Genomic DNA, 72,089 nt, shown 5'->3' with positions numbered 1-72,089 from the left:
TGTAGTCTGAAGAGGCTATGATATCCAGTATGTCTGATGGTTTCTATGAGTGCGTAAGTTTACTTCATTCCCTAATGTGCTGTATAAGAACTGCAACCTTAAACTGTGGACAGTTGTCATTAAAGAACTCAGACTGCCAGAATGAATCTTCCACTCTCCAACGGAGTGTGCGCTGCTTCCAAACCTCCTCGAAGATTAAATCTGTGTGCCGCAACGCAACCAGAACCAAGAGCACTCTCTTCTGCAGCTAACGGTCTTACGGATTAAGCGATCCAAGCACTTTCAGAAGCTTCTAATCTGCCAGAAGTGGATGGATGTCCAGAATTATTCGTACTAGCCTGGTGGACGCTCGCCAGTACGTTGTCTAGGATAGACCTGAGCAAGAGACAGGGCACCAGAATCTCACTTTCAAGGGTTAGGCGACTCAACATCAAAATTCCCTTTCCAGACGCCTTCTTCCTGGAACTATGGTAGTTTCTATTAATTTGCTCAGATGGAGTGGACGGGCAGCGTTGTTTGGCAATGGTAGACGTATTCCATGAAGTAAAACACTTCTTCTCTTTAATCTCAAAACGTTACATAAAAATCAGTTAATGAAAAAATAATATCCTAATTAGTTGCGCAAGAAGAAATAAATTAGAAATCGTGGGAAGATGTGGCCTTTACCACACATTAACTGTAACTGGGAAGCGAGAACACTTTCAGAACAGATAGCTTGGCTCTACTGAGCCAAACAAAACATTATGACTGCCTGCTTAAAAATATATTGCTCTACCTTTGCCACGTAATACAGCACCGATTCTCCGTGGCAATGACAGAAAAATTGTTGTTAAGTTGGTGGTAATGTATGGCACCAAATGTCTACACGCTGGCCACGCAATTTCCGTAAATGAAATGCCTTTGGTGGCTGGAAGTGGAACCGGTACCCGGTAGCGACCCAGATGTCTAGTATTGGTACAAATCAGGCGAATTTCGAAGCATGGACAGTTACCCTGGTGCAAGCTGCCACCGCTGTGGGGAAAAACATCGAGCATGATGAGTGGCAGGTGGTCCCGAATGGTGCCTTCACGCCATAGGTCGCAGGCAATCGCACGTGAATGTTCCCCATAACATATTAACTGTCGCACCAGCCTGCCTTCGTGGCACGGTTCACGTTTCGAGCAGCTGTTCACCTGGGTGAAGTCGTTGAGAGGCGGCAGACTTCTGCAAAACGATTTTCATGTTTATTTAATACTTTTAGTTGTTGTGCTGATGAATCGTTTTTATTAATTCTTTAGTAAAATGTTTTTTATTCCAGTCTTTGAAAACAATATGAATTCTTTAGACGATGACCGGTTTCAGAAGTTCGGTTCTAGGCGCTGCAGTCCGGAACCGCGAGACTGCTACAGCCGCAGGTTCGAATCCTGCCTCGGGCATGGATGTGTGTGCTGATCTTAGGTTAGTTAGGTGGCTCTGAGCACTATGGGACTTAACATCTATGGTCATCAGTCCCCTAGAACTTAGAACTACTTAAACCTAACTAACGTAAGGACATCACACAACACCCAGTCATCACGAGGCAGAGAAGGTCAGTTAGGTTTAAGTAGTTCTAAGTTCTAGGGGACTGATGACCTAAGATGTTAAGTCCCATTGTGCTCAGAGCCATTTGAACCATTTGAACCGGTTTCAGTCCGTAATGGCCATCCTCAGATCTTTTTTACACGATGTCCTAACTAAAGTGATAAGGCCATAATGGCATCGTCGAAACATATAAATATAATCAGCATTGCATCGTCATATAGATCTAAAATAAGGTGTAGAATAGGCGGCATCGTCCACACAGTCATTATTGCCATTATGGCCTTATCACTTTCGGGCATGGTGTAAAAAAGATCTGGGGATGGTCATTACGGACTGAACCGGTCGTCGTCTAAAGAATTCAGATTGTGATCAAAGACCGGAATAAAAAACATTTGACACTATTGGATCACTGTTTGTATACGTGACCATGTCGCAGTTGGTAATTCTTTAGTCTTGGGAATCGTGTTGCTGCGGTGAATGTATTCGATATTTCTTCGATCTTTGCTGGTCATCAGGGCTCAGTTCGGGGTCGGACTCATTACTGGAGAAAATTCTATTCCAGTTAAAGAGCCACAGTCCGAATGCAATTCTAGAGATGGCCTCGACATCCGTGGGTCTAGGGACCATTCTTTTTTACAGCAGGCCCCTTTGGTTGTCATCCATGATGTCGTAACTGCGACCGGAACGGCCGCGGGGTTGACGTGACGGAAAGTGCGGCGGGACCCACGGAGCAGCCCGCGTACAACAAGACAAACGGGAGAGGACGCACACGACCAACGAAGGACCAAAGAAACAACAACAAGATCGAAGCAACAGAACCACAAGAAAACCACGTCCACTAGCACACAAAACGAGAAACAAAAGACGCTGTCGAAGGCAAGGTGTTAAGTCCAGAGACGCACGCAAGATTAGAGTGGCTGGCTGACGCTGACGCTGCACAGGCGAGGGTGGACCCTCGACGTGATCAGGAAGTTCTAGCGCTGGTGCGCTTCGCCTTCCTCATGGCGGTGTGGCGAGTGGACTCGTGGCGGTATGGAATGGCATGACGGTGTACATATGCATTTTTTTGTGTATTTTGTTTAGAGAAAAGGTGAACGGATAGTCAGAGGAGACAGTAAGAGAAGAGAAGAGGAAAACGAACGGCCAAAGTGGCTGGCCGGTGGGTGCCGACAATGAGTCCCGCCCCGTCTCGTGATGACCTCTCGAGGTTTTGCTACTGGAGTTGGGAACGTTGGCGTTTTTGGCGTGCGATGTCTTCCCTGGCTGCCCTGGCCTCGGCGTCTTCCTGCTTCCGTCCAGGACGGGACGGTACTCCTCCTTCACCCAGGCGGCCGCGATGGGGGACAGTATGTCCCAGTCGCAGTGTGTGAATACAGGTTGGGAGTTGATGATGGCGAGCTGATTCTGGGTGGCCACCTCCTCCCAGATGCCACGTCTGTCACTGAAGCGGTGCTGGCGGTGGGGAAGAGGAGGCTTAGGCTGGTCGGGTGGGGTGAAGGGGTACGGGTTGTCCATGATGGCCCAGGACCCATCCTGCAGTGCCACTGTGGCTGGATGAGCGAGAGTTTCAAAAAAGGTTCAAATGGCTCTGAGCAGTATGGGACTTAACTTCTGTGGTCATCAGTCCCATAGAAACTAGAACGATTTAAACCTATCCAACCTAAGGACATCACACACATCCATGCCCGAGGCAGGATTCGAACCTGTGACCGTAGCGCATAGAACCGCTCGCCCAATCCGGCCGGCGCTGATCTGTTTTTTTTCTTTCCTTTATTGATTTTCAATTCCCCCCAAAGGGGGCGGGCTGGCAGCAGCTTAGTACGCTGCTCTACAGCCTACAGATTTTTGTAGAAACGGAAGAAGAAAAGAAACAAGAAAAACAGGTGATATAACGGTGACTTAAAGTGTAAAATTGTGGAAAAATGCGGAAAGTTAAAACAGAAAGCAAAAGCGGTCGGCAATGTTAATAAAATACACAGGAATCAGACAAGTAACATAGTAGACACACAATTAAAAAACTTGGCGACAGTCTGGTTTCTGTTCGCAAGAGATAAAAAAAAAATATCACACCCAGCGACAATATGATGGCCGTTCGCAACACTTCCCAAAAGACATAACATGGAACACTCGCTGTAAAACACTCACAGTAAGACACTGCACGAAAATGGCGGCACAAAGATGACACTCCTGGGCGAAAGGCAGATGGGGGGGGGGACCTGGAGGAGGGGGAAAAACAAGGAGGGAGGAGAGGAAAAAACGAAAGGGGGGAAACCAAGGAGGGAGAGGACTCATAAGGGGGGAGAGCGGCAAGGCAGATGCGAGAGGGAATGAGAAGAGGCAGAGGAGGGAAATGCAAAAGGACTCAGGGGAGAGAAGGGGGCTGAGAGAGGGGAGGTGGGAAAAAAGAGGATGGAAGGAGGGGAGAGGGAGCCCAGGAAAAGGACAGGAAAGGAGGGGAGGTGAGGATCAGAGTTGATAGGAGGAATAAATCTCCATCATCCAGGAGGGGGAGTTGATGGAAGCCACCTTGGGAAAGGAGATGAAGGGTGTAGAGATGGAGGGTAGGGGGGACACAACAGTGAAGACGTGGCAGTGGGCGGGGTTGGGAGAGGAGGTGTAGAGGATGCAGATATGTTCGAGGAATAGGTGAAGATGGGGGAAAGGAATGAGGTCATAGAGAATCCGCGTGGGGGATGGGAGGCATATACCGAAGGCGAGGCGGAGTGCATGACGCTCAAGGATCTGGAGGGACTTATAGAATTTGGGGGGGTGGGGACAGATATCCAGCAGGACTGGCATAACAGAGGACGGGGCAGATTAAGGATTTGTAGGTGTGGAGGATGGTAGAGGGGTCCAACCCCGTGTCCGGCCAGAGAGGAGTTTGAGGAGTCGGAGGCAGTTGTGGGCTTTGGATTGGATGGAGCGGAGATGAGGGATCCAGGTGAGGCGACGGTCAATGGTGAGGCCAAGGTAGGTGAGGGTGGGGGTGATGCGGACAGGACGGGCGCAGACAGTAAGGGAGAAATCCAGGAGCTGGAAGGAGTGAGTGGTACGACCTACGATGATTGCCTGGGTCTTGGAATGATTGATTTTCAGGAGCCACTAGCTACACCATGCAGCAAAAAGATCAAGGCGATTCTGGAGAAGGTGTTGGGACCATTGGAGGGTAGGAGCTAGGGCGAGGAATGCAGTGTCATCAGCATATTGCAAGAGGTGTACGGGAGGGGGGTTGGGGCATATCTGCCATGTACAGGAGGTAGACAAGAGGGGAGAGGACAGAGCCCTGGGGCACACCTGCAGAGGGGTAGAAGGTGTGGGAATTGACATTATGGATGGTAACATAGGAGGGGCGATGGGTGAGGAAGGAGGCCATCAGACGGATGTAGTTGACAGGAAGGGCGTAGGTTTGGAGTTCAAACAGGAGACCAGGATGCCAGACATGGTCGTAGGCCTTTTCGAGGTCAAGGGAGACAAAAATGGCGGAGCGACGGGAGTTACGCTGGAAAGAGAGGAGATGAGTGAGGCAGAGGAGTTGGTCATGGGCAGAGAAGGAAGGTCGAAAGCCACACTGGGTGTTGGGGAGGAGGTGGTTTTGGTGGAGGTGGTGATGGATGCGCCGGGAAAGGATGGATTCCAAGAGCTTGCTGAACACTGATGTGAGACATATAGGACGAGAGGAAGAGGCATCAGATGGAGGCTTGTTGGGTTTGGAGAACATCAGGATACGGGAGGTTTTCCACAGGTTGGGATAGAAGCCAGTGGCAAGGATGACATTGTAGAGGGTGGCAAGGACTGAAAGGAAGGAGGGAGGGCAGTGTATGAGGTGGTGGTAGGTAATGCAGTCATGGCCAGGAGCAGTGTTGCGTTTAGTGCGGAGTGTGAGGCTGATGTCCTGTGTAGTGATGGGAGTGTTGAGTTCAGATAGTGGTGTGTGGCCCAAGTACTGGAAGCTAGGAGAAATGGGAAGAACAGAGGTATTCGTACGGTCCATGACGTCAGTGAAGAGGGAATAATCAAAGTGGGGATCATAAGGGATGGAAAAAACATCTGAGAGGTGAGAGGCAAAGTGGTTGGCCTTACTGAGGTTGTCAGGAAAGGGATGGTCATCAAGGAGGAGGGGGTACTGGGGTGTGGGGCGGTTCCCAGTAAGGCGGTGGAAAGCAGACCAATACTTGGAAGAGTTTATGGGGGGCGTGGTGTTGAGTTGTGTACATGTCTGGCGCCAGGCACGGCGTTTCTTTGCAGTAAGCAGGTTGCGGATGTGTCGATGTAATTGCCGGTGGCGGGTAAGTGTATCCTGGTCATGAGTGCGGAGAAAAGAGTGGTAGAGGCGGCGGGAAAAGGACAGCCTGTGGAGGCAGGGAAGGGTGGTGAGGGTGGATGGCTTTGGTGGGGATATGGGTGGCGACAGCGTCAGACAAGGTCTGGTGCAGGAAGGCAGCAGTGCGAGAGATGTCATCAGGAGATTGAAGGGTAAGGTCGTGGCCGTCAACCTGGGTGTGAATGGAGTCCCAGTAGGCATCCCAGTTGGCACGGGTACAATCATGGACAAGTTTAGGAGGGACGTCGGGGCGAGGAGCGTTACGGGGATGGCGACCATTAGTGAGGAGAACAGGAGCATGGTCACGGCCAATGAGGTCAAGGACATCTGCGGTGATGCGCCCAAGGAGGTTGGGGGAGGCAAGGACCACATCGGGAGTGGTGTTGGATTCGGGTCAGGTGTGCTGAGGCATGGGAACCAGGTCTCCCTGGAGGGTGGTGAGAAACTGATGCCACCACTGGAGGTCGGCAGGACCACGGCTGTGGATATTGAGGTCGGCGGCAATCTCGTAGGTGGAGAAGGTGCAGTCAATGTGCGCCAGGAAATCGTACGGGATGGGGGTGCAAGGGAGGACATAAATGGTGGCACAGGTGACGGTAAGGGTGGGGAAGAAGAGGCTGAGGGTGATATGGTCGGCAGGATTGTTAAGGAGAGGTTGGGGCCGGACAGGGAGGTGCTTGAGGTGGCCTATAGCAACTTTACCACGCGCCAGAGGATACGAGTTATCGGTGTGGTGAAGGGTGTAAGGAGCCGTGGAGATGGAGATACGGGGTTGAAGGAAGGTTTCATTTAGGACAAAGGCATCCACATGGTGCTGTCAGAGGGTGTGGAGGAAGAGGAGTTTGTGGGTGGACAGGGAGCGAATGTTGTGGTACAGGATACGGTAGGGTTGTTGTACCATGGGAGAGGAGAGTAAGACAAGGGTGGTGAGGGGGGTGAAGGTGATGTGGGCCCGGTTGTGGGAGTATGTGGCATAGGTGGTAAGATGGAATGGGAAGCGAGGGCGATTTGGGAAAGGGTGTGGGAGTGCTGGAAGGGGTGGATGTTTTGCAGCACAATGGTGATGCAACGGATGATGTCCTCGGCAGTAGGTGGAGGGTGGAGCGAGTTGTTGGGGTGGATGGGGTCATCAACAGGACGGAAAGGGACGGTGAGCTCAGGGGTGACTGAAGGAGGTTTCGCTTTACACTTCAAGGAGTAGGTAGGATGTGGTTCATTACAGGTGTTGCAGGAGGGGGAGAGGTGAGGTTGGGGCAATTCTTGAGGAAGTGTGAAGCCTTGCAGTGGGGACAAGTAGGGGGGTTCTTGCAGGCAGAGGTAACATGGTCGTTGTATGTGAGGCAGCGTTGGCAGCAGTAGGATTGGACTGGGGAATGGGAGGGGTCCACCTTATGACGGCAATTGTAGATGAGGTCTCCCTTGGTGAGGAGGCAGTCAATGGAGGAGGTGGATTCAGTGAATACCTGCATGAGAAAAGTCGGCCCGGCATCATTGAAGATGCGATGGGCCGAGCGGATTTCAATGTCGGGCCGGGTGTTGAGATTCGCCAACACCTCAGCCTGCGTGATCACGGGGCTAAGCTTTATGATCACAGCAGTGAAAGTTGGCGGACGTCGGGGAGGTTGACGCTGACAGGGAGAGGACAGGGTGTGGTAGAGAGTGAGGGTTGCACGTTGGCCAAATTGGATACGGGGGATGCGGGAGAGGAGATCGGTGTGGAAAGAAGCATTGGGGGATTTAATGAGGACTGAGTCCTTGCGAGGAATCTGAAGGGAGATGGGGACACTGGGGTAGTATTTCCAGATGGCGAGGGTGAGGGAGCGGGCATCAAGGAGTTGAGTCAGGATTGGAGAAGACAAAGGTGTGGGTGGCAGGCGTGGCAGGGGCGGGGCTCGAGGTCGTGTCCATAGGGGTGGGTGGGTCACGGGGATCGGAGGTTTTCTTGGAGGAGATTTCGGGGGAGGGGTCAACATTCAGGCGCTTTGAAGGTTTCGTGGTCACGACAGGGTGGAGAGGGAGCTGGGAGATGGGTTGCAGGGGAAGATGGCGGGGGGCAGTACCACCCTGAGCAGCGGATGACGCAGAGGGAGGGGGCGTGGGTGTCACAGAGACTGTGGAACGTAGAGCCGAAATCCGTGCTGGCTTGGAGCCTGTCGGAGGTGGTGCAGGGAGCGGCGGACAGTCAGTAGCTGTCGATGGGGCGACAGTGATAGGGGAGTGGGTTGTTAAAGCCGAAAATGGAGCAGGGGTGGGGTGGACAGGGAGAGAAGGAAGGACTGGTGAACTCCATGTGATGGTGGTTGGAGCAGCGGAGGGAGAGATGAAAATGATAGTGGTGGTGGGTTGGGACATGGTGGCGGCGCGCAAGAAGGGCGGCGGCGGCGGCGGCGGCGGCGAGGAGGACCGGACGGCGAGCAGACAACACGGCAAGGAAAAGGTGGGGCTTTTCCACGTCGAAGATACATCCTGAGAGTAGCCCAGGCAGTGCGAGTCCTCGATGAAGAAGTGAGGGAATCCAACCCTCGAATGGGTGCTGAGCGAGAGACAGGCGCTTAAATACATGATCAGGGGCGCCGCTATTGGCCGCTATGACCACGTGTTCCACTGTGGCGCCCTCACACTAAACGTGGGCCAGGAGGCGCGCGCCGCCACGGCTTACGGCGCTATGGTGCAGAGACCTCTAGGGTCTTCGACCTCCATGCCGCCTGCCGCGGATTCAAATTCCGTGTCGCGCGGTACCAGACATGGTACCCTCACAACATGACCATTCATCTCGGGCTTACATTTTAGTAAGATAATGCCCGTCCGTAAATGGTGACCGAGAGTTTCTACTGCTTGTCTCCTGTCTGCCAAACCCACCCTGGCCCGTAAGGTTCCATTACTGAGAACGTTTGGAGCACTATGGGAAGGGCTCGCCGAACATCACGAGATTGTGACGATCTAACGCCCCTCTTCGACGGGATTTGACACGATACCTTCAAATTTTTATGCAACAACTCTATCAACCAATGCCAAACCGAAAAACTGTTCGCATAAGGGCCAGAGGTGGACCATCCCGTTACAGATTTGCGTAATTTGTGCATCTAAGTCTCTTCAATAACTCATGCCATTTTTCTGAAATTGTACCGATTTGTTTGCTTTACATCTACATCACATCTGTCGATTTCCGTCCCATTCGTGTAAGATAATACCTTCACGTTTCGTCTTGTTTTTCTCTTTGAAGTGTAATTAGCGCGATGCGTGTAAGCGTATAAGTTTTAAAAATGGTTTGAAATTTTGTTTAAAACTTTTTTGATATCGCTGATGCTCTCATTTTCAAAGACTTTAATACGCTTGCGTAACTTGCGCCCCAATTTCAAGCAAAGGCTAGTTTTGACGCATCTCGGTGTTAATAACGTCATACGAGTATTTCTTGAAGTATGTGTCGCAAATTGATATAACTCTGCCGATACATTCAATGGTATGTGTGGATACTGTCAACAAAATTTGTTACAAATGGAGTTTGTAGTAAAGAAATAGTAAATTAAAATGTCTTGTCTGATGCTGAAGTTTTACTGCACGAACAGCGAAAGTATAGTAAGTATTAAACTTCTATTCTTTCATTGTTTTTCCAGGAGTGTCAGCAAGAAAATGTTTAGTATGAGTGTGAAATTATGTGTAAAGATTGTCGTAAGTTACTAAGTGCTCTCACGGTGGACGAATATAGTCTGGGCAATTTGTGCGTCGTGAGATACTCTTCCTCAAGATATATTCACAGTTTCTAACTGTAATAGGTACCTTGTGTTAAACCTCTGACATAAGATTATAGCAATTAAAGATAGATTATTACAGATTTTAACATTTTTGACTCGGCAAGTAACGATATTAAATGTTGAAATCAAATTCTTAATATCCTTGAATGTCTTAAGATGTGCAAGCTGCAACTGGTACTGAGTCCCGTGTTAGCTGTTTAGTAACATACACGGTCCAATTACATTAATGTCCTTTTAGAACGCGGACCGCTGCGAAACCTACAGAAAGAGAGCTAAACAAGCTCTGAAAGGTACCGCCAGGGATGTTTACCCATGCCGACTCCACTGGCGTGGCCAGTTGCGCTACGTTTTTCGGATGAGGATCCATGACGCGAACAGCTCGATCGCGGTGGTCCTACACATTCACGATTGAGTTTGAATCCGGGGTGTCTGGTGGGCAGGGTAGTACGGTAAAGGCATCATAGAGTTCTTAGAACCACGCTCATACATTGCGAAGTGAGTGACACATTGCGTTGTCCGGCCGCTAGATGCTATCGTGCCAAGGAAAAACAAACTGCATATCTGGGTGGGCATGGTTCCCAAGGACATAGGCACCTCGTGTTAATGCATTGTGCTTTCCAGAATAACAAAATAGCTCAGGGGATGCTACGAAAATATTCCCCAGACCAAACGCATGAAGGGTGTTCCACTCCACACACTACAACGATCACGAGTCCGATGGAGGCCACATGTCGTCCCTCAGTGGACTAGCAAATTCCAGCCTTCGTCATTGATTGAGAGCAAACAATGTGGGTGTAAAAACCAGGCGCTTGATGTGGAGGCCCAAATACAGCAAAGTTCACTCAAGTCGCTGAAGAGACGCTGCTGGTAGCCTCTTGTTTCATGCTGCCGGTCAGTTGCAGGTCTGTTCCCCCGCATACACCTCCACAGCCTCTGCACGCCCCTGACACCCATGACCGTTGGTGCTCCACAGCTACTTCGGCGTCGGTTTTGGACAACGCCATTTTGACGCGATTGGTATACTTGAACCACGGGGCACACGAACAGTTTACAAACTTAACCGTTTCGGATATGCTTACACACTGGGCCCGAAAGATAATGATCGTGGCCTTTCTGGCGTCAGACAAACCGCTCTGTCTCCGGATTATTGTAACGACTGCACTGTCTTCCACATCCCCCCGACATGCTTCGTACACCCTCCACTGCTAATGCTGCCACCTGCTGTCTGTGAGTGGTTACTGAACGTTAACATCGAAGATAAATGGTGGTCACATTTAAGTGACTAGTGCATCTAGGGAGATCACGGGAGATGGGGCTCAAGATAGGATCGAGAAGGGATGCAGAAGGATATCGAATATGTCCTTTATGAAGTACGCATACCGACACTTGGCTCAGACGATTTTCGGAAGCCATACAAACCAAAATTCCGGATGACCAGACGGCAGTTTGAACCACTGGACTTCAGGACACCATACAGTGAACATTTGGATTCGCGTTCCTAGGAAAACATCATTGCCCGTAGTGGAACAAAACGTTGCTCCTGTTCAATGGACCAAGTGTACTGACAGCCCAATGAGGCGTCCAAAGTGCAGAGTGTGGACAGTGTAGTTAAGTCTTGAGACAGTACAATAGTGTTTTGATAAGTTTTTCGACAATGATTGGAGACTAGTGATTCAGATTTACCGCGAAAATGAACCATGATTTTTAGTTCAGCATTCTCAGCGATGAAGTGTTAGCCCTTCTACTACCAAGGTCGACAGGAGTGCGTCGAACTATTCCTGGTTTGGCGAACAATCAGGCAACTATCGTAACAAACAGGCCTATGCAGTCACCTGACCTTAATGACACGGAAAATATCTGGGATATTTGGAACAGCCGGTTAATCGTGATAATCAACATTTCAGCAGTCTTGTTGATTTTCAGGATCTTATCAGGAATGGGTGGCTACAGTTGCATAAGACATAAGTGTGTGAACGTGTGGACTCTCTCCGAAGTGACCATTATCACGGCTGACGGAGCCTAATTTTTTTGTACAGCGTCCATATCTTATCATTTGCTGGTGGAAAATGTACAAGCGTAGCGCGTGGGTGCCGCCGCGGTGTATTTTGCAACCCGCGCCCTCGCCGTGTTAATATTCGGAGCGCGCGGTGCGCAGCCCACGCACGCGTGATGCACGGCGACCGCCTGCCGAGGGTATCGCTTGCTGCAGGTGTGGCCACGGGCGCAGACGTGCGTGCAGACTGTAAACTGGCCAGCGCAGCGGTACACTGGCCGCCTCCGCAGATAAGGCCGCTCCGCGAGAGCCCCGGACTCCTTCGCTCAGGCGGAATTGTAAATTCTGTTTACGGCTGCCGTGACGCAGCAGCGCCTAAATCTTGCGCTGGGCGTCCAGCGGGAAAACGGAAAGCGGTCCACATAAGTCATGAGCGGCGATGCGGGGTCGCGCGTAAACATTTTACACGACGGTTAGCGGCTGGCCACCGGCGGAAGCTGCCGCGGTGGGCTCCAGCGGCTCACCATAAGCCCTCGCTTCCGCAGCAACAGCCATTATACATCTCTTTGGAACATCAGTCCGAGGATACGCTCACCACGCTTGGACAGCGACATAACTTACACTGGATGATTTCTTCATTCTTTTTTGGAGGTGACAGGCGGAATTCATAGATAACTTTCCTTCGGAACCTCTAAAACCACTGGGAGAAATGGAAACCAAGCAACTGTTCAACTTACTTTGTAGAATCTACGAGTCTGGAGACGCACCACCGAACTTCCGGAAAAAAAAAATCTTCCACAGAACATAGCAACGGGAGATATGTGCGAGTACTACCGCACCATCAGCTGTGCGCTATGTACCAAGGATAGGTTGTCAAGTGGGCATTCAAGTAGATTTTGCGAGTAAATAAGAACAATTTATGTTCGATAAAAACAAAGCAGTGATGTATTCCACCAAACGGGGTACTCATGGCGCACCTAGGGAAGGAGCTGTGATATACATAGTCAACAACAAAGAAGAAAACCAGCAGAAGACATCACTGACTTCGATTTCTAGATATACACTGCCCCCCTCCTTCCCCCCAAATGCCACACCAGCAGCTACAGTGAAAAACAAAGTGGTCTAGATTAACCTAGTTTAAGACTGTTTATTTTTAAGTAACATTTGTTCAAAATGTCTCTGAGCACTATGCGACATAACTTCTGAGGTCATCAGTCGCCTAGAACTTAGAACTAATTAAATCTAACCAACCTAAGGACATCACACACATCCATGCCCGAGGCAGGATTCGAACCTGCGACTGTAGCGGTCGCTCGGCTCCAGACTGCAGCGTCTAGAACCGCACGGCCACTCCGACCGGCAGTAGCATTTGTCTATGTATGTATGTATGTACAAACGCTTGAAGATGAACAGAACATGTTCGAAACGCGTTGCATTATGTTAGATTAAGCATAAAATAAAAAGTGACTGGTAGCGGAAACTTGAAATAAGACTAGTCATTCGGTTCTGCTATGTAGCGTTGTCTATACTGAGGAGATTTCTTATTTTATCTGTCGCCCTTTGCTTGCGACACATCTGTTTTTCTCAAAGTTAAGTATTGTCATTTATTTTCTATAATAAAAACTCATTTATACGATTTTCTTGAATTGTTTGTCTTGTGATCCGGGTATCAAGTTTCCTAGGCACCCAATATTTTGCGAGTAGGCAGGATACAACATCGCTCACACATAGTAACAGTCTGCCAGCCGCTGTGGCCGAGCGGTTCTAGGCGCTTCAATCTGGAACCGCGCGACCGCTACGGTCGCAGGTTCGAATCCTGCCTCTTGCATGGATGTGTGTGATGTCCTTGGGTTAGATAGGTATAAGTAGTTCTACGTTCTAGTGGACGGATGACTTCACATGTTAAGTCCCATAGTGCTCAGAGCCATTTGAGCCATAAAACAGTCTGAAGTAGAAGGCATAACGCACTGTGGAGTCTCAGCTTCTTCTTTCTCACCGTTGCACTTAATGGCGTTTTGTATCCAGAGAAGATCACTCCGCTATATGGAGCTATCCGTGATGCATCATCCTAGTCAAGCTGTGCGACGGAAAATTCGTAACAAGTAGTGGCCAGCAGTGGCGACCACTGCATTCCGCCGAGAAAAGCAAACCTTTAAGCTGGAAATCCTATAACCATTACACCTTCTCACATTCTGCCTGACCTAAACGACCTAAACGCGGAACTAATCAGAAGGGTTCCATAAATGAAAGATGCGAATTACGGTTTGACGTGCCATCTAGGCGAGATCATGACAGACTTGTTCCGTTCGTCAGTCCGAAGACTGGTTTAATGCAGCTGTCCACGTTACTCTGTCCTGTGATGGCCTCTTCATCTCTGCCTAACTGCCTACATCAAGCCGTGGTCCCTCTCTTCAGTTTTAACCACCAACTCTTCACTAAGTCACAAAATTCAAGATTCCTTGATGCCTAACGATGTGTCTTATCAACCGATCCCTTCCTTAATTCAAGTATGTCACAATTTTCTCCCCAATTTGATTCAGTACCCCCTGATAAGTTATGCAGTCTATCCATCTAATCTTGGACATTCCGCCAACTCACCAGTTTTTAACGTCTGTACGAAACGTACGTTCCGGAAACAGTGTGATAATTATTGAACCATATGAAATAAAATCGTCATAACTTCTAAACGGTTTGCGTGAAGACGTTTCTAACCGCACGGTTGGCCACGTGGCATGATGAGAATTAGTATGTGCGTGGCCACTCGCCTTGTTGTTGTGGGCCATCTGCACGTGAAAATGTCATGGTACAGCGTGCCTGAGCGTATAGCACTTGTGAAGGCCTACTATGCGAGCAATAATAGCCCAACTGAGACTCAAGTTTGTGACCGATTTCGAGCTGAAGACAACCGGTCCAAGTGTGCTAACAATCAAGAATTTGATTCGCAAGCGTAAGAGAACAGGTACAGTTCGTGATGACTCTGTTGGCAATGGCGTCGTCCAAGAATGATGAACACGCCTCAAAACATCGAGAAGACACGCCCTCTGTTTCAAACCAGCCCCAGGAAATCGATCAGTCGAGCTGCACAACAGATGGGAAGACAATGTGGCTAACTGTTGTTGCAGAGCTGCATCTCTTCCCATACAAAGTTCAAACCCATCAACCATTTAGTTCTAGAGCCATGCAACAGCGGTTGTGTTTCGCGAATACTATTATTGTTCACAGAATTGACGAACAGGACTTTGATGTGAATATGGCTTGGTTTAGCGACAAAGCACACTCTCATTTGAATGGGTTCGTCAATAAGAAAAATTAGTACTTTCGGGTGACTGAGAATCGGTATTTCTCGATCGAGAAGTCTCCTCACCGGCAACGGGTGACTGTGCGGTGTGCAGTGTCCAGTCGCGGAATAATCTGTGCGATATTTCTTGATGACACGATGAATACCGAGCGGTACGTAAAGGTTTTGGAAGATGATCCCCATTATCCAAAGTGACCCTGATTTCGACAAGATGTGGTTCATGCAAGACGAAGCAGGAGCTTGTTTGATGTCCTGGAGGAGCACTTTGGGGACCGCATTCTGGCATGGGTTACCCAGAGGCCACTGGTGTGGGACTCGATTGGCCGACATATTCCCCGGATGCGACTCCTTTTTGTGGGGCTGTATTAAAGACAATTTGTATAGCGATAACCCCAAAGCCCTCGCTCAGCTAAAAACAGCCACTCAGGAGGTCATCGACAACATCGATGTTCCGACACTTCGGCGGGTCATGCAGAATTTCGCTATCCATTTGCGCTACGTCATCGTCAGTGATGGCAGGTATACCGAACATGTCATAACCTAAATCCTAAAATCTGAAGTGACGTTAACATGTTGAATAAAGTGTGAGGACATCGTAGTTTGCAACTAATTTACGTTTTCTTTCCATCAACAGCCAAACCCATCTACCACTTTCTGTTTCCTAATCTAATGCCCTCAGTCTCGTCTAATTTAATTCGACTATTTTCCATTACCCTGGTTTTACTTCTATTTAAAATGACTTTATAACTTCCTTCTGGACACTGTCCATTTCGTTCAGCCACACTTCCATGTCCTTTCCCATCTCTGACCGACTTACCGTATCTTCGCCAATCGTCAAAATTTAAATTCCTTCACCCCGGACATTAATCTCCTTTCAGAATTTTCAATTCCTTACATCCACAGTTTCCTCAAAGTACCAACTGAATAACATCGGTGATAGGGGCGCAACTATATTTTTTCACCGCCTTCTCAAATACTGCTCCCTTTTCATGTCTTTCGCCTCTTACAACTGCAGTCTGGTTTTTCTACATTTTACAGGTAACTTTTCGCTTCCTGTGAGTCATCCATGTTATCTATAAAATTACAAAGAGTATTCTAGTCAACATTATCAGAAGTTTCCTCTAAGTCTACAAATGATGTAAAAATAGGTTCGCCTTTCTTCAACCTATATTATAATATTCTTCGTATTGTCAGTACTGCCTTTCGATCTCCTCCATTCCTCCAGAACCCAGACTTGGCTTCCCCGACATCGGCTTCTACTGGGTTTTCCATTCTTCTCCAAATTAGTCGTGTTAGTATTCTGCTACTATGATTTATTAAACTCGTATTTTTGTAACATCCACAACTGTCAGCACTTGCCTTCCCTGGAACCGGGATTATTGTATTCTTCTTGAAGTATGAGTGTATTTCGCGTGTCTCATGTATTTTGCGTGTTGTAGTGCGGACTTCATTGCTTAATGTTCAATGATCTGTCTTCAAACGAGACGTTGTTCGTTTAATTTGAATAAGTTGCGTTAAACTGTTGACCCACTCTAGAGTTATAAAATATTACTTACCATGTTATATCGTCTGTGGTCTCGTGTCATGTGCGGGATATGATGTTGGTCTCGGATCCTATTTCGGATACGAAGAAACATTAGCTGATGAACGGACTGCGTTATTGTCGTGGCTCAGTGAGATAAAATTTCTGAACCACGAAACGAATACATTCACTAATATTTGCACACATTGAACTATTAACAAAAGATACTTCTGCCTTCAGCAATGTTACAAAAGCACATTATCTCCATTTGCATTAGCTATTCCACCAAGAATTTCCATTTCACATCACATTCCCGCCAAGACTGTGCACAATGAAAAGGGAAGGATAATATAAAATCAAAGACTTTCCAACTTTGTCGATAATAATCGCTCGTACACCTTTACAACAATTATTTATTTACGAAATTTCAATCACCAACTTTCTTTTCCGATTGCGAAAATATTTTGTTGACACCCACCTACGTAGCGGGAAATGATCGTCATCATAAAATAAGAGAAATCAGAGCTCGAACGAAAAGATTTAGGTGTTCCTTTTTCCCACGCGCGATTCGAGAGTGGGATGGTAGAGAAGTAGTATGAAAATGGTTCGATGAATCCTCTGCCAGGCACTTAAGTGGGAATTGCAGAGTAACCAGGCAGATGTAGATGTAGATGTAGAACGAAAAAGAATGAAATTTAAATAAAATGCTTCAGCATTAATTCAGATATGTATAATATGAATATTTAAATACGCACTGGTATCGTAACTTTCTTGGCGTGGCAATATACTGTAAAATAGTTTTGTCATGGCTAGGAGAATAAGCTCTGATTAGGGTGAGAATGAAGAAATATATCTATTGGCAGTGTTCTTTTCAAAGCAGCCATCTCGTTATTGATCTTAACTCGCACAGAGAGCACGGAAAATCTTGATGTGTGGACGACCTTTGAGACAAGCTCCTTGTGATTGTGACATCCGACCTCTCACCAGTGTCCCATCTCGCTAAGCGACCATAAATAAAAGTAGTAGTGCATAACTGTTGCTGTAACTATGGTGTGACATTAGACTAATGATCTGCAATTTACTTATTTAGTGTGACCTCTATGAGTGGACAGGTACACAAACTCTTCGACCGCGTACGCGTGTGAGCTAGAAATATGAAACCTTCGGACATGAGTAGGGGATGGGTGAGCTCTCTTAATCCGTTGCTTCCTTCTCAGCGTCATTACAGTAAGCGGACTGGGTACAAAAACATTAAGCCAGGCGCTTAAGCTCTTGTCAGTTTACACGCGGGACAGATGCCAAGCCCCGTTCCCTGGCTTCCGGAGAATCTCTGAAGGTTCCGTCCGCTTCAGTCGGCTGTTTTCTTTCTTCAATTGCGTGAGACTAACGTCCACAATCACAAATGAAACATCTGACGACATAAAATGATTTCTTCAAATTATTCACATTACACGGCAGCTGACGATGGGATTTCAAAGAAAGATTCGTCTTGTTTATCTTAAAATGTGTTGGACTTTGATGCTGTCACTTTTTACCCTTACTACTAATGATTTCCTACTTGAACTTACTTAAGTACGCTTGAGATTTTTCCCACAGACGCAGTCTTTTTTATCAGTAACAGTAGACTCTAATAGCAGTCGAACTGTTTCGGTTCTGATCGTACCGGAAAAATCAGTTAAGCCACCCTACTTTGAACATATACTAAAATCTGGGAGCCGTCAGAATATCTGAAACCTTTCAAAAGAAGTCTTTCTGAGGAATTAGGTCTTTCGATTTAAATTTAAGACTCCTGTCCGGCCTTGTATTAAATTCCGACTTTATCTATCTTGAGCTTGGTTGCTTCATGTCTGAATATCCATTACATAAGACGTAATCGACAGTATAGTTTTAAAATTAGAGTGCTGCTACGTGCAGGGCAAAGATAGATATTTCTGTATGCTTTGACACAGTGGCACTAGCCTGTACCTCCTTTGATAGGGGTCATTCTGGAGTATGATTTCGTGCGTACTATACCTCGTACATCTTCATTTGATGCTCCACCTATAAAATTATAGACACATTTCTACAGCTCCGTACTGCTAAAGATTATACTACTTCATTCTCTAGCTATCCCTGCCTTGTTCCCAGCGTTATGGGCTACACTTCTTCAGTTAATATCCAGTTTATTAACTTTTTTACAGTAGTTGATTCCTCTGGACGTCTTCTGCAGGCAAAAGGTTTTATTATCATGTAGTGATACGCTTTTGATATCTCTCTCGATTTGACAAACTTGCATAATCCTAATTCCGTGACGTAATTATTAAATCTTTTCCTGCCAAGCAAGGCAGTGCACTGGTAAGACAATCACCTAGTATGCGGAGTAAGGCAGTTGAAATTCCCATCGGGCAATTATCATTTATTATTTACCCACTTTCGTTGAAATTGTTTACAGCAAATGGTTATATACGGCACAATTTTGTCCGTAGCCAAAATTTCACTCCGTCTCTAATGATTCCGTTGTCGATGAAATGTTAACCTCTAAACCCTCTCCCTTCCTTTCTTACAGTTCGGTATTTGTGAAGACACTAGTCGCTTTTTCTTCAACATTTCATTGTTTTAGTTTGTGCTCATTCCAAAGACATGTTTAATGCACGTTTTCCCTTCATTTCATTCAACAGTTTACGTAGTTCTTCCTTTTAGCTAGAAGAACTGTGTCATCTTCAAACACCAGCGATGATGTTGCCACCTTCAGCCTGTGTTTATATTTCTTGTAAAAGTTTCTTTTGATATCCATCATACCGGTCACTGTTGTTTCACCATAATGTGAACCCTGACAATATGAACTGCTGTGCAGTATGTCTTCCGTAGAATGTAGGCTCACCTTAAAGTGGCCTGGTTGCGATCTTATGAGATTATATGTTTGTTTTGGTGATATTTACTTCGCTAAGTTTTAGAACTCCGCATTCGCTACAACTGAATACCAGCTAGTTCTCATTGTCAAGTATTTGTAATCAAAAATATTGACGTACGATAAAGAAAGAGCGTTAGATTCGAGTGGAAAACGGTTCATTGTACGTGCACGTGAGTTTCGCATATATGCTGGAATCGCACGCCTGTCCAATATGTCCGTCCGTGACCGAAAAGATGAAAAAAGAACGGGGCCGACCTGGAGTGGCTTAGCTGCCTTCAGTAAATGGTGTGTGACGTCTCTTAGGCCAGATAATGGCCGCTGGAGCTTCGAACAAAGGGACAGAGGGAACACTTTCTTGCGGTAGGCATGTTAGTGTGAGTTTTGAGGCATTCGTTCGTGGGACACTGGGCAGTCAACTTGATTTTCATAGATGTGAAGCCACAACTGGTTTGGTGAGATAGTTTCTCGTCGTCAGTTGTTATCCTGACAGGTAACCAATGCTAAATAGAAACATATATTGCTGGCTTGGCAGTGAAGTCGGTAAGAAGCTGGCTGCGTAGTTTGTATCTGCAACGATTGAAATAATTAGTAGTCGTTGGTAAAAAGTAACATGTATTGTACTTAACTTGTGGTACAAGTTTCTTCATATGCTGCATACATATAATTACAAACGGATATCTAGAAAGGCATTGCTTATGCCATACTTGACTATGCGCCTTCTCAGAAGTTGCTTCCTATCAGCTGAAGGCTATGCTAGACTCCTAGATGACGTCCCGAGCAGGAGTGGACGAGGGCTCGATAGATACTTGTCACATTTACATCTACATCTACATCTACGTGATTACTCTGCTATTTACAATAAAGTGCCTGGCAGAGGGTTCAATGAACCACCTTCAAGCTGTCTCTCTACCGTTTCACCCTCTAACGGCACGCTGGAAAAAAGAGCGCTTAAATTTTTCTGTGCTAGCCCTGATTTCTCTTTTTTTATCGTGATGGTCATTTCTCCCTTTGTAGGTGGGTGCCAACAGAATGTTTTCGCAATCAGAGGAGAAAACTGGTGATTGAAATTTCATGAGAAAATCCCGTCGCGACGAAAAACGCCTTTGTTTTAATGATTGCCACCCCAATCCACGTATCATGTCTGTGACACTATCTCCCATATTTCGCGATAATACAAAACGACCTGCCCTTCTTTGTACTTTTTCGATGTCATCCGTCAGTCTCACCTGATGCGGAACCCACACCGCACAGCAACACTCCATATAGGGCGGAAAAGCGTGGTGTAAGCAGTCTCCTTAGTAGACCTGTTGCACCTACTAACTGTTCTGCCAATGAATCGCAGTCTTTGGTTTGCTCTCCCCACAGTGTTATCTATGCGATCGTTCCAATTTAGGTTATTTGTAAATGTAATCCCTAAGTATGTAGTTGAATTTACAACCTTCAGATTTGTGTGACTTATCACGTAATCGAAATTTAGCTGATTTCTGTTAGTACTCACGTGAGTAATTTCACACTTTTCCTTGTTCAGGGTCAATTGCCACTTTTCCCATCATACAGATATCTTATCCGAATATTTTTGCAAGACGTTTTGATCGTATGATGATTTTACAAGACAGTAAATAAGAGCATCATCTGCAAACTAAGACGGCTACTCAGATAGTCTCCTATGTGGTTAATAGAGATCAGGAACAATAGAGGGTTGGTTCAAATGGCTCTGAGCACTATGGGACTTAACATCTGTGGTCATCAGTCCCCTTGAACTTAGAACTGCTTAAACCTAACTAACCTAAGGACATCACACACATCCATGCCCGAGGCAGGATTCGAACCTGCGACCGTAGCAAACAATAGAGGGCCTATAACACTTCCTTGGGGAACGCCGGCTAATACTTCTGTTTTACTCGATGACTTTCCGTCTATTACTACGAAATGTGACCTTTTTTGACGGGAAATTACGAATCCAGCCGCACAACTGGGGTGATTCTCTGTAGGTACGCAGTTTGGTTAGAAGACGATTGTGAGGAACGGTGTCGAAAGCCTTCTGGAAATCTAAAAATATGGGATCAATCTGATATCCCATGTCGATAACACTTATTACTTCATGAGTATAAAGAGCTAGTTGTGTTTCACAAGAACGGTATTTTCTGAAGGGGAGCGGCGCTAGCGACACTAGTGACAAATCACGGGTCGTGCAATATCTATTACGGTCCGCGGTCGATATCTGCAATCTCTAACAGGTATGGTATCGAACGTTGATACCACAGTTCCAGTGAAGCACGGCTTGCGCCGTAGGAGACTTTAAGGCATATTTTTAATGTTTTGTATTTAGTAGTCTTCTCAGCTTTGATTTATTGTTTTTATTTACCTTTCCAAATTCAGTGATTGAAAAAATTGTAAAAGTTGTGTTCCTACTGGAAATGACGTAGCTCTCCGCAGAATTAACTGTTTCAATTCTTGATTAATGCTACGCATTGTAAGATCATTGGCTGTACAATGAGATAGAAAAAGTTACAGGATACCCCCTAATTCCTTGTCAGATCTCCTATTCCTCAGCGTATTGCACCAACTTGACGTGGCATGTTCTCAACAAGCCGTTGGAAATCCGTGCAGAAATATTGAGACATCCTGCCTCTGTAGCCCCATAATTACGAAAGAGTTGCCAGTGTAGGATTTCATGCATGAATGGACCTCTCGATGACATCTGGGTGGCCAAATCATTCGCTCGAATTGTCCAGAATCTTCTTCAAACCAATCGCAAGCAGTTGTGGATTGGTTACATCATCCAGAAAAATTCCATCGTCTTTTGGAAAGTGAAGTCCATGAAGGTCTGGAAATGGTCTCCAAGTAGCCGAACATAATCATTTGCAGTAAATGACCGGATCAGTTGAACCAGAGGACCGAGTCCATGCCACGTTACACAGCCCAAAACATTATGGAGTCATCACCAGCTTGCAAAGTACCGTATTGACAATTTGGGTCTATGGTTTCGTGGGGTCAGCGCCAGACTCGAAACCTACCACCAGCTCTTACCAACTGAAGTTTCTACTCCTCTGACCACACCACGGTGTTCCAGTGTACCCGATCTGGTCACGAGCCCAGGAGAGGCGCTGCAGGCGATGTCGTGCTGTTAGCAAAGGCACTCGCGTCGGTTGTCTGCTGCCATAACCCATTAATGCAAAATGTCGCAGCGCTGTGCTAACAGACACATTCGTCGTACGTCCCACATCGATTTATGCCGTTATTTCACACAGTGCTGCTTGTCTGTTACACTGACAACTCTACGCGAACGTCGCTATTCGCTGTCTTTGCGTCCATGCTGTCGATCACTGCGTTGTCCGCATTGAGAGGTGATGCATGAAATGTGGTCTTCTCGTTATTAGCAGAATCTTAATACTGTCGATCTCGGAACATTAAATTCACTTACGATTTACGCAACGGAATGTCCCATGCACCTATCTCCAACTGCAATTCCGCGTTGAAAGTCTATTAATTCTCGTCGTGCGGCCATAAACAATCTTTTCATACGAATCACCTAAGTACAAACGACAGTTCCACCAAAACTCTGCCCTTTTACGCCTTGTGAACACGACGCTGTCGCTATACGTATACCTGCATACCGCTATCCAAATGGTTCAAATGGCTCTTAGTATTATGGGTCTGAACATCTGAGGTCATCAGTCCCCTAGAACTTAGAACTACTCAAACCTAACTAACCTAAGGACATCACACACATCCATGCCCGAGGCAGGATTAGAAGCTGCGACCGTAGCGGTCGCATGGTTCCAGACTAAAGTGCCTAGAACAGCTTGGCCACAGCGGCCGGCCATACCGCTATCCCACGACGTTTGTCACCTCAGTGCAATACGCCACGTTATTTAGTGCTTTATAATACTTATGTATTTATTTAAAATTCCAGTTCTAATGAATTAATTTGCATAGATTCACGTGGTATTTGTGTCGGATACATGGATACTGTATTATCAGTTAGGCATTCGCATTATGTTTCAAACAGCTGCTCCAAACGTTTTGTGAAAGAGGATAAGTCACGAAAACTTAATTTGGTGCGTCCCATGCTTTGTAAGTAATATTCCCTTTAGGCTTTGTCTCGTCGGTTTGCGTGCTTGAAGTTTGTGGGAACTGAATTCTTACGTGAAGTGGATGTCATTTCCAAGCAAATGTAGATTTCTTTGAGAAAATCAAATCGATCGCTGAGCAATTTTTATAGCTCTGCAAGTCAATGGGTGAATAGGACCTCAAGCACTTCAGTGTGTCCTGGTGGAGTTTGCGTGTACTGTTCGCACTTGTTTTCAGTTAGAGAAAAATCATTCTGAGAAATCAATTTGTCTAAAAGCTGAGTATGAACTATTCAATATATGGAAAATAAGTGATGTTTGTCGGTGTCTGCTACATCATTGCTCCTTGACAAACCCGTTTATCATTCTCCACAGAGCTTATCCGTTTTGAAGCATTTCAGATGGCTGCATGCCTTGTCTTTCCATTGACTTATTGTGGTCTGAAATAGACTTTATCCCCACATATTGTGGTGCATGGTATTGGAGAATAGAATTGAAGTGTCCATTGCACGTCCCCGTATAAACGCACATCCATTCCGCTAACCATTACTTCAGCTGGCAGTCGCTGATACGAGTTATGCAGTATCAGTGGCTGCGAGTGAGTCGAGTAGCGAGAGTAGATTAAGAAAGCCAAAGAGACCGCTGCAGTCCTCAGGTTTCGTTTCTGTAATATAATTAGGTTCATGAAAACATGTATTAATATTTGTGAGATCTAGTAAATAGTTCATGTTTGTACTGAAATGCGTTCTGTCACTTTTACTAGGTAGTTGTTGTCAGATGCATTTTTCTCTATTTCTTCGGTTGGATATACAGCAGTAACACTGATTTCCTCTTAACTTAACGATTTTACGTGTGCGATTCTTCATGTTCTTTGGACTTGTGAGGAAATGCATATAAATGGTCAAATTTTTAATATCCCGTAGCGTAACTTTTATGTTGCGAAAAGTGTCACTTCAAAATCGTTTCAGTTTCATGTGTGGACCAAATAGTATTACAAGTCATATACCACTTTAAGCATTCACCGGTTAGGATGCTTTCCCTTTTTCCCTTAGCTCAGACTTACCAGCAGTTCCACGTTCAATTCACACAGAGCGTCGTGGAGCAGTGCTTGGTGCACAGAACTCTGATTCCAGAAGGGTGATATTGAAATCTGCATTTGGTTTGACTCTGAGCCAAAATGTACATCACCCTGACTCTAACGATATTCTCACACTAAGCAGTTCATCGTGTGAGGTGCAAATTGAATCTTATCCGGTCATGGTCTTAGAAGAAAAGTGCTGATCGCTTTTGCGAACTCATAACTGGATTTCATTTTCAGTATGGTAAAATATTTAATCCCTCGTATTTTATTATTTCCTCGGTGTTATCATTCATAAGTACGGTTGTTATTTAATCATTTTTCTGACTATCACGATTAACTTTGTTATAAACCTATCATCATAACAATATCAACGTCAGTCTCATCATCACCATAATCAATAGCTTATGACGTGGGCTCATAAACGAGTGTAGTGGAGATGGATCTGTGGTCTGGTCTGTTTCTGTCCTGTCCTGTCTCATCGATATAACACATTCTTCTACCCATCTCCCATTCAAAAGGGACTAACATCTACAATCATTTATCGCATTACTAGAGTGATTTTCAATGATTGTTATATTCTGAATGTATAAATGGACCACTAAATAGTCACAATGTGTAATGGTTACTAAAGTTACATCAATAATTTACTTTCGACATACTACATGCCATTGGTGCTCATCTTCGGGCATCAAATTCACTCTAATATTATTTACATTGCTAACGATATTTTTTTAAGATAAAAAGGAACTGGAAACACAATTGCACTGGACATTGGACGAGAAGAGGTTGTTTACTGATGTATACAACGAAAGAACCAGTGAACTTGAAGAAGAAGAAGAAGAAGAAGAGAATGGCTTGTGGTGAATTATAACGATAAAAAACAATTACGACAAAACGAAGCGGGTAGCAAGTGAGACGACTGCATGGAGAGCTACTTGTGCAGATCTGTCCTAGTGTGGAACACTGATGATGCTGTTGAATGTTGTTAACAGGCCTATCAGCTGATTAGTTGAGTTAGGCCCAGATAATATGCCTGGTTCTTCTACTTTCATTCAATGGCTGCTATGTTGATCGAGCACCTGTCCTCGTTTTGTAGGGAATTTCTTTACTGTTTGAGTCACATTTCAGTTTGCACACTTTGTGAAAAATAGCAGTGTTGGTTTCGTTTATGTTGAAACGTTCGTTCACTCTCGTCACGGCAGCTTTCGTAAGTTCTGGTGAATTCCCACTTGCGGTCACGGCCAGAATTGAAGCGCTCTTAAGCTGTTCTCACATGGGACGTGAAAGCGTGCGTAAACGAAAAGCTGCAGTTTTGTAGCACCGCATAGTAGTATTTTACGATCCACAGTATTCCCAAACATGAAATACTTAACACGACAAGTGGAGAGTAATATGGACAATGAGATGCAAGATGGCGTATGGTGTTTTGCGTTGCAAGCATAACGAGGGAACAATCAACAAGATTGCTCATAATCCTTGGGTCTATGTTACAACCTGCGCCCAATGAATACATGTTTTTTCAAAACACCATCACGCTCAGGATTCCAGAAATTTCCAAATAGTGCTATAAAACACCAACCATTAGGGAAATGCATAAGTGTTAAAACCTGCTTGGTTGGCTTAGATTTATATCTACTTAGATAGATTATAGAAACAGCAGCTCATCATTTTCAAGTTGCACAACAGTGTCTGACACCTTGATGCTGGAAACACAACAACGACCAGCACGAGATAACAAACACGTCAAGGAAATTATACGTTACAAAACACCTTCGATTGCCTCATAACATTGATCTTTTTGCTTCGAAATCACAAAAACTGCAGCAAAGGATGGAAGAACTCAGAGGAACAAGTAAGAAAAATTGTCTGAATTTTATTTTCATAATGTTCAGAGCATTGTGGTCAGTATGCCCACAGCAAGATAGTAAAGATTAGTGATGAAGTTGCAGGAACAGTTGAAATCTTATGAAAAAAAAATGAAAAGACATTCAAATGGACACTTCAAGACGTACAAAAAGAAGGGGATCAAGGGGGATCGACTTCGTTTGGGAAACTGAAAGATATATTAAGAGGTTAATTACGCATATGGGGAAAATTTGTTGCCGCTTTATACAACCAGTGGTAATTTATAGAAGTGAAACATGGATGTCTCAGCTCCAAACTGTCCAAAAAATGAGCTTTATCCAGCGAAGGATGATCTGTTTAGAATATCAATCACGTCACAGGAAACAACTTTAATTAAAGAAAAAATGTTTAATGATACTTCCTGGCGACAGTAGACATCCTTTTGGACAGGTAATGCCCCTAAGAAAGAACGTAGGTTTCGTTGGGTGATTTGGGGGAGGGGACGAACCAACGAGGTCATCGGTCCCATCATATTAGGGGCACATGGGGAAGGAAGTCCAGCATTTTCCTATAGCGATTTACGGAAATCAAGGAAAATCTAAATCAGGATGGCCGGACGCGGGTTTGAGCCGTACTCCCGAATGCGAGTCCAATGTGTTAACCACCTCGCTCGGTGTGGCATAGGCACTATGCGTACTGCGTGCCGCGTTTGGGACCTAGACGTTCCAATTGGGTCCAAACTACTGCCGTGTCATCGTCTGCGAACGGCGTCAGCAGATGCGGTATGGTGGGGCATGTGGTCAGCAAATAGCTCTGACGGTCATTGTCGGTTTCCTTGATCTTTGAGTTGCTATTAATCGATCGAGTAGTTCCTCAGTTGACCTTAAGGAACTGAGTGCGCTGCGTGCCGCATCTCCCAGCAAGGAAATAATCCTGGCAATACTGGAAATGGAGCCCGGGGCCCATGTATGGTAGTCAACCGAGCTGACTGCGAAAGGGGGTAGGCACACTTCTAAGATATTAAATATCTTCAACATAAGTTAAATCATAACCATTTATGTGCTAAGTCAATAGGGTGTTCATGCGTTGTAACCATAGCTTAACAATTACGTCTTAAAAATTTGTAGACCTAGCCGAATAATGACGATTTTGGCTTTATATTATACTTCCCACTCTTTAAGGTGATTAAACTTCGTGCTTAAGCACCAAAAGTTTTCTAGATAGGTCATACCTTATAAGCACATTGTTTTCCTCATATCATGACCAATGAATAATTCATAAGTGTTAAGACAGTCGATATAAGTACGTTCTGCACAGGTCTACATATACGCCCTTTTCCTCAGCTATACCTTTTCTTTCATTTTACTAGTAAATTGAAGGTCAGGAGTTAAGTTCACGTCTTGTCCCAACAAGTAACTATCATACAGTTTATGCGCAGGCGTTAGGTATTGTGTCTGCCTAGGCGGGCCTCATGACGCTATGGTCCGTTCCAGTACAGCACTCGTGGCTGCCGCATCGCGGTCTCGAAGTGGGGGCGAGGCAGTTCCAGATAAGTTTTATAGTCTGACGATAATTGTGGATTTGTAGTTTTAGCTCGACGATGTCAACTATGGACAAGCGGTAGTTACTGTTATTCTGAAGAAGGTTGGGTTATCCCGACTGAAACCTAGGTAAATTCTAGGTAAACGGTGCAACTGAGGCTGTTGATTATTAAAATTAAAATTAACTTCTAAGATATTTTTCTCCACTTAGAGACTCTCATTCTTATGGCTTTCTTGCTGAAAATATCTGTATCAGTTTACTGGAGCGGGTATTATGCTGCACACCTGCTGATTCGGTGTAATATCGTCGAATCCAAGCAGCGCCAGGCATCGTTGGAAAGCGTAGCGAGCTGTTTGTCTCGGACCCTCGCACGTTTAAGGCTCGTAAGCGGTGGTGCACTACAGTGTCCCAGAACCAGCCTGTGCTATTTCGCGATATTTTATGGTTTGTAACCGGTGTTGCAGTATGGTATCACAGCCCGGGCCTGTGCTGCTTCGCGATAGTTTATCGATTGTTGTACCGAAGGTGCAATCTCGTCGCATAACAGCCAGTAGATCCTTTGGGAGGCCGGGCATTGCTGAGATGCGTCAACCAAAGTTTGACTGTAACAAGGACTCCTGCTTTTGAACTGCTCTGTGACGCTTAGACGTTTTTAACAAGGGCTCTTTCCTATGAGGTGTTCTTGGCAGTTAAGCGTTTTTTTAAGGGGTGGTGCGCTGTAGTGGGGCTGCCACAGGCTGTGCTAGTCTGTGATATTTTATCGTTTGTGACTGATGTTGCACTATCGCATCTCAGTCCGTCCAAGCTTATTCGCGATGTTTTATCGATCGTTGTACTTGCGCTGACATGATGCGCCTGGCAATATCGGGAAGGTGTCCTAGACCATTAATTACTCTGTGACCAGTGAAAGTTTGGGTCTATATTCTGAGAATGGTATTTGTTACTCACCATATAGCGGAGGTGCTGAGTCACAGATAGGCACAACAAAAAGACTTCCAAAAATAAAGCTTTTGGCCAATGGCCTTCATCAATAATTGACACAGATACATACACACAGATACACACTCACGCAAACGCAACACACACACACGACTGCAGTCTCAAGCAACTGAAACCACATTGCAAGCAGCAGCACCAGTTGAGAGACACCCACGTGCCTTGCTCATACTGTGGCATCAAGCAGTCAGGCCTGCAAGATGAGTGGTCTACCAAGTGAGTGGATTCATTCATATTTATCGAGTAATATGAACTCTCGTACTCTTAATTAAGTTACAAATTATCCTCCTGTATGAATAATACGCAACGGAAACGCTCATCTGACTATCAGTAATTTACAGAACTCTGACTGTTCACTACGCACTGGCAATACCACATTTTCTTTTTCTTTTATTTAACGGCTTTTATCAACACGTGGCCACCGCACTGAATATGAATGGCGCACACATTATAAATTCGGGACATCATGACAACATACAATTCGAAGGAAAAGTCCAAATGGTTCAAATGGCTCTGAGCACTATGGGACTTAACATCTATGGTCATCAGTCCCCTAGAAATTAGAACTACTTAAACCTAACTAACCTAAGGACAGCACACAACACCCAGTCATCACGAGGCAGGGAAAATCCCTGACCCCGCCGAGAATCGAACCCGGGAACCCGGGCGCGGGAAGCGAGAACGCTACCGCACGACCACGAGCTGCGGACCGGAAAAGTCCACCAACCTTTTTTTTCACTATCTTATTTATTCCGATCAATTCTATAGCCTAAACACACAAATTATATAACCTACAACAATAACACATGAGAAATTCCGCCCAGTGGGCATGGCTTTACATTGGTGAATCTCTATATTATGGTCTCGTAATTATTTAACGCTACAGTGCACTTTCTGGATAGGATGGTGGATCTTTTATTATACCTCACACTTCGACTCTCACAATCATCATCACGAAACTTTCCTCCAGACCGAGCGGTACTGAAGGAACAAGCATAACCCACTAATCTTTTGAAACTACCTCGCTACTCTCCCATGCAAACCACACATACCCAAATTACATGACATACACCACACTACAATATGAAATACTACACAGGGAATAGTCACAACATTATCACTTTCAGCTTTCCCACTTCAATTAATATTTATCCCAGTTTCACACGACACTGCCCCACTTCGTAATTTTACTTTCCTACTATGAACTCTGGAGATACATGCACGTCTTCCTGTGCAATGCAAGCCAAGTGGCGTTGCTGGATAGACGGCCGACTCACCTCGCTTCTCTCTCAGAGTTTGAATCTAGCGTCACACGGAATCATATCACGCAAAGTAATATTAAGAACGTATTTATCACACACGCGAGTCCTCAACTGATACCATGGACGAGTACTTCTCTTTATCTTTTGTCTCATACGCAGTTTGAGACTCACACAGTACTCACCACGTGGAAGTACTCGTCTCTAATTTCAAGTCCTGCACACGCCATTTCTTAACTATTTCAACTTATGGTACACACGCTATTTCTTAAATATTTCAACTTATAGTACACACGCTAGTAATTCAGCTTAACTTAAGCACACGGAAGTATTTCAACTTATTGCTACACGTGGTTTCGTTGTGACCGTTGGTCACTTCCGAAGATTACTACGATCCCATTAATATTACCTGCCTGACATTTAATTCTCCCCACAGAAGTTCCTGAAATAGAGAAATTATTATTTCAAACTACTCTTAAATATTGCACATGCATACTATGTCTCCACTCTTTTGTCTTTACGAAGCACACCTGAGACAGGTCTTAACAGCACAAGATCCAGCGGCAGAGTGCTGAAACATGGCCGTTCTTCAGGTTCTCTCGCACTTCTGCTGAAGTGGGGGAGCACCTTGCTACCGTATTGGTCAGCCACATTTAAGGCGCTCAAAGCTCATGTAAGTTTCATCTCTTTGGTCCCACCAAAGGTGGCCAAAGGATCGTCTCAAAGATGATCATATATTCACATTCACTATCTGTGGTTGGCAGATGACCATACATTCATTCATTTCACAGATCTCACCAAACTGGATATAGGGATTTACTTTGTGGGAGTGCACATGTGATCAATTAAATAAATAAATTGTCATTCTTTCCCACACTGGTATCCGGCTTCGCTGTATTAATTGAAATTGAGTTATTTTACAAAAAAATGTGTTGTTCTGACAAAAATAATGAAGTATGTTATACCTATTTTCAATGTCGGGCGGTACTGCACCCTTTCACAGTGCATGATGGGAGTGGCAACTGAGAGGGGTTAAGGGATAGGGAAGGGGAGGAATAGCATGGTGGGGGTGGCAGGTTAGATGGGGGGGGGGGCGTGGACAGGTGGAGAGAGAGCGGTGGGAAGTAGTGGAAATGGAGAGAAATAAAAAGACTGGGTGTGGTGGTGCAATGACCGCTGTTTAGTGCTGGAATGGGAGCAGGGAAGCGGCAGGATGTGTGAGGACAGTGACTTACGAAGTTTAAGGCCAGGAGCGTTATGGAAACGTAGGATGTATTGCAGGGAAAGTTCGCACGTGCGCAATCCAGAAAAGCGTACGGCGATCCATGAATGGACTAATTGCAACAATCTCTGTCATACTTCTATGCATAGAAATTGAATGATCAGGAGCGGTTTGGTCAACTAACCTTAAACGATCTAAAGAAAAGTGAAAGAAACCAATACAATTCTTTAATTTACTGTATTCAAAAAATTGATGACTTACATGCTGACAAACTTTACACAGACTTTTAAATATTCAGAATGTAACATGTTTCTAGCCACAACAAAGATGCGAATATTATTCTAAATGTATGCATACACAAATCTGACCAAATCCCTCCAGTGCACAAGCAACCAACAACTACGTGCAGCAAAAAGGAAAATTACAAAAAAGAAAAAGAATTAATACTAAATATTTTTACTGCTCTACTAGCACGTTCACGGCAGGCTGCGATCTCTCGTGTCGCGCGGCTGCTCTCCACCACACCTTGCGTCCGACCACTTTAGACTCCTCTCGAAAACTACTTGCTCACTATTACTCGCGATAATAATATCTCAGCGTTTGTGTGGGCACATAGCAGAATCATGGACGTCCAACTTTCAAGGAAGATGGGATAAAAACTATGAAGTTTGCTGACGACACTGTAATTCTGTCAGAGATAGAAAAGGATTTAGAAGAGCAGTTGAACGGAGTGGGCAATGTGTTGAAATGAGGATAACAAGATGAACAACAACAAAAGCGAAACAAGGCGAACTGAATGTAACCGAATTAAATCAAGTGACATTGAGAAAAAGAGACTGGGAAACGTAACACTTAAAACTGTGGATGAGGTTTTTTATTTGGTCAGCAAAGTAACTGAAGATGTCTGAAGTAGAGAGGATATGAAATGTATACTGGGAATAGCAAGAAAGGTGTTTCTGTGAACGAGAAATTTGTTAACATCGAATGTAGATTTAAGTGTTTGTAGAACGTCCCCTTTGAAAAATTATAGAATGACAGTGCTGGAAAAACTCTTACGTTTTTGATTTTCAAACAGCTGAGGAAAACTCAACGTACTCAAGCAGTTTTCTCTGTACTTATTCTGATCATCACTAAACTGGCACACAATGTATTTAGGGCAACGCAATCTGACTTTCAATAATCCATACAAAAGAATGGCCCTGACTAACAATAGCCTATACCTTTCATGAATCACTTACCTTACAAAAATCTTCGTTACTGCAATTCATCGAGCGCCAATACTGCCAGCTAAATAAGAGATTTTAAGTACAAGGCATTAATTACTGATAGGCTTAGTTAGCAAATGAAAGATTTTGATAGAGAACAAACAATGTATGTACCTTAATAGCGTTCAAAAGTCATTCTGACGGACACACGTCCAGAACGTTCGCTCTCAAAACTCTAGCATCTCTGTCCCCACATCCATCATTGCTGGCAGCTCACCTCCAACTGCGCAACGCTACGCGCTGTTCACATCCACCTGCCCAACAGTACAATAGCGAATATTCCAACAATGCCAACCAGCCACAGATTGCACACAGCACACTCAGTGATTTTCATACAGAGCGCTACGTGGCGTTACCAACATAAAAGCCCAAACATCCTACTTACATTTGGAAGTCTTTTCTGAAAGTATTTGTATGGAACGTAGTCATGTATGGAAGTGAAACGTACACGATAAATATCTTAGAAAGGAAGAGAATAGAAGCATTTGTGATGTGGTGCTGCAGATGAATTTCAAGATTAGATGGAATGGGCCACTTAAGTAATGAAGAGGTTCTAAATAGAATTGCGGAGTCAAGAAATTTCTGGCACAGCCTGACCAGAAGAAGGGAATGGTTGGTAAGACACATTCTGACATATCAAGGGATCAGAAATTTAGTATTGGAGGGAAGTGTGTGTATGGAGGGAGGGGGTTGGGGCAGGGGGGTACTATAAAAATCGCAGAGGGAGATCAAGAGATGAATACAGTTATCAGATTCATATTCAAATGGCTCCCATAGAACTTAGAACTACTTAAACCTAACTAGCCTAAGGACATCACACACATCCATGCCCGAGGCAGAATTCGAACCTGCGACCGTAGCGATCGCGCGGTTCCAGACTGAAGAGCCTAGAGCCGCTCGGCCACAGCGCCCGTCTTAATCAGGTTCAGAGCCATGTAGGTTGCAGTAGTTATTCGGAGTCGAAGAGGCTTTCACGGAGTAGAGTATCATGGGGAGCTGAGCCAAACCGAGGACCACAACAAAAAACCTGTATGTCATGCCAACACACACAAATTTTCCAAGCAGGTTTCTTGCAAAGTTCTACGCGTACTCCTCCTGCCAAAGGCTTGCAGGACGGCATAATGAAAGATGGAATGACAACAAAGAAATAAGCACGAGAAACGTGGAAGCGGAAAGGTAAACATCTTCATGTGTGGGAAAATCTGGATAGGATTTATACCCAGCAGGGGATGTTAAATTTGTAACGGTGAAGTTGATGAAGAAATGTCCCTGCTCGACAGCAGAGGACCACATTAACTCTGCCTGTTCTTCGTCCTTGGTGCATGCTCGGCTCCAGTGCCTGTGTCGAGTGGTCGGCTGGTCGGTTGCGGGCGCCCGCCGCGGCCACACGCACTAACTCTCTCTGGGGGAGCGGCACCCCCGCACCCGCTACACCAACCGCCGCCGACCGTAAACCCAGCGACTGACTTAACGCCCGCGGGGGCTGTTTCCATTTATCACGCGCCAAACCCTTCCGCCTTCCCCCTCCGCCCCTCTCCACTCTTCCACTGCGCAGACCCCGCCTTTAAAAATACATTTAGCGGGGTCGATCCCAAACGACTCGACTCGACGCGGTACAGTACTTCCGCAGATGGAACCGCGGACGGCCGTGTTTTGATTTGATCAGCCTGGGGCGCGGGCGCGGTCTCGGGGCGTCCTAATTTGTTATCCACCGGGGATCTTTACACTAATTTCTTCCTATTTTTTATGTCGGCAAGTGTAGCGCGACCGCTGCGCTGGGGGTGAGGAGGGATCGGTGGTTTATCTCCCCCTGCCTCGCGGGAAAGAATTTAATGACCCGCCCATTACTGCGGCAACGTGATATTTTCGACTCTAAATGAGGCGCGCTGGCTCCTCGTCCGTCCTCTCGAGCGTGTAAAGGGAAGCGGCCAGTCCACCACGTTGGACTCCATCATCCACCACATAAATCAAGACGAATTTACAAGCAGTTCGGTACATTTTCTTCCTAAAACCGATTACTTCGTTGGCAATAAAACAGAGGAGTATTCCCTATCCTCGAATGACAAAAAAAAAGGGGTGGACTCGGCTCATAAAAAGTCATTGAAACCTCTAGGACTCTTTCGTGCACCGCTTATCATGCACTTTCGAAATGCAATGAAATGTGGTCTTAACACAAGTTCATCATGCAGTTTATGAGGACAGTGTACCAAGTCAAAGAGAAGGCAGATCCGACATATGTTTTTACATCTATACTCTTCAAACCACTGCTATCCGTGACATAGAGTAAGCCCTACCTCCCATTTCACCAGTTACAAGGCTAGTTTTCCCGTTCCATTCACGAATCGAGAGCGGATATAGTGACTGATTAAACGCCTCTGTGCGTGCTGTGATTAGCGTAATCTTATCTATGCAATCCCTACGGAAACGACAAGCACGGGATCGTAGAAACTTTTTAAGTAGGCTTTAACGGAACAGTATCTATCTTCAAGCATCGGCATAGTTCAGGTTTTTTCAGTACTTCTGTGATGCTCTACCTCGAGTCCAGCAAAGCTGGGACCATTCATGCTGGCCTCAGTCGTATATGGTCAATATGCCTCGCTAGTTCTGTTTGATATAGGTCAAAGCTATTTCCTGTATATATCACTTCGAAAGTTAGGTGGATTCCTGTATAAATATGAAAGCCATTCTTACTTTCAGAGTGATGGAAACCTAAATAAGTATTTCAGCCCTCCAGCGTGAAAGACGTCTACTAGGGTACACTTGTATGTAGCACCCAAATACGATAATAATACTAATGTAAACTAAAATGAAACTGTTATATTATAAACTATGTATGTCTCTGACTGGCTTTATAAAGCGGATTGCTGTCTGTGCACAACCGCAGAGCCAAAGATACTGCATCTGATCTGAGGCTGTAGCGTTGGAGTAAGGGAGCGCTTGGCGCACTGCAGTGGGTGGGCGGCTGTGAGCGAAAGAGTAGGAAGTTTTGGTGGTGTGCTCTGTGAAGTCACCAAGAGTTAGATTATAATGTAGGAATCACGAGTACATGTATTATTGGAAATAGAAACGTGGATGCAGAAGTCTTCTCGCATGCAAGGTAAAGATGTAAAATATTAGTGACTTTCGTTTTACCAGCGCGCTAGTGTAGATGAGTTGGCTGATAATTTGTAATTTTTGAGTAACTCCACAATGTACGTAAACTGATTTGATGTAAAGGCTTGTTAGATATTTCCCTTTTGTAATATTTCTTAAGTTTTGTTAATACAGCTATATGTAATTTGATGATTTGTACTCACGCTTTTTTAGTGACGTTAGATAATAGTTACTGTATAAATCTCATTGTTTGTGAATCAATTAGTAAAAAGGATGTAATTTTTTAAGTAAAGTATTTTCGATTGTCAGATGTTTTGAAAAACCAAACTTAACTTGAAATATAATTTCACGAAGAACGTCAATTGTTTTGTCTAGACAAGACAGCCTAGACACAATGAGAGGAAGCCGAAAGGCACGCGCTAAGCTAAAGCAGGAAGGCGTGAGGTCTGAAACAGGATACGTAATGAATGCTATAAAGAAAAGTACGTAGCTTCTGGAATACTTAACTTTAATCCATCCTTTTGGTACATCTGGAGATTGTGGCGATACAAGTGAGACTCTTTAGATACATGCAGTGTTACTAATGGCGCCTTACTAGGTCGTAGCCATTGACTTAGCTGAAGGCTATTCTAACTATCTGCTCTGCAAATGAGCGAGGCTTCGTCAGTGTGCATCGCTAGCTACGTCGTCCGTACAACTGGGGCGAGTGCTAGTCCGTATCTCGAGACCTGCCTTGTGGTGGCGCTCGGTCTGCGATCACACAGTGGCGACACGCGGGTCCGATATGTACTAATGGACCGCGGCCGATTTAAAACTACCACCTAGCAAGTGTGGTGTCTGGCGGTGACACCACATCAATGTTAGTAAATCACCACAATCAGTACCGCGCCCGTGTTCAGGTGATATGTTTTTTCAAAGACGTTTGATTTTTCTTAAATGTTTTCATTTATCAGCCACACCGCTGAGCCTGTACTAGCATATTTTTATTATTTTCACGTTCCACTGTTGCTGTTTTAGAGGAAGGGCAATTTAATTTGTTTATTATGTGCACAGGGACCAAAGTTATCAGTTTTGAACAGAGCCAGGGGATTCAGTGCGAAAGGGGCTTGAATGTATTTTGCAGTGACTGTATTTCTTCATTGGTACTGGGAGTTGCATTGTCCAATCAGTTCGTATAAAGCTTTTGCTAACTATAACACAGTGGAAGCACACCACTTGCTGTTACAACGCGCTACACGAATAACTCGAGTGTTGTATCCATTCGTCAGTACGGATTCATTCAATATTTAAAAGAAATTTAAAGAACGTTACAATCTTTAAAATCAAAAATTCCTTCTTGGCTAAATGGCAGTTCCATTTTGTTTATTTTTCAACATAAATGGCTCTGAGCACTATGGGACTCAACTGCTGAGGTCATTAGTCCCCTAGAACTTAGAACTAGTTAAACCTAACTAACTTAAGGACATCACACACATCCATGCCCGAGGCAGGATTCGAACCTGCGAATGCAGCGGTCTCGCGGTTCCAGACTGCAGCGCCAGAACCGCGCGGCCACTTCGGCTGGCTTTTCAACATAAATATTGAGATCTTCTGTAACCCATGCTGTTTACACCCAGTAGGTCGATTTATATCATTCTAAATAGTCTTGTCGAAGGTGGCGTTGCTTCAATTCCCTCTGGTCTGAGAACAGTCAGGAGAGGTAAAGGATGATGGAGGGGAAGTAAGGGTGTTCCCCGTAACAGAACAAAGATAATGTGCAAGAACAACTCACAGACGGGAGGTGGCAACACTGGCATCCGAGGGTATATAAAGCGCGTCGCTGGGCGGGGGAGGGCGGGTCGCTGAAAACATTGCAGTCGATGTCGTAATGTGGAAACGGATGGATTCTCCTGACGTCCAAAGGTCATGATCATTGGCTTTCGAGCAAAAGACGGAAGCATTACCGAAACGGCTAAGTTTGTAAACTGTTCACGTGCCCCTGCGGTTACAGTATACCGTGTATGGCGAAACGCCGCTAGCCAAAACCGGTACCGAGGCAACTGCGCTGCATCAAGGGCTGCAGATGTCCGGGATGAACGACAGCTGCAGAGATGCGTACGAGCGAATAGTTGTGTGCAACTGTAGAGTAACTGACCGCCCAGATGAAGCAAGGGGCTACCGACAGTGTCCCCTCAGACCGTTCAACGAAGGTTTCTGCGTATGGACCCCTAGCTGGTGTCTGGTTGACGTACCCATGCTTACTGCTTATAATTTGAGTCGGAGGCTCGAATTCGCACGTCGGTACCGCACCTAGACATGCACTGAGTGAGATGTGTAACTTTTTGAGATGAACCACGTCTTGTGCTTAATTAGACTGTTGGACATTGGCATGAACTGGCCCAAGCACTTCTAACCAGACATCCTGCAACAATCATCAGAACGTTCCAGGGCGGAAGAGGGAGCTTTATGGTCTCAGGAATGGTTTTGTAGTACAGTGGATCAACACAAGTAAGCCTCTGTCCTTAGGGACCACGTTCACCCCTACATTCAGTTTGTACTCCCTCGGCACGACGACATCTATCAGCAGGTTATACAATACCATGCGTCACGCATCTGGCAGTGTACGCCCGTGCTACGGCGAGCAGAACGGTGAGTTTACTGTGCTCTTCCGGCTACCAAACTCTCCGGATGTAAACCCAGTCGAGAATACGTGGCACCTCCTCGGTCTGTCTGTTCCCTTCATGGATCCTTAACAGATAAACCTAGAGCAGTTGGAAACGGCACTGCAGTCAGAATGTCTCAAAAACCCTGTCAATACCTTCCAGAGCCTCATTGTCTCTTTTGCTGCACGTCTCGCAGCGGTTAGCGCTCCAAAACGTGAATATTCAGTCTTTTGATAAGTGGTAACATTAATGTGACTGTACAGTGAGAGGCGTTTGAAAAGTCCGTGCAAAACTAAAAACTGCTTATGTGTTTGTCGTAAACTTTTTTATTTTTCGACATAGTCTCCTTTTAGACTTATACACTTCGTCCAACGTCGTTCTAATTTGTTGATCCCTTCCGAATAATAGGAATTGTCCAAGTCTGCAAAATAGCTATTTGTTGCTGCAATCACCTCCTCGTTTGAATAAAATTTTTGTCCCGCCAGCCATTTCTTCAAATTGGGGGAACAAACAGCAGTCCGAGGGAGCCAAGTCTGGAGAACAGGAGGGGTGTGCAACGTGCTGGAGTCGTCTTTCCTTAATTTTGCGACCACACCTGCTGAGGTGTGTGCTGGTGCATTGTCGTGATGGACTTTTTGCGGTCCAATCACCCGGGTTTTTCTTGCAGATTGGTTTTCAAACGGTCCAATAACGATGAATAATATGCATTTGTAATAGTCTAACCCTTTTCTAGATAGTCGATGAGTATTATCCCTTGCGAATCCCAAAAGACAGTCTCCATAACATTTCCTGCCGAAGGACTGGTCTTCGCCTTTTTTTGGTGCAGAATCTCCCTACATAACTCATTGTTTATATTGTTGTTTGGTCTCAGGAGTATAGTAATGTATCCATGCTTCATCCACAATGACGAAACGACGCTTAAAGTCCTGCGGATTCTTTCTGAACAGCTGCAAACCATCCTTTATAATCGAAAGTGCTGAGTCACCGTAATGTTTGCCAAGCTTCTCTTTAGTCTCCTGAGGTGTTTTGCCTTTCATAAAGTAATATTTAATCACCACACGAAATTCTTCATCGTCCATTATTTGACAATCACTCGACTTCCTTGATTCATACGAATGCCAAACACAAAGAAGTAGACCAATATGGCTGGAACTTGGTGTGTGTTCTTTCCAAAGATGCTACTAACTAAACATAACATCGATACGCGCCGGTGGTGCCATCTCTCGGACTTTGAACGGACTTTTCAAACGCCCTCGTACTGTACATCTAGCTGCCAGCTAAACTCCTACGTAATGGAATCCTCTTCCATCTTTCTTATATGATTTCAGTTAAAATATCCTGAGAATCTCCCCTATTTTAAGCAACATTTTTGCCCATATCAATGTGATATGACATAGCTTTGACTGATATGCACAGTAGTTGAGGGAGCCTTCATGGCACAACGAAGAATATAATACTAATAATAGTAAACATTCTTCAAATGAATACAACATTATGAACACACTCAACTTCGTGACAAAATCTGTATGTGTCTTTGTTTCCTACCTTATAGAAAGAACACGAGCTGCGAGCATTAAGACCCCACTTCATGGTCCTTAAGTGGTGTTTACAAAAGAATTTGATACACAGTAGTCACTCCCAACAAATTTAGAATTAGTATGAAATCCTGAAGGTGGCAGAAACGCTAACTTACCTCGAAAACAGTATTTATAGCATTTCTATCATGTGTCTATCCACCTGTGCAAAGGCCATCCTACATGTTTTCAGTCCCTTAGTCCCTTGATAATTAACTGTATTCATGACTCAGTGGCTAAAACGTTTTTGATATCTTTTAGAATTAATGTGGCTGTTGTAGTGACCCTTCGTTTCTTTTTGTAATTTTATGGATCCCATTATCTATGTACCTATATGTAGCCATATTTCCTGTTTACTTGGGTCACTCCTGGTAATTCAGTTACTGCTTTCCTTTGCGTGACTTTCTTTTCCCCTAATTTGCATAATCTTATGTTGACCTATCTATCACTGTAGCTCAGCGGAGATACATTCTGCAGTAGCTCAGGTTTGCAATAAATGCTGAACCAACACCTCGCTACTTCTACGCAAAAACTGCGATAGTTCATTTTTACATGTCTTGCCGGTACTGCGTAAAGCGAAAGTAATATACGACGGCTATTCTTTTATTAAGCTCCGATCGTTTTCGATATGGAAACCACTGTGAAAACCCGATGAAGCTTAGGGAAGATGTGTTGAGTAGTGTCTGTAGTATGCCCACTGATCACATCACGTCGTTCTTTTCAGTTACGAGCGCTCAGTGAGCACTAAAAGGCGTCTAGAAAATAGTGTCTCCCGCCAAGTATGAGTACCTGCGCAGTGATTTCACCTCATGTCACGCAGCCCACAGATTTACTTCTTCTTGACAATTCTCGGCCAATTACTGCAGGGAAAACGAAGAGATTCCTGTAGTGTTTTTGATAGGAAGTACATAATCACGCACCATACAGCTCAGAAGTTCATTCCGGCCTTACTTCATTTTTCGGCACGCCATTACGCGACTGCATCGAACAGCAGGAGTGGAGGAGCTCTTGGTAAGAGATAATATGCGGCGAATGGACTGGCCTACTCACTCTGCCGACTCAAACACCATCAAGCACGCGCGAGATGCGGTAGTGGGACACATTTCAGATTGTCCACGTGCACCAAGTACCAGCCAGCAGCTACAAACGCACTAGTGGAGTAATCGAGCACCCTACCACAAGAACTGCTTATCAACCTTATGGGCTGCATGGGACCACATTTTAGATCATTTATTGCCGAACGTGATGATCACACACCCTATTAGGAAATACGTCCCGCCTTTTTGTGATGTCCAGGGGACTATAATTTCACGTTGACTTCAGTGTAATTATAATCATTGAATAAAATCTTTACTCTGATGAGCCAAAACATTATGGAGGAAAAGTGGAAAGAAATAAAGACTACGGTACTAAGTGTAGCGGAGGATATATTGGGAAGAAAGGACGTAATGAAGAAGAGGAAATGGTTCAACGCTACATGCCAGAAGGCTACAGAAAAGAGAAGGAAGATGAGGGAGAAGTGGGTAGCTGACAGGGAGAAGGAGCAGAAAAGGGAACATTTTATCAACGTCAGAAGGGAGACAAAGCGAATTCTAAGAGCAGAGAAGAGCGTATATGTAACCAGTTTGCTAGAACAAGTTGAGGCAGAGAGCCAAAACAAGAATTGAAGGCAAAAATCGGAAACATGGATTTCAGAGCATACTTTTTTCATTCGAGATAAGAACGGCAACTTGATAAATAACAAGGAAAGAATTATAGAAAAATGGAAAGAATACTTCTTAGCTTCTTAGAACAGTTGAATCGCTCAGACTCAGATCAGATGTTACCTGAAGGCTCTAAGGAGGAAAAGAAAGAAGAATGGGAAGTTAGTGAAGAAGACGTGAAGATCGCAACCAAAGGACTCAGAAACAACAAAGCCCCAGGGGAGCACAGAATAACTTCAGAATTAATAAAGAATAGAGGTGAGACCTTACACTTGGAGATATATAAACTGATCCAGTTGATATGGGAGAAGGAGACACTGCAAATTGGCTATAATATGAACAGTACACAAGAAGGGATGCAAAATGGAATGTGGTAACTACAGAGGAATCAGCTTATTGAATGTAAGGTATAAGGTATTGTTCATCATCATCCTTAGGAAATTGCAGCCATTCATACAGAACTACATTCAGGAGTGCCAAGCTGGCTTACGACAAAACCGATCGACAAAAGATCACATTCTCACACTAAGACAATTATTTGTAAAACACTGGAAATATGATAAAGATATCTACAGGCTGTTCGTCGATTTTCAACGTGCATATGACAGCATGCACACGAATAGCCTACACAATCCAATGCGTGACTTCAGAATCCCTAAGAAGCTAGTGACAATAGTGCAAGCTTGTATGGAAGGGTCAAAGGCAGCAGTACGTTACCGAGGAGTCACATCAGAAACATTCGAAATTGAGGCAGGTCTAAGACAGGGGGATGCTCAATCATGTGTTCTGTTCAATGTCATCTTTGAAAAAGTAATATAAGAGTGTAGGTAACAAGAGTGGGCTGGAGTACAGATCGACGGTAGCTTCAGATGTCTCTCATATGCAGATGACATAGTACTACTAAGTGAGTCAAAGCATGAGTTGAAAGGAATGTACCAGTGTTGTAACCGCCACCGGAACGGTCTCGGGGGTACCGAGAATGAAGCGCGGTGGGACCAACGGGAGCGGCCCGTCAACAAACAAACGAACGGGACAAGACGGACACGATCAACGACGGACGACCGAGTGAGACCTTACGACGGCAACACGCAAGAAGCACGGGGTGACAAGCGACAACCAAACGAATCCACAACGACCACTCGTAACGCAACAAAGTACTGTTAAGCAACTGTCTGTTGCCGACATGTCGATAGACTCCACGAATTTCAGACTGCTCAACTGAGCGAGAGGCAGGCGCTTATGTACAGGATACGGTACGTCGTTATTGTCTGCTGGGACCACGTGCAGCACCGTGGCCACCTCACGTTATATGCAGGACTGGAACACGTGCAGCCAGGGCTTACGGCGCATCGGCTGCAGAGACCTGTAGTGGTAATCGAGGTCCATGCCGTCTGGCGCGGATTCAAAACCCGCGGCGCTCGGTACCAGAACTAGAAAATGGACCATCGTGCACAGAAGGTAGGGCTCAAAATGAATCAAGACAAAACTGAGTTCGTGCAATTAGGAAGAAGATAAGAGCAGGAGGAATTTCTTGAGATAGATGCCAAGAGGTTCAGAGAGTACACCATTTCAAATACTTGGGATCCTGGTTTACCGTGGATAACAACATAAAAATGGGCATCAAGGAAAGAATAGCAGTTGTAATGAAATGCAGGCATTCCCTCAGAGAGACGCTCGGTTCTAAATTGATTTCAGTGAACACTAAGATCGTTATCTACAACACAGTGGTGTATGCCCAGCACTAATTTACGGTTCAGAAACATGGATCATGACTAAGTGAGAAAAGGAAAAACTATTAATATTTGAAAGAAGAGTAATGAGGAAGATATGGGGACCAGTTTTAGATAACGGAGAACGGAGGAGGAGGAAAAATTAGGAAATCTACCTTCTGATGTGACAACCAACTATCCAACAGTAGATAAAGAGCAAAAGGATACAATGGGAGGGCCATGTAGCCCCTATGTCAGATGGAAGGCAGGGGAAGATTTGAAGGGAAACCAAACACCAAACGGCTCATTGGACGAATAAAGCACCGATGGATGGACGACCTGACGAAGGATCTAGCAGCCCTGGGGATTAAAGACGCCTGGAGGAACCGGGCACAAAACAGGAAGGAATGGAGGCAGTTTGTAGAAGCAGCGCATGGTCTGAACGGCCTGTGATCATTGGATATCTATCTATCTATAAAAGTTTTACACTGATGAGCCAAAACATTATGACCACCTTCTTAATAGCTTGTTTGGCCATCTTCGGAACGAGGATCACTGATTCTATATATCAGGGATTCTACAGTTTGTAGGTAGGTTCGTGGAGGTATGTGGCCGGCCGCTGATTTGCGTACGCAGTGATGGTGCCCGACAGTGACCCATATGGGTTCCATAGGATTTACATCAGGAGATTTTAGTCGCACAGACATCAACGTGAGTTCACTATAATGCTCGTCAGACCACTGTAGCACGGTTCTGGCTCCGATACACGGACAATTATACTGCTGAAAGATGACGTTTCCTTCGAGGAGGGCATGAAGCCTGAAGGGATGTAGGTGGTTCACAGCTGTCAGCTTGTCCTCGATTACTTCCACAGGTCCTATGCAAGCGTTGGAGAATGCCTCCCATAGCGTAGTACTGCTCCCACCAGCCTGCATCCATGGCGTACTGCATGTTTAGAGCTACCGTTCACATCGACGATCTACCTAAAGTAGCGAAAATGTTTCACCCGAAGATTCAACACGTTTCCACTGATCAACAGTCGAATTCTGCCCACTGTAGCCGTAATTGGTGATATCGTTGGATCAACATGTGAACACGTAGGGTTGGTATGCTGCGGAGCTCCGTGTGCAATAATGTACGATAAACGGTGTGCTGCCAGACACCTGCCCGTGCACCAGCATTGTCTTCTTTTGGCAAAGATGTCACAGATCTCCATCCACCTACTTTACAGAGCACACAAGCCTACGAACTCCACGTTCTGCAAGAAGTCGTGGACTTCCAAATATGTAGCATCTAGTGGTAGTTCCACAGTCCTCCTTCTTCTATCCGTATATACGACAGTAGCGCGTGAACATTCGACCAGCTTCGCCGTTTTAGAGATACTGGTTCAAAGACTCTTCGTAATAGTAATTTGTCCTTTATCTAAATCGCTGATCTCCATGGATTTCCCCATTTGCAGCCTATATCTTCGCTAGGGATATCCCCCGTCCGTGCCTGTTCCGCTTACATATTTTTGTTACCACCTCACGTGTCCGCAACGCCATCAGGTGGCACGCACATCACAGTGGGCAGGGGTCATAGTTTTTTGGCTCATAAGTGTATGTCTGTTCACCACATTACGTATTTCTTTCAGTTACTTTCTGTACTGTACTGTAGCACATCTTTCTGCGTTCCAAGTGTCATTTATCTATTTCACTTGGCAGTTACTACAGTCTTTCAATTTCCCATATCAGCGTACTGCGTAACGCACGTCGCCTGCTTCAGCTATTCCATTCCCTGAACGCCGCATGGTGCAGTTACCATCCTGTACTAACTTACACGATACAAAAAAACTAGAAATCTTAGTACTATCAGTGGATAACTGTGTTTGGACTTAGTAACACGCTCCTACCGTTCGTCATCCAATAATCAGATACAACTATGGCGTTAAAAGGAGTGAAGCAGTAAGTACATACGACACAAGCCATATGTTTTCTACGCATTCAGCAAATACTTCAAGAGTGTAATAAACGACACCGGAGCCACACCTCTACCGCTTTTGCTTCTTGTTCCTGTTCAAATAAATATTACTGACACATTCTGGAGCTGCGGCCCGGTAACAGTATAAATATTCAGAGAATTGGAGGTGTAATTTACTCCGTCAGCACCACCCAGACGCCAAGACAAACGGGATTTATAGCAGGCGACCGGGACTGTCCCAAATAAGGAGCGTAATCTATCAGCGACTGCTGCTCTCTGATGAAGATGTCGACAGCGGCGTAATGGACGGATAATGAAGCTTACCCTATTTGGTTCACGAAACATGTCCTGCGAGCCGACAAAATTCTCTTATAATCTTCCAGTCGCCCACGTTTCTAACAAATTAGGTTGGATTGGTCTTAATGGAAGACGAAACATTTAGCTGGAATCAAGAATGTGCGAAGAGAGATTATGAAAACCACTTGCCCGTTAAAAATGTTTCCCACGCCGCGTCGTCACTAGTCAGATCGTAAACAGCAGCGGCAACTTCCTTCCCCACTGGTCTTCTCTAACGAACCTTCCCGACTTCACATTTCGGGAAAGTTGCAGCAAATGGCGACTTAGTTAAGAAATACCAAAAACATTGATCAGTTTCATTACATAAAACATTCTTAGTGGGACATCCACAACTGTTACTTGGATTGTTCATAGGGATAAAATCCGCAGCCGTTGCAGTTTCAAAGTTCGTTTATTTGGATAAAAGCATATACACTGCCAGGTTTTCAGAAGGCAAATCCCATATTGAGGTGCTACTGTAACAATTTATAAAGACTAAGTAGGACACTAGACAATATTGTTAATGTTAGAAGGCTGCTAACACTGTAAACCGTCAGCAGCATACACCTTAATTGTGTACGAAAAATCCGCACAAGCCACGTGAAAAAAATTTATCCAGTAGTATGAGAGTGCCTCTGAGGGCGAGACTTGAAAAATATGATGACGGGCAGTAAGAGTCGACATAAAAATGGCCTGACCAAGAAAAGCAGGATTAAATTCATAAGTTTGCACTCATAGACGGGAAAATGGTACCTGACAACCTACTACGAACGATCAGAACGTGGGATGGGCTTGATAAAGCCGACTTCAGGGTGTGGACGCCTTTACAAACAACCAAAATCCCAACTGCTGATTTACGAAAGATGATTGATCATATAGGCGCTCTGGCAGCCATATGTCGAGCACTCTCAGCACAACATGCATAAATGACTGCCAAGTGGAGCGAAAGGAGACGCCTCATTACACATACACGACTGTGTGGCCACAGCATAAACTGGTGCTGAAGGAAGGTGAAGAATACAAAGGAAATTCAGATGGTAATATCCGCGCTTCAGCGCCATACTATCTCACAATGCAACGCAATACAGATAACACTCAAATCGTATTACTCAAAAGAAGGGGACACTGCTAAAATAGGACATACGGGTATGAAGCGCATTGTAATAGATATCAATGATAGGAAATAATAGTTAACAACGGTAATAGATACACACGATTGTTGCGTATTATTGTTACGAACTTTCACGGCTGATGGAGTAGGTAAATGTATCAGTTTGAGGTACATGACCCTGCTCGGGAGTCGAAAGTTTTAAGCGAAACTCGTTTTGATTCCTCTGGCAGTGCAATACATGTACCGATACTGTTGTAAGGTAGGCAACTTTCGGGGCTGGTGAGCCATGGCTGGCTCATGTTACGCGTTGGATTAAACCTTGGTTACTATTCTGTGTTTAGACTCACGCGGTTATCGCGATTGTGACGTTCTCCTCTCTCTCCGTGAGTGGCAGCAGCGGTGTGTATCGATATTCGCACCTTGCACTATCTTTGACCTGGCGCTTATAGTTTCCGTCTGTGTTGTGTGCTTGCTGTTGGTCGGTTGGCGTGGAGCTGCGAGGAAATATCCGCGGCGTGTTGTTTGGCCGAGGCCGCTGGCTACGTCCACGCGCGATCGGAGGGTGTAGTGCTGTTCCCATTGTTACGAGGTCCGTGACTCACCGATCCTGGACGTGAAAGTTGAGTTTTGACTTAATCTACCAGCAAGTCATGACTGTTCACATTGTGCCGTTTGGCTCAAAATGGCTCTGAGCACTATGCGACTAAACTTCTGAGGTCATCAGTCGCCTAGAACTTAGAACGAATTAAATCTAACTAACCTAAGGATATCACACACATCCATGCCCGAGGCAGGATTCGAACCTGCGACCGTAGTGGTCGCTCGGTTCCAAACTGTAGCGCCTAGAACCGCACGGCCACTCCGGCCGGCTGTGCCGTTTGGATTTCGTTGTCCACTGTTGAGACATTCCCGCGAGCAACAACGTGTGTGAAACTTCCTGGCAGATTAAAACTGTGTGCCCGACCGAGACTCGAACTCGGGACCTTTGCCTTTCGCGGGCAAGTGCTCTACCAACTGAGCTACCGAAGCACGACTCACGGCCGGTACTCACAGCTTTACTTCTGCCAGTACCTCGTCTCCTACCTTCCAAACTTTACAGAAGCTCTCCTGCGAACCTTGCAGAACTAGCACTCCTGAAAGAAAGGATATTGTGGAGACATGGCTTAGCCACAGCCTGGGGGATGTTTCCAGAATGAGATTTTCACTCTGCAGCGGAGTGTGCGCTGATATGAAACTTCCTGGCAGATTAAAACTGTGTGCCCGACCGAGACTCGAACTCGGGACCTTTGCCTTTCGCGGGCAAGTGCTCTACCAACTGAGCTACCGAAGCACGACTCACGGCCGGTACTCACAGCTTTACTTCTGCCAGTACCTCGTCTCCTACCTTCCAAACTTTACAGAAGCTCTCCTGCGAACCTTGCAGAACTAGCACTCCTGAAAGAAAGGATATTGTGGAGACATGGCTTAGCCACAGCCTGGGGGATGTTTCCAGAATGAGATTTTCACTCTGCAGCGGAGTGTGCGCTGATATGAAACTTCCTGGCAGATTAAAACTGTGTGCCCGACCGAGACTCGAACTCGGGACCTTTGCCTTTCGCGGGCAAGTGCTCTACCAACTGAGCTACCGAAGCACGACTCACGGCCGGTACTCACAGCTTTACTTCTGCCAGTACCTCGTCTCCTACCTTCCAAACTTTACAGAAGCTCTCCTGCGAACCTTGCAGAACTAGCACTCCTGAAAGAAAGGATATTGCGGAGACATGGCTTAGCCACAGCCTGGGGGATGTTTCCAGAATGAGATTTTCACTCTGCAGCGGAGTGTGCGCTGATATGAAACTTCCTGGCAGATTAAAACTGTGTGCCCGACCGAGACTCGAACTCGGGACCTTTGCCTTTCGCGGGCAAGTGCTCTACCACTTGCCCGCGAAAGGCAAAGGTCCCGAGTTCGAGTCTCGGTCGGGCACACAGTTTTAATCTGCCAGGAAGTTTCATATCAGCGCACACTCCGCTGCAGAGTGAAAATCTCATTCAACAACGTGTGTTTTCAAGTTGGAAAATTTTAGCCACCCTCCTGTGGAGTTTAACTGTACTAGGTTATTTTGAATTGAAGTGCACTGGTGGAATCTTCTGCCCTGTGGCCGTTAACGTTCCGATTACTTGCCCTGGCCGTTGACGTAATTTCAGGCAATGTATTTTTCTCGTCGTGTTGTCTTTGTCAGCACAGTGTGTAGTTTGACAGCTCAATGTATAATTGGTTGTGGGCGCCAATGCCTTCTACGTTGTTCCATTGAACTCCCTGTTGTGTGCTGGGCAGTTGGAGCGGAAGTTATCTTGTCGGTGGGTCATTTGACTGTCTGTCGGTTGGGTTGTCGTCGGACCGAGAACGGTTGGGCCAGCTGCCTGTTTCACCTAAGCGAGCGTTATTGTTTGAATTCCAGGCCAACCCTCGGAAACTTCTGAGCGCCGTTGGAAGTACTACCTTTTCTTATTTGTTCTTGTTGCTTGTATTTGTGTGGCTTCTAGCCGATTTTTAAATTAAAGTTGTTTTGCCCTTAAGGCTTAAGATTGTTTGGGCCTTCAGCCTAATTTAAAGAACTAAAAGGCCTTTTGCCTTTGAAATTTCTGATTTTGGTTTGAGTCTTAAGTATTGGCTTTCAGCCGATTTTAAATTAAAGTGGTCTTTCCCTTAAGGCATGAGATTGTATGGCGCATTCGGCCAGTAATCAATTTCCAAAAATTAATGGTGTTTTTTTAAACATTCTTGGCACTTGTAGTTTTTGGTCAGATAAATTAAGTTGTATGTTCGAATGTAACTGAGAGCCGCTTCTTTTGACCCCTTTCCACAATTTGAACTACCTGTCCTGTCCTGCGGGTTTAGCAGGTCGTCTCAGGTGGTAGTATGGACCAAAATAACAAAAAAAAAACATTTCAGTAAACATGGATTTAAAAATGCGTACCGTAACAACTAGCGACAACAGTAACAGTACATGTATTCCAGTGTCAGAGGTACCAAAACGATATTCCCCTATAACTTTCAACTCGGTCGTATGTGGACGAAGGACTCTGACCTAAAATTGATTCATTTAACCTTCTCCATAACCCGCGGAATCTTTCTTCATCATCACAGAATCACTCTGTACAAGCAGACAGAAAGCAACGAAACCAAAAACTACGCACATTGATACAAGTTATGGAAAATGTACAGTAAAAAACACAGGAAACTGAAAAGTAAGAGGATGATGGTGATGTGACCTATAGGAATAGGACCGATGAACACGAAACAAAAAATGTAGTGCTACTTTAATAATCGCGGAGTAGAAAATTTAAAATAACGGTGAAGTGATTGCGACTAACAGACACCGTAAAAAGTACACCGTATGTATGTCTACAGAAGAAACCCATAAAAACACACTACGTATCCTGTGACGTCTGGCCATTCGCTTTACATTTCATTAATTTTCATTAGATTTAAAACAAAAACGATTTATGATTGGTAGTAGCAAACATTGCTGTTTTCCTTAGTGTGGTGGCTGTCCAAACGGGCAAGGCTTCAGAACGTAACATGAACCAGCACAGAGCTCTATACATATCTAAAAGTTCGAGAACGCCATACACTTCAGCACGCTTTCGAAAATTTGGTGAAGTCCTTTTTTATCAATCAGTATTTCAAAAACAGCCCAATGTTGTGGCAATATTTAACTCTATTTGTAATATTTAGATGGGTCATAGATTTCAGAGCGATAGCTTCAGTCCCAAGCAGTTCGATAACAAAACTAGTGGATGAAGAGTAATGATTTTTTTTTTTTTTTTACAGTCAGATACAGCAATTTCTTAAAGGATAGCCACATGATTTTGTAATACCATGAATAAAACGATCTTTGTAGACACCGTATTCTGTGACATGGGAACAAAAGGAATGCTCTTTCTACTCGTACAGGGAAGTCTGTTACTTAATGTACTATTCATTGTGTCAATTGTATTGAGACTTACCTCTGTGATGTTTCAAAACTGGACGTGATGTCTTACGATTCGGTGCCCCTCTTAAAAATGAAAACTCAAATAAGAGGCAAGTAGCAGAAAATCTTTTTCACGTGGCTGTGGTACCTGAATCATGTGTTCTAGACCGATAGCTAACAGAGTTTCTTTCGTGTTCCATTACATCCCCCGAACATTTGACTGCCAATTGACCTACTATAGGTCGTTGAGCACATCGTTTACAGCTTTGATATTCCGAGATTTTGTTCTGATGAGGATAGAGGCCTTAGACAGTGCTTTACCTTAGAGATATTCTGGATCATTTACTTGATGAGTGACTTTCAAGAAATAAATATATCGTTTAGCGGAGAGTAGAACAGTGCCATACATTTCATAAAATCATTTTTACATTTCTAATTCATTTAGTTATATATAAAGTGTGTATTACTATGTGAAAATACGCCATTGTTGTTACGATATAATTTTTCATAATTTTATGTTACAAACAGGACCCAAATTACATTTTTAAATTCCCATAAATTTTTTCTCCATGTAGCCAGTCCTACATTTCTTAAGCGTCCTGGTTATCTTCAAGTCTTGTAACGTAGCAGCAATCAGAGAATGTAAGATTACCAACCACCTTCCACTGATTTACTTTGTGACATTTATGGAAACGGCTTTATGGAACAGGAAAGGCATAATAAATTACCGTTTTTACTGAGTAGGTTTTACAGTCATTTCATTAGAATAGGGTTGTTTCGAGTTAAGTGGTCACGAGGTTGTGGGGCTGCTGGCTGACTTATCCGCAAGCTGTAGGTCACGCACTGCATAGTTACGCCAATGGCCGCGAAGTGAGTGTTGTGACCTCCACGACGTAATCTTGTGTTTTTATTTTTGATTGTGCGTATCATTCATCTGCCCGTCTGCTCTTATGAGTAATTTGTACATATCGTCGTTTCTGTGAGTATATCTGTTGATAGGGAATGATACTATTTCACTTAGTGAGAAGTAGCTGAGGCTGTTCGTAAATACATCTACATCTGCATCTACATCTGCATGATTACTGTTCTATTCTCAATTAGGTGCTGGCAGAGAGTTCATCGAACCACCTTTAAGCTACCGGTACTTCTCTACCGTTTCATTCTCGAACAGCGCGCGGAAAAACGAATCTTCAAACATTCTTTGCAAGCTCTGACTTCTCTCATTTTTGTTATTTCGATCATTTCTCCGTATGTAGTTGAGCGCCAACAGAATATTTTCACACTCTGTCAAGAATGTTGTTGACTGAAATTTGATGAGAAGGTCCTATCGCACAGAAAAATGCCTTTGTTTTAACGACTGCCACCCCAATTCGTGTGCCTTATCCTTGGCACTCTCTCTCCTATTTCTCTCCTTTGAACTTTTTCGATCTCCCCGTCAATCCTCCCACGCTGCGTGGGAATACTCCAGAAGAGAGCAGACAAACGGAATGCAACCAGTCTCTTTAGTAGACCTGTAATATTTTATAAGGGTTCTGCAAATAAATCGCAGACTTTCCCCATGATATTATCCATGTGGTCGTTTTAATTTAAGTTAATCGTAATTGTAAACTCAAAGTGTTTGGTTGAGTTTACAGCCTTTAGATCTGAGTGATTTATCGTGTAACTGAAATTTAGTACTCATGTGGATGACTTCATACTTTCCATGATTCTGAGTTAACTGGCCGGCCGGAGTGACGGTGCGGTTTTAGGCGCTTCAGTTGGGACCCGAGTGACCGCTACGGTCGCAGGTTCGAATCCTGCCTCGGGCATGGATGCGTGTGATCTCCTTAGGTTAGTTAGGTTTAAGTAGTTCTAAGTTCTAGGGGACTGATGACCACAGAAGTTAAGTCCAATAGTGCTCACGGCCATCTGAACCATTTTTTTTTTAGTTAACTGCCTCTTTTTGCACCATTCACATATCTTGTCAAAATCATTTTGCAATTCGTCTTGATCATCTGATGATTTACATGACGGTAAATGACAGCATCATCTGCGAAAAATCTAAGAGGTCTCCTCAGCTTCTTCCATAAATCGTTTATGTACATCTAGAACAGCAGAAGACATATTACACTTCCTTGGGAAACGCCAGATATTACTTCTGTTTTACTCGATGACTTTCCGTCAGTTATAACGAACTGTGACCTTTCTGACAGGAAATCACTAACCCAGTCACACAATTGAGACGATATTCCATAAGCATGTGATTTCACTACAAGCCGCTTGTGTGGAACAGTGCCAAAAGCCTTCCGGAAATCCAGAAATGCGGAATCGATCTGAAATCCCTTATCAGTAGCACTCCACACTTCATGCGAATAAAGAGCTAGTTTTGTTGCAAAAGAACCATGTTTTCTAAACCCATGTTGACTGTGTGTCAATAGACCGTTTTCTTCGAGATGATTCGTAATGTTCGAACACAATATATGTTCCAGAGGATTACTCATTTTTTCCTTTCTTGGGTATTGGTGTGACTTCTGAAACTTTCCAGACTTCGGTTACGGATCTCTCTACCATCTAGTTGTTGTAAAACATGGCTAAGTGTGGAACTATCGTATCAGCATACTCTGAAAGGAACATGACCCGTATACAGTCTGGACTGTAAGCATTTCTTAAGTGTTTAAAGCTGCTTCGCTACACCATTGACATCTACTTTTGAGTTAGTCATGCTGGCAGTTGCTCTTGATTAGATTTCTGGGATATTTACTTCGTCTTATTTTGTGAAGGAATTTTCCGTAAACCGTGTTTAGTAACTCTGCTTTGCTTGGGCTACCATCACTACGATCACTATTTTTGTCGCACAGTGAAGATATTGATTGCATCTTGCCTCTCGTGTACTTTACATACAACCAGAATCTCTTTAGGTTTCCTGCCATATTTCGAGACATAGTTTAGTTGTGACAACTATGGAAATGGAAATCAGCGTTTGGCGTCATTGGCCGGGAGGGTCCTTACGGGGCAGGTCCGGCCGCCTTGGTGCAGGTCTTATTACATTCTACGCCACATTGGGCGACGTGTGCGCTGGACGGGGATGAGATGATGATGAAGACAACACAACACCCAATCCCTGAGAGGAGAAAATCCCCGACCCAGACGGAAATCGAACCCGGACTCGTAGGACGGCAATTCGTCACGCTGAACACTCAACTGTCAGGGCAGACGTGAAAACTATGAAAAAATCCCGTAATGAAGTTCGCGCTAAATTTCGAGCTTCTTTAAAACCTCGCATATGTTGGGGGTTTCGCATTATTTTAAATTTAGCCTGCTTTTCTTCGCTGCGCCTGCAGTAATATTCTGACTGTTTTTTGTACCATAGGGGACCAGTACCATTTCTTATTAATTTACTAGCAAAATCTCTCTCAACTGCCGTCGATACTATTTATTTCAATTTAATCCACATCCGGTCTACGTTTATATATTCACGTTGGAAGAGGTGGAGACTCTATTAGGAAGGCGTCAAGCAAATTTTTATCTGCTTTTTTTAAATTGATGTATTTTGCTTTTGTTTTTGGTGGGTTTGGATGTTACGGTATTCAGTCTAGCTATAACAACCTTGTGGTCACTGATCCCAGTATCCGTCATGATGCTCCTTATTTGTTCAGGGTTGTTTGTTGTCATGAGGTCAAGTCTGTTTTCGCAATTTTGTTAATTTAAGAATGTGCTTAATGGTTTTCTTTACTTCGAGCGGGGTGGCGCAGTGGTTAGACACTGGACTCGCATTCGGGAGGACGACGGTTCAATCCCGCGTCCGGCCATCCTGATTTAGGTTTTCCGTGATTTCCCTAAATCACTCCAGGCAAATGCCGGGATGGTTCCTCTGAAAGGGCACGGCCGCCTTCCTTCCCCATCCTTCCCTAATCCGATGAGACCGATGACCACGCTGTCTGGCCTCCTTCCCCAAACCAACCAACCAACCAACCAATAAAGCCTGTAAATTTTCCCATAGTGGCACTGGCGGGTACTGGATAACAATTTTTGTACAGACTGAAAAACCACCTGTCTTTACTTCAACGTGGCCTGCCACTTATGTATAATTTCAGGAAAATAATACATGTACATCCATAAGGCATTAGCTTAAGTACCAGATTACTGCATTAAATTCCCAAATTTTTAAGTATTTCACATTCTACAAGTGAAAAGATTAAGGTGACTTGTACTGTAAGGCTCTACCCTGTAACCTCTACCCATACTTCCCACAGGAACTATATACTTCAATTTCACTAAAAGATAAACTGCTTGTGACAACAATAAACACTCCACCACCAACAATACTTCATCTTTCCTTGCTGAAGTCAGTTAGGTCCTTTGTAAAATTTTTGGCTGAACTTATTTCCAGCTTTAGCCAGCCTTCCATACCTACAACAATATGGTATTCAGTGCTTTCTATTAGTGCTTGGAGCTCAAGTTCTTTACCAAAACAGCCACAACGATTTACAATTGCAATATTTATTGTTTCTATGCATACCATCTTCCTCTGTTTGTCCTGTACCCTTTGAATTGTAGCCCCTTCTGCACTTTACTGAGACTCTCTACCGCAAAAAACCACCATCCAGTCTCCTCCGGACAGCCCCTGATACCAGTCTACCTGTGTGTAGCGGACTCTTGATCTGTTTACTGTAGCCCAGAAACCCACCACACTAGTGCACAAATCGGGGACTCTGCAACCTATATGCTCGCAGAACTAAGGCTCTGATTCAGACCCTCAACTCTGTACAAATCGACTATAGTCGATACTACAGATGGCAAACTCCACCTTTACCTCACAAATAATACTGGCAGTCTTTACCACTTCAGCTAGCCTCCCAAAACCAGAGGAAACCCTTCTGATCCAAAACGACACACATCGTTAGGACCAACATGACCAACCATTTCTGCATCCTTTGCTCTTCATGACATCCAGAAGCACCCATTACACATGTGGAACGATTCCTCCCAGTATCCATAAAGAGTGCACATTGGATTCCTTATCCTCCTTTGCAGCCATGCAAGTAAGGGACCTCATTATGCATCTGACGTTGGAGCTCCCAAATACCAGTAATTCCACCCTCTGTGAATGCTCAGATGTTGCAGGCCAGGAAGATTTCACTGAAATGGGGTGAGCAACTTCATCTGTCTTAGGGGCTGCATCATCCACTGACAGCGCTTGAAACCTATTCGTCATATGAACCAGGGAGGCCCTCCAATCACTACTGGCCGTACCTCGGAACGACATCCACTCAACTATAGATAAGGGCTCTACCTCAATTTGGGCAGTCTCAGGAAAAGGGGGGGGGGGCATGTGGGAGCACAATAGTGGATGGATCTAGGGACACATTGGTCGTGCTGAGTGTCCCTCTGATTGTTTCACCTGGCGCCCTCCGCCAGCCCCCACCCCTCTTGCACCAATGATTCCCATCGATAATAGTTTCAAGATATCTTTCTATGTTCCAAATGTCACCAGCAACTTTGAATGCCTAAACCTTGCAGCCCAAGAGGACTCCTCTGAACTTGATGAGTGACTTCATCTGGCTCAGGAAATTTATCAGCCAAAATCTGTCCCTGAAACTCGTTCATCAGACTAACAAGAAAAGCCCCCAATTTGTCCTTCAGAAAGTCTTTGCTTCGAGCTGCAGTTTGGAGTGACCTCCCACTCAACCATGGTTGAGGGATCAACCATAGTGTGGGCAGTACCAGAGGTGGCCACAGTAGTGGACCTATCAGGAGACATGTGGGTCTCTCTGAATGTCCCTTAGACCACCCACCTGGCCACTGACAGTGATGCCTAATAACAGCCTCAAGCTACATGGCCAAAACCACCCGTGAATCCCTAGACCTTGCAGGCCAAGATGTTTCTTTGGAAACAGGGTGAGTGACTTCATCTCGCTCAGGGTATTCATCAGCCACAGTGGATGAAACCTGTCCATCAGACGAACCAGAGCGCTCCAATCAGTTCCTCGAAAAATCTTTCGCTGCTGGCCACATCTTGAAACGACCTCCCACTCGACGATGGGTGAAGTATCAACCTTAGTGTGGGCAGTCCAGTGGAAGCAACAGTATCAGACAAAGCTCGGTAACATTTGAGTCATGCTGAATGTCCCTTGGATCGCCCTGTCTGGTCACCAAGGTGATGCCCATCACCTAGAGATGTGTGCAATGGGTCACTAACTCAGCTCGCATCTGGATACGGCAATCGCTGATCCTACACATACTAAAGATGGTGTGATAAAAACACAGACATGCACGAAATATAGGAGATGATGTTAAATAACACTGATGAAAGGTAAAGTAAGTCGCTTTTTATGAGAAGCTGGTCAACTCACAGTACTCTGCTGCACTGCTGCTGCTGCTGCTGCTGCTAGGACACCTATCACTCGAACTGGGGACCAAACTATGAAAAAAAACATATGCTAGGACCAATGCAAACAGCTGATGTATGCCCCACACAGTTAACAAAGCACGGAATTGCGCCTAATAAATGAAAAAGCACGAAACAAATAAAGCAGTTGAAGCTACAGAACGGTGGCGAAATTTAAAATGTGTCGCTTCTTATGAGAATCTGTGTCAACTCACAGAATTGTGCTGCTGCCGCTATGAGAGCTACCACTCGATCGGGGAATGATAATGGTGATTATGTTTGGTTTGTGGGGCGCTCAACTGCGGTGTTATAATTACACAATCCAACCTCGCCACTTTCACCATCTGTAATGAAATGATGACGGCAACACAAACACCCAGTCCCCGGGCAGAGAAAATTCCAACACGGTCGGGAATCGAAACCGACATCCCGTGATCCAGAGGCAACAACCCTATCCACTACTATCCACTAGACCACGAGCTGTGGACTCGATTAGGGGATCTGACTACTACGAGTCCAAAAGCCATGAGCTATCGATTACGTAATCACTGTGAAACTCTGAAATTTATCATTCGTCCTTTAAGTGAGGCAAGAAGCAGTCCGCGATGGAAATACGAGCATCGTGATAGTTAAAATGACAAATCACATTTGATGACCGCGAGCTGTTTCCTGCCTTCCTCCGTGATGTATATGCTAGAGTTGCTTTTAGCTGACGTGGATATACAGTACTCCCTTACACTCCTGATAGTTCCTGGTCTTTCCCGAAACGTTAAGGTTCTGTAACATTCTTTACATCTAATTCCCCCCCCCCCAAAAAAAAAGCTGCTTCAGACCATTAGCGAAAAATTATTTGTGAAGGGGGAAGCAATTTCCTTTTTTTTTTTCGTTTGATCGTTAGTAGCAGTCAAAATTACGCTATACAAAATTAACAGAATGTAATGTGTTGAAAAGTTAAGCATGCATAGAGTCATAAAATAGGCTTTGTTAATCACTTGGCACATATCACATCCTTAGACACAGCATGCTCAAGAAATCAACGATACTCTCTGTATCAACAAATTCACAGTCACGATTCTTCGAGAGGTGAACAGTAATATACAGGGTGGTCCATTGATAGTGACCGGGCCAGATATCTCACGAAATAAGCATCAAACGAAAAAACTACAAAGAACGAAACTCGTCTAAGTTGAAGAGGGAACCAGATGACGCTATGGTTGGCCCGCTAGATGGCGCTGCTATAGGTCAAATGGATATCAACTGCGTTTTTTTTAAATAGAAACCCCTATTTTTTATTACATATTCGTGTAGTACGTAAAGAAATACGAATGTTTCAGTTGCACTACTTTTCTCGCTTTGTGATAGATGGCGCTGTAATAGCCACAAACGGATAAGTACGTGGTACCACGTAACATTCCGCCAGTGCGGACGGTATTTCCTTGTGGTACATTACCCGTGTTAAAATGGACCGTTTAGCAATTGCGGAAAAGGTCGATATCGTGTTGATGTACGGCTATTGTGATCAAAATGCCCAACGGGCGTGTGCTATGTAAGCTGCTCGGTATCCTGGACGACATCATCCAAAGTGTCCGAATAGTTACGTTATTTAAGGAAACAGGAAGTGTACAGCCACAAGTGAAACGTCAACCACGACCTGCAACTAATGATGATGCCAAAATAGGTGTTTTAGCTGCTGTCGCGGCACATCAGTAGCAGACAAATTTCGCGAGAATCGGGGAACTCAAAAACGTCGGTCTTGAGAATGCTACATCAACATCGATTGCACCCGTACCATATTTCTATGCACCAGGAATTGCATGGCGACGACTTTGAACGTCGTGTACAGTTCTGCCACTGGACACAAGAGAAATTACGGGACGATGACAGATTTTATGCACGTGTTCTATTTAGCGACGAAGCGTCAACACCAACAGCGGTAACGTAAACTGGAAAAACATGCACTATTGGACAACGGAAAATCCACGATGGTTGCGACAAGTGGAACATCAGCGACCATGGCAGGTTAATGAATGGTGCGGAAGGATAATTGGCCCCCATTTTATCGATAGCAATCTAAATGGTGCAACGTATGCAGATTTCCTACGTAATGTTCTACCGATGTTACTACAAGATGTTTCACTGCATGACAGAATGGCGATGTACTTCCAACATGATGGATGTCCGGCACATAGCTCGCGTGTGGATGAATCGGTATTGAATAGCATATTTCATGACAGGTGGATTGTTCGTCGAAACACCATGCGTGGCCCGCTCGTTCACCTGATCTGACGTCCCCAGATTTCTTTCTGTGGGGAAAATTGAAGGATATTAGCCATCGTGATCCACCGACAACGCCTGAAAACATGAGTCAGCGCATTGTCAATGCATATGCGAACATTACGGAAGGCGAACTGCTCGCTGTTGAGAGGAATGTCGTTACCCGTATTGCCAAATGCACTGAGGTCGACGGACATCATTTTGAGCATTTATGGCATTAATGTGGTATTTACAGGTAATCACGCTGTAACAGCATGCGTTCTCAGAAATGATAAGTTCACAAAGGTACATGTATCACATTGGAACAACCGAAATGAAATGTTCAAACGAACATACGTTCCGAATTTTAATTTAAAAAACCTACCTGTTACTGTACGTCTAAAATTGTGAGCCATATGTTTGTGATTATTACAGCGCTATCTATCACAAAGTGAAAAAAGTGGTCCAACTAAAACATTCATATATGTAATAAAAAATGGGGGTTTCTATTTAAAACAACGCAGTTAATGTCCGTTTGACCTATGACAGCGCCATCTAGCGGGTCAACCATAGCGCCGTCTGGTTTCCCCCTTCAAGCTAGACAAGTTTCGTCCTTTGTAGTTTTTTCGTTTGACGCTTATTTCGTGAGATATTTGGCGCGGTCACGATCTACGGACCACCCTGTATACAGGGCGTCTAGGATAGATGTATTCAAAAATATTTGCTTATGTTCAGCACGTATTAAGATTTATGACTTTGTTTGTCCAACATTGTACACAGGGATCAAACATTTTTACCGATGATGGTACAGCTCAATACAGGCACCGTTTGTAGCTCGAAAATAAAAACGACACTTCTCACCACATGTCCATAAGCATGACATGTGTTATGGCCTCTACTGCGGCATAGATCTGCTGTCTCAATTCTATCGATCTCGAACGCTTGTTCAATGAATAATTTCCGTGATAAACCCCCGACGAAATTTAATGGAGACAGATCAGGAGGTTGAGACGCCTTGGCAATGAATTGCCCCTTCCCATCCAATGCTCACGGAACGTCTCATGGAGAATTGTTCTAACATCCACATGATATTGGTGTGGGGCATGATCCTGCTAGAAAATGGTGTTGGGAGGGATATGTGAAACAACATAGTTTGCCAGCGTGTCGTGATATGTCTGCCTTGTCACTAAGTACTACGGCTAAGTACAGTTTATGAAATGGTGGTGATCACATCTTGGAGAGTGCCTCTATCGGCTGAGAATTTACCCATCAACATAAAATGTCGAATTATTTCGTTATGAGGACTTGTTTCCGTATACTCTAGCCTGAAAATCCTGTATTTTTCTTTTTTTTTTTCATTGCTTGTTTCTGTAATGTCACTCTCCCGTCACCCTGTTGTGCACTAAACAAGAGGTATGAACCAAATACCGCAAGAGGCGGTCACCACACAGGCTCAACCACTCACCAGGCGTCTCTTAGGTCCATGCAGTAACCTCCAGATGGTGCACACACCTTTTCCTGCGTCCTTACTATTTTCTTCGGCACATCGCATTTATCTGCTGATGCAACAACACACAGCAGACACTCTGAGCATTGCAAACCAGCACTTTGACAGTTCAGTTCAGTGGCTGCAGCGCACTCAGTACTGTTCTCTGAAAATTACTTTCCGACTTGGCAGTCGCTGTTTAGAGAGAACTACGACCATTAAGAGATTGTCTATATAATTACGTTCTGCTTTAGAATCAATAACATCGACCGATTAGCACCCGTTTTCAGGGGGTGTTCGCTTCGAGCGCCGAGACGGAATGTTCTTGTTTATTTCACTTGCCGCAGCGTCACTTGTGTGGAGTTTTCCTCGTTAGTGTTGTTCTGTCTGCCGAGTGAGTCGTAGCGCCCCCGCTCCGCCTTTGCTGTCTGTCTGTGTTCGTCTATTTGCAGCGTCGTCGGCCGCTCCGCTATGGCTACCATGGTTTCCACGTGTGTTCCACGAAAAGGTACCGTGAGCTTTACTTTCGATAAAACAACGCGACACGTTCTGCCCGGGTTTCTAGAAATCCACGATTGGCTTGTAGGTACAAGTTTATCCGCTTCCTTCGACGATGGCGAAGAAACTACAACAATTGTCTGGTCGTTTCTTGTAGAGGAGACATATATTACGCTTACAGTATGAGGTGATCACGAAGCGTTGTCCCTTTGGGGGGGTTGGGGGTGACCGATGTACGGATGAAGACGCAAATGCTATAAGTGCGGCGTACTGTTTTGACGATGACTCAAGAAACTCACACATTCACGTCTCATATGTTTCTCTGTGTCCGTACTGCTAGTCTTGAACCCACTATTGATGTTGGTCCAATAAAGTATAGGTTAAAACACATTCGTGACTTCTATCTTGCGGTGAGCTATTTACGGGCTGACACCTTATTGAGAACTGTCCTCACCATGAAATTCCTAAAGACTCGATTGGAAGCAATCCCTTGCCCGAACCTCGTTGAAGGAGAGTTGCCGCATACAACATGGACGACAGTTTGATTCATTATCAGTCTTCCGATTTAGCCGATGGGCGTAGCTTCCTCGTGGTATAAAGTGGTAAATAACTTGATTGCAAAGACCGAGCGACTTTTCCTTATTGGGCTTAGTGACACGGATTTATGTAGTCATTGTTGGTCTCTAGATACTAGATACGATACGACATCGTTTTACTTGCGGAGGTCATACGGCAGTCCGGTCTTGGATCAGGACACAGTTGGACTTCCTGCTCGATCTTCTGGGGCTGCATACACTACGGACATATTTCTCTCAGATTCTTCTTTCTTTCCACGGTCGAAAACCCATACCGTTATGTGGTTGCTGGGACACTTCGTTCATTACGTTGTAGAAGGCGAGGGGAAGATCACAAGAACTCATGCAGTACAGGATCATTGCCTATTGGACATGCTTACGAATGCCTCGATATCGAGACCTCTTTGCCAATTTCTTGAATCTTGTTTTCCGTCGGCAAGGTGCTGTTTAATTTAATTTTTCTGATAAGGGTTTTTCTTGTTATGTTTGTTCCCATCTGATTTGCTTTGGCTTTTTCTCTCCTGGTTTCCCTGTTCGTTTTGTTTTGTGTATTGACTCCGTGTCGCTCCAGTTCTACTGTAAAATGTGTATAGCTGAAGTATAGATACACATGAGTGTCGACAATCCTTGCAATCAAATAGGAATTTTTCTCAGCTTGCTATTTCGAATGTAATCTGGTTTCGTTTTCCTTCTACTTGTAGATTCTATTACAAATTGTAAAAACAAATAAAAAACACAAACAAAAAATTTAAAAAATTACTAAAAAACCCATTTAAAATTAATACATGTCAGGAGAGGTTGCTTTGGTTTGTCGGCTCTGTTTTTTTTCTTTTTTATTTATGCTCTTCTTTTTTATTATTCTGTTGTCACAATTAATTTTTTCTCCCATTTGTAGCTGATATTACATGATGATTTGACTATGGTCTACAGAAGTGTCATGATAGTACCAAGTCATTCTGATAATTAAAACAAAAGGGGTAGCGTCTTTGATTCATAATCAAAACGTCTTAGGTCCATGGTTCGAAACCTGCCACCGCTTACATTTTGATTAATAATCAGATTTGGTGGCCGAAGACTTCCGGCATAAGAAGGCACCCTCATTCTGTCAATAGGTTTGTCAAAGAGGGCAGAGGTGTGGACAGAGGTTCGGGCACTTTTTACCCCTGGGCTGGGAGACTGCCCCTAAGATCGAATAATCTGCAATGATCAACGGCATGAGGACGCAGAAGGCAATGGTGACCACTGCATTAAAGATACATTACGTGTATCCACAGGACATATGACCTGTAATTGAAAAAGTGTCATGATGATGTCTCCATTGGCAAAAGATTCCGGAATAATCCCCTATTTGAATCTTCGGAAGAAGACTGCCAACGAGGAGGTTACAATGAGAAAAACATTGAATAATCAACGAGAGAATAACGTTCTAAGAGTCGGGAAGTTGAATGTCAGAAGTTTGAAAGCGGAAGGGGAGCTAGAAAATCTGAAATAGTAAATGCAACGGCTCAATCTAGATCTAGCAGAGGTCAGTGAAGAGAAATGGAAAGAAGACAATGGTAATATCAACAGCAGCAGAAAATGGTATAATGGGAGTAGGATTCGTTGTGAATAGGAAGGTAGGGCTGTGAGTGTGTTAATGTGAAAAGATCAGTAATAGGGTTATTCTTATCAGAAACGACAAACCAACACCGACAACGATATTTCAGATATAAATGCTCGCGTCGCAAGCTGAATATGAAGAGAGAGAGAAAGTGTATGAGGATACAGAAAAAGCAATACAACACGCAAAGGGATATCAAAATCTAATATTCATGAGGGATGGAATGTAGTTACAGGAAGTAGAAGAAAAGGTTAGAGGGGAATTTCGGCTTGGGACAAGAAACGAGAGAGGAGAGAGGCTAATTGAGTTCTGTAACAAATATTCAGCTAGTAATAGCGAATACTCTGTTCAAGAATCACAAGAGGAGGAGGTATACCTGGATAAGGCCGGATGATACGACAAAATTTGAGTTAGATTATATCATGCCCAGGCAGAGATTCCGAAATCAGATTCTGGATTGTGAGGCCTACCCAGGAGCAGATACAGACTCTGATTACAATGTAGTAGTGATGAAGAGTATGCTGAAGTTTAACAGATTAGCCGCACGGGGTAGCTGTGCGGTCAGGGGCGTCTTGTCACGGTCCGCGCGGCTCCCCTCGTCGGAGGTTCGAATCCTCTCTCGAGCTGGGTGTGTGTGTGTCGTCCTTCGCATAGGTTAGTTTAAGTTAGATTAAATAGCGTGTAGGCTTAGGGACCGATGTCCCCAGCAGTTTGGCCCCACAAGATCTTATCACAAATTTCCAGTTTTTTAGCAGATTAGTCAGGAAGAATAATTACGCAAAGAAGTGGGATACAGAAGTACTAACGAATGATGAGATACGCTTATGGTTCTCTGAGGCTGTAGACACAGCAACAAAGAGTAGTCCAGTAGGAAGTACAGTTGAAGAGGAATGACCATCTCTAAAAAGGGCATCTTCTGCTGGAATGAAAACCATAGGTACAAAGAAGGTAACTGCAAAGAAACCAACAAAAGAAATTCTTCAGCTGATCGATGAAAGAAAGAAGCACAAAAATCTCCAGGGAAATTCAGGAATACAGAAATACAAGTCGATGAGGAATAAAATAAATAAGAATCTAAGACATAATGGCTGGAAAAAAAACCATGTGAAGACATCGAAAGATGATGATATGAGGTCCCATACTCCATGGGGCGTAGGGGACGATGCCGGAGACCCGTACCGCTGTACAAGCGGAGGTGGTTTGCCATTGCCTTCCTCCGACCGTAATGATGATGAATGATGATGATGAAGACGACACAACAACACCCAGTGATTTCGAGGCAGGGAAAATCCCTGACCCCGTGGCCCCGCCGGGAATCGAACCATTGACCCCGTGCGCGAGAACGTTACCGCAAGACCACGAGCTGAGGACTAGGCATCAAAAAGGAAATGATAGTCGCAAGGAGTGACTCAGCAGAAAGGAAAGTCAAAACAACCTTTGGTTAAATTAAAAGCAAGGATAGTAACATTACGAGTGCAATCGGAGTTTCATTGTTGAATGCAGAGGAGAGAGATGACTGGTGGAAGGAGTACATTGAAGGCCTCTATGAGGGGGAAGATTTGGCTGATGTGATAGAAGAAGAAACACGAGTCAATTTAGGATAGTGGATTCAGTATTAGAATGATAATGTAAGAGGGTTTTGGTGGACATAAGGACAAATAGACGAATGATGCATAACTTTCCACTAGAATTTCTAAATCATTAGGGGAAGTGGCAACAAACGACTATTCACGTCGGTGTATAGAATTGTATGAGTCTAGTAATATACCGTCTGACTGTCCACACAGTTCCAAAGACCGTAAGAATTATCGCGCAATCAGCTTAACGGCTCATGCATCCAAGTTGCTGACAATATTCAAGTGAATGGAAAAGAAAGCTGAGGATGTGTTAGATGACAATCAATTTGGCTTTAGGAAAGATAAAGGCACCAGACAAGCAATTCTGACATTGCGGATGATAAGGGAAGCAAGACCAAAGAAAAATCTAGACACGTTCATAAGATTTGTCGACCTAGAAAAAGCGTTCGATAGTGTAAAATGGTGCAAGATGTTCGAAATTCTGAGAAAAATAGGAGAGGCGTCTGTTATACAACATGTACCAAGAGGGAATAATAAGCGTGGGCGCCCAAGAACGAAATGGTTGCATTGAAAAGAGTGTAAGACAGGGATGTAGTCTTTCGTCCCTGCTGTTAAATCTATACATCGAAGAAGCAATGATGGAAATAGAAGAAAGGTTCAGAAGTGGAATTAAAATTCAAAGTGAAAGGGTATCAATGATACGATTCGCTGATGCCATTGCTATCCTGAGTGAAAGTGAAGAAGGATTACATAATCTGCTGAATGGAAGGAACAGTCTAATGAGGTAAGGATATGGGTTGAGAGTAAATTGAAGAAAGACGATAGTAATGAGAAGTAGCAGAAACGAGAACAGCTAGAGACTTAATATCAGGATACATGGTCACGAAGTAGAAGAGGTTAATGAAATCTGCTGCGTAGGCAGCAAAATAACCAATGACAGACGGACCAAGGAGAATATGAAAAGCAGACTAGCACTGGCAAAAAGGGCATTCCTGGCCAAGAGAATGTGAGGAATAAATTTCTGAGAATATAAGTTTGGAGCACAGCGTTGTATGGTGGTGAAACATGGACTGTGGGAAAACCGGAACAGAAGAGAATCGAGGTATTTGAGATGAGGTGCTACAGGCGAATGTTTAAACTTATGTGGACTGATAAGGTGAGCAATGAGGAGGTTCTGTCCAGAATCGGAGATAAAGAAACGTGTGGAAAAGACGACAAGGAGGTGGAACAGCATGATAGGACATCTGTTAAAATGTCAGGGAATGACTTCCATGGTACTAGAGGGAACTGCAGAGGGCAAAAACTGTAGAGGAAGACAGAGATTGGAATATATCCAGCAGATAATTGAGGATGTAGGTTGCAAGTGTTACTCTGAGAGGAAGAGGTTAGCACAGGAGAGGAATCCGTGGTGGGCCGCATCAGACCAGTCAGAAGACCGACGACTGAAAAAAAAAAAATAATCATAGAGTCAGCAAAGTTATTTCGATATCATTGTTTTAGGTTTAGGATATCATATGCCACACATCAAACGGTACCAAAGCTAAGTACCATTTTGTAGCATACTTTTAATTAACGTTATTTTTTATATCTTACAGTGTTGCCGTATTTCTGTTATAGAGCCGTCCTGGCAGAGAAGTGTTAAATAATCATAGCGTGCAATGGCTACGTTTAAAGAACTGTGCAGGAAACATTTTTCTACTGCCATGTGTTTGGGGTGACTTAATAGCAGTCACAACACACCCCTACCATATGTATCACATGTTCTGTACACATGTACAAATGCGGTTTTTATCCGTTTAGTAATAAAGAATACAGTTTTAATAGTTCATACATAGGGTCTATAGACAATGTTAGTAACGTAATTTTAGGGAAGATAAAAAGAGCGGACGTCTTTCTATGTTGCACAGATGGGCACCAAAGTAAAAGGTGGAGAAAGGGAGCGAGTGTGCACCAAGCCTGACACAGGCATCCGAGTCGTGTGGAGGCAGCCAAACATTACAATTGAGTAAAGCCCAGCAAACAGTACAGTCGACTCCTTGCTGTTGTGTAATGAAAGTTTCTTTTTGAGCTGCTAATCTGTAAAATCTTTTAGTGATATGTGATAGTTTACTAGAGCGAAGATGTAGTTTTGGAGACGCTCATTCACAACAAATGATCAGGTGAACGTTTCTATGCGTCTGTCTTGCAAGAAGAAGACACGCTTAGCTTCATGCTATATTACAAGGCAGTACACTAGAAAGGAGAACTTGTACTCTACGCGATAATGCGTCATGTGGGAGCCACCAACATAAAGAGGCTTAGTGGAACTTGTGATGATTACTCACGCACTTGGTGCGGCATTTCGCCACCTTCAGGTAAAGTAATGAATAGACTTGTGAAAGGCGTGGATCAGTGACTTACCATTCAATACAAGATGTTATTTGAAACTGTTGTCTGAACACAGACTACCCTATTTCACATCAACCGGAGTTTGTTTCTGGTCAGAATTCACTGTGCTGAAACTTAGTACCGTAGTAATGAATTTATAAAATTAATTATAACGTTTCTTAAAGTACGGTACTAAGTTTTTCTACCCATCTAATAGTAAAATAAATGATTTGTTTTTTTTCTAAAAGTAAAACTAAAATAAGAGAATTTCATTTGCTTGGTAATTTTAAACCTGTATTGATTTACAAACTGTATGAAAGCTGATTGAAACGGCAGGCAAATTTTATCTATTAAATTAAATTTCTTACTTGAAACGTTATTTCATAGTTGTTATACAAAGTATGTATTTGACAGTGTTGATAGTGTCGTGACTATCAGCATCGCTACGTTCGATCTCTAATTCTTGTTTGCCGCATTAAAGAAAAGCTTAGCACAAAAGTGATAGGATAATAAATATTAAAGTGGTTTTGGGAAAGCAGGGTTCACTATAAAGTGTCACAATGGCTCTAGTTTTTCAACAGTGTCTTTTGTGAAATTTACTACATGCTTCTCTTTACCAACGTGAATAGAAGTTTAAGAAAGGAGCGATACTATTATTACTGTTCCATTTCTCCGATATTTACAAAACAAATGAATGACAAGTGCAAGTAAATGTCCTAAATACGCTACTATCGTTTTCCTAAGATTGCCACAAAATACGTAGTGTGCATCACGTTAATAGTCACAGTTAACTCCCACTCCTGTAGTCTAATGATTTTGCGCTTTCGAAATACCTGTTAAAATACAGTGAATCTGCGGCCATATTGCTGTCTGTAGCCGACCGTTGTGGCCGAGCGGTTCTAGGCGCTTCAGTCGTGAACCACGCTGCTGCTACGATCGCAGGTTCGAATCATGCATCGGGCATGGATGTGTGTGATGTCCTTAGGGTAGTTAGGTTTAAGTAGTTTTAAGTTCCAGGGGACTGAAGACCTCAGATGATAAGTCCCATAGAGCTTAGAGCCATCTGAACCATTGCTATCTGTCTGCGTCAAACTATAGCTAAAGTCCAATTTTTTCTTAACATGCTCTCTGAGCATTAAAAGTTCATATGTTATTGCCGAAACACGAAAATGATAATACTCACCGATTATAATCTATTCGTGTCAGGCCAGCCACACTGAATGATTCTCGAGACGCTTCTTCAGTTTCATGTTAAATTTGATATCATTATATTCTCCTGGTTAGAGTAAGTTATCTTGTCTGCTCATTTTTGTTTCTGATAGGAAGATGAGTAGATCTCACTAAAAAGGTTGCAGTTGAATCAACGGTACTGTACACCACAATGCATAGGAAAGTCTGGGGGACCACTATTTCCGGCTGTCGATGTCAATTGGCTCTTGCAGCTCATGAACTGTGAAACGTTTCATTAGAGCCTCTCCATATGGCTATTACCCCCTGTGACCCTGTGTGTCACCTGCTTTTGCACACCGCAGGTTTGCGGTTTAGTTCTTCAGCTACCCTTGGAGGACTGAGCAGTAGCTATTAGACAAATTTATGATTGCATGGCACCATGAATACAAGCAACCTATGTCTGTTCGTATCAACAATCCTACTGCTTGTGCTCCACATTTTATGTTCAACCTGAATCTGAACATCTGCCTATCATGGTCTTTATTAGTTTACTGTCTGTATGTCTGAGTGTAAACGAATGTGTATTTTTATGTGTATTTTGGGGTTTGTTGGGTAGTATTAGATGCGTAGTGTCGTCTGCTCGGAGCAGAAGAGAAGCTGCTTGATCTCTGCTTTTAGTACAGGATGACCAACCTAGATTCCCTCTTACCCGAACACTGGTCTACGCTTTATGCATGGGTGTTTCTTATTGTTAGGCTGGTGGCGGAAACGGCCCCTCTGGTTAGTTCCGTCTGTAATTCGGGGTAGCTGGGAGGTTCGTTCAGAAGGTACTCTTCGTCTGCTCGCTGGTCAGTATGGTCATAGGATTAATTAAGCCTCCTCCTGTTTTACAATACGGTGTTAAGCGTGGTTTGTAGTTACTAAAGAAATCGTTGAAAATATTGACCTGCCTTCAGGTTAGCTGAAGCGCCTTTTTTATATTTCAGTTCGTTTTTAGATTTTGGAGTGGTGTATGTTTCTTTCGGATTTTAACAGTGAGCGAAACTTCGCCTGTTCCTTTGCAGTGAATCACCAGTATGGCTGGCTGGCCGGCCGCGGTGGCCAAGCGGTTCTAGGCGCTTCAGTCTGGAACCGCGCGACTGCTACGGTCGCAGGTTCGAATCCTGCCTCGGGCATGGATGTGTGTGACGTCCTTAGGTTAGTTAGGTTTAAGTAGTTCTAAGTTATACGGGACTGATGACCTCAGATGTTAAGTCCCATAGTGCTCAGAGCCACTTGAACCATTTTTGAACCAGTATGGCTGTTTTATGTGAGCGAGTAAATTTTGTGAATGTGGTGTGACTCAATCTACATGCATGTGCCCAGAATGAGATTTTCACTCTGCAGCGGAGTGTGCGCTGGTATGAAACTTCCTGGCAGATTAAAACTGTGTGCTGGACCGAGACTCGAACTCGGGACCTTTGGAAGGTAGGAGATGAGGTACTGGCAGAAGTAAAGCTGTGGGGACGGGACGTGAGTCGTGCTTGGATAGCTCAGATGGTAGAACACTTGCCCGCAAAAGGCTAATGTCCAGAGTTCGAGTCTCGGTCCGGCACACAGTTTTAATCTGCCAGGAAGTTACATGCATGTGTTCTTTTCTTTTTCTATTTCCCCGTATTTTTCTGCATGACTTTTGTGCCTTATCCACACTCGTTTTTGAACTTCACGTACGTTAGACGACGAGCCATTGTTGCTGCTCATAGTTCGTTATCATGTTCCTTGATTTGGTTTCAATTTCAATTGTGGCGATTGATCATTTGAACTTTCAGATTTGAGTGTCTTAGGCGAATTTGTGGGAGCTGCCTTGTTGAGTGGAAAGCCACGTGTACCGTGAATCCGTTATCAGAACTCAATTTTGCAAGGTTAGTTTTCTCTCATGTGACTCGCCATCATTTAATATTGTTTTCCAGAATCCTTACATTTTTTAAAAAAACGTCTCTAGTGAACCGACACGCTCTGACTGATTTTGATTAAATGTTTCTCATCGCAAGAATACGATTCAACGTTATGACACATGGTTCCTCACTAATTTCAGAAGTCTCGTTTCTTGTATGACGAACATCGTATTGCTGTAACGTTCATCGGTATTTTTTAAATGGAAGTATACTTCTGTGCCTTCTTTCCAACTTCCGGCAGCTGTCGTTGATATTCATACTGTTTAAAGGCCAGACCAGTATAAGTAGTAGCAAAATTTTGCTCTCTCTCATGCCCCGGCTTCCTTTCCACCTCTTACCTCCGAGACCTCTCTGTCTGGTAACCATGAAACGCAATTAATGATTTTTGCAAGGAAGACTTCAATCAACAAATCTACGCTAAGGAACTGACAACATTGGCTGCCAGACAACCCTCGAACTTCATGGCCAAAACAGATGAAAGTACCTGGTACCTAACATTACACCGAATTTAAAATTTTGGACATGTACAAATTCTGCCAACTCCACATAGAGGGGATAAGCTGGGCCGGGTGCCAAGTTCTGCATACAGTTCTGGTAGATATTGATATGGAGATCTTAGCCGTTCCGGAATCCCATGAAAATTAAATCAGTTGACCAAAAGAGAGAAAATAGCATGATATTATTTACTAGAAGACACGTATCACCGAACAGATGGAGTCGCTACTTATATTCGCTCCTCCATGCAGCATGCCCACCTGGTTAAGACAACACTCGCGATGTCCCTATCAGACTGGGAAAAATGACTCTCATTAACATATATAAAACCCCTGCCACAGATTGGACGCATAGAATCCTGCCTGTACTGCCCCATCCAGCCGTCTATGTGGCGAAATTTAACTGTTATCACACAACGGAAATCCAGGACCATTGGGAGTAACGGGGAGACGATAACGAACTGGGCCAATGATAACAATCTATTTCCAATATCTGATTAAAAGGAAAAGGGACCTCTTAAACGAGCAGTTAGGAACCAAGAATACAACCCAGATTTGTGCTTCGTAAGCAAAAATGATGTGAACATACCGCTGCAAAGGAATACTTAAAGATTTCCTACAGGTTTAAAATGAACCATCCGTAAATCAAATAGAAATAAGCATCCATCTGATCAGATACTGTCCCCGTCAAAGATATAATTTTAACAAAGGAGGCTGGAACAACTTAACTACCTTGACAAATGTGATGTTCCACCTACTATCGAAATTTACAAAGGTTCACAGGCGCAGTAACTAAAACAACGAAGAAAACCATCCCTAGAAGATTCCAAAATTAGTCATAGGAGGATAGAATGCTGTGCATGACAACTACAAGGAGTTCGGCAAAGAAGGGATGGAGAGATATCAGACGATGTGGTACGCACACTGGACATGTCTCGACGTGAGAGATAAACAGAAACAGTAGTCATATTGGACTTCAAAACATCTATAGTAGAAGCCAGGTCACTTTTAGATAAATTAAGCGTAAGACCGAAGTATGTAAGAGGTGAAGTGGCCCTGCACACAG

The sequence above is a fragment of the Schistocerca piceifrons genome, chromosome 8 (genome assembly GCF_021461385.2).
Source record: "Schistocerca piceifrons isolate TAMUIC-IGC-003096 chromosome 8, iqSchPice1.1, whole genome shotgun sequence".
Classification (NCBI taxonomy): Eukaryota; Metazoa; Arthropoda; class Insecta; order Orthoptera; family Acrididae; genus Schistocerca; species Schistocerca piceifrons.
This window is presented reverse-complemented; position numbering follows the sequence as displayed.